At 39.0% G+C, this 69686-nt stretch overlaps 9 protein-coding genes and 1 long non-coding RNA gene across 10 annotated transcripts; 3 read left to right on the top strand and 7 right to left on the bottom strand.

Annotated features, from left to right (window-relative positions):
• The first annotated feature begins 4004 nt into the window (after positions 1 to 4004).
• LOC106425193 lies at positions 4005 to 5396 on the top strand. The gene is made up of 2 exons (XM_013865916.1): positions 4005 to 5054; positions 5127 to 5396. Exons 1-2 carry the CDS (start codon positions 4005 to 4007, stop codon positions 5394 to 5396), a joined length of 1320 nt encoding a protein of 439 aa, XP_013721370.1.
• Positions 5397 to 14831: 9435 nt separating this feature from the next.
• On the top strand, positions 14832 to 17698 carry LOC111210461 (glutathione S-transferase T2-like). Its single transcript, XM_022710857.1, has 3 exons — positions 14832 to 15008; positions 15088 to 15267; positions 17249 to 17698. The coding sequence occupies exons 1-3, from the start codon at positions 14832 to 14834 to the stop codon at positions 17696 to 17698; spliced, it is 807 nt and encodes a 268-aa protein (XP_022566578.1).
• Positions 17699 to 21362: 3664 nt separating this feature from the next.
• On the bottom strand, positions 21363 to 26982 carry LOC106425167 (pentatricopeptide repeat-containing protein At1g51965, mitochondrial-like). Its single transcript, XM_048760657.1, has 4 exons — positions 25795 to 26982; positions 23225 to 25712; positions 22516 to 22606; positions 21363 to 22420 (listed from the first exon to the last, which is right to left on the bottom strand). Exons 1-2 carry the CDS (start codon positions 26551 to 26553, stop codon positions 24510 to 24512), a joined length of 1962 nt encoding a protein of 653 aa, XP_048616614.1. The 5' UTR covers positions 26554 to 26982; the 3' UTR covers positions 21363 to 22420; positions 22516 to 22606; positions 23225 to 24509.
• On the bottom strand, positions 21527 to 22527 carry LOC125575220 (putative nuclease HARBI1). Its single transcript, XM_048759678.1, has 3 exons — positions 22516 to 22527; positions 21757 to 22420; positions 21527 to 21657 (listed from the first exon to the last, which is right to left on the bottom strand). Exons 1-3 carry the CDS (start codon positions 22525 to 22527, stop codon positions 21527 to 21529), a joined length of 807 nt encoding a protein of 268 aa, XP_048615635.1.
• A 205-nt stretch (positions 26983 to 27187) lies between the features above and the next one.
• LOC106425225 (probable mitochondrial-processing peptidase subunit alpha-1, mitochondrial) lies at positions 27188 to 30610 on the bottom strand. The gene is made up of 13 exons (XM_013865943.3): positions 30435 to 30610; positions 29939 to 30187; positions 29550 to 29846; positions 29295 to 29462; positions 29031 to 29198; positions 28852 to 28929; positions 28674 to 28740; positions 28462 to 28559; positions 28169 to 28238; positions 28012 to 28082; positions 27862 to 27911; positions 27572 to 27684; positions 27188 to 27465 (listed from the first exon to the last, which is right to left on the bottom strand). Exons 1-13 carry the CDS (start codon positions 30471 to 30473, stop codon positions 27419 to 27421), a joined length of 1515 nt encoding a protein of 504 aa, XP_013721397.2. The 5' UTR covers positions 30474 to 30610; the 3' UTR covers positions 27188 to 27418.
• Positions 30611 to 38087: 7477 nt separating this feature from the next.
• Positions 38088 to 43782, bottom strand: LOC106425166. The gene is made up of 4 exons (XR_001285043.3): positions 43772 to 43782; positions 39278 to 39596; positions 38448 to 39054; positions 38088 to 38362 (listed from the first exon to the last, which is right to left on the bottom strand). It is a non-coding gene; the product is annotated as an uncharacterized LOC106425166 (long non-coding RNA).
• Positions 43783 to 43909: 127 nt separating this feature from the next.
• LOC125588366 (jacalin-related lectin 5-like) lies at positions 43910 to 45126 on the bottom strand. The gene is made up of 2 exons (XM_048759679.1): positions 44719 to 45126; positions 43910 to 43936 (listed from the first exon to the last, which is right to left on the bottom strand). Exons 1-2 carry the CDS (start codon positions 45124 to 45126, stop codon positions 43910 to 43912), a joined length of 435 nt encoding a protein of 144 aa, XP_048615636.1.
• Positions 45127 to 51975: 6849 nt separating this feature from the next.
• Positions 51976 to 53480, top strand: LOC125588367 (zinc finger CCCH domain-containing protein 48-like). Its single transcript, XM_048759680.1, has 6 exons — positions 51976 to 52003; positions 52231 to 52535; positions 52636 to 52731; positions 52968 to 53057; positions 53170 to 53298; positions 53412 to 53480. The coding sequence occupies exons 1-6, from the start codon at positions 51976 to 51978 to the stop codon at positions 53478 to 53480; spliced, it is 717 nt and encodes a 238-aa protein (XP_048615637.1).
• Positions 53481 to 53825: 345 nt separating this feature from the next.
• LOC125588822 lies at positions 53826 to 55276 on the bottom strand. The gene is made up of 4 exons (XM_048760659.1): positions 55178 to 55276; positions 54788 to 55075; positions 54607 to 54712; positions 53826 to 54537 (listed from the first exon to the last, which is right to left on the bottom strand). Exons 1-4 carry the CDS (start codon positions 55258 to 55260, stop codon positions 53926 to 53928), a joined length of 1089 nt encoding a protein of 362 aa, XP_048616616.1. The 5' UTR covers positions 55261 to 55276; the 3' UTR covers positions 53826 to 53925.
• A 1186-nt stretch (positions 55277 to 56462) lies between these two features.
• On the bottom strand, positions 56463 to 60141 carry LOC106391269. The gene is made up of 9 exons (XM_013831874.3): positions 59717 to 60141; positions 58757 to 59545; positions 58471 to 58677; positions 58301 to 58390; positions 58116 to 58223; positions 57802 to 58035; positions 57364 to 57714; positions 56974 to 57285; positions 56463 to 56899 (listed from the first exon to the last, which is right to left on the bottom strand). Exons 2-9 carry the CDS (start codon positions 59531 to 59533, stop codon positions 56612 to 56614), a joined length of 2367 nt encoding a protein of 788 aa, XP_013687328.1. The 5' UTR covers positions 59534 to 59545; positions 59717 to 60141; the 3' UTR covers positions 56463 to 56611.
• Between the last annotated feature and the right edge of the window lie 9545 nt (positions 60142 to 69686).

A 69686-nucleotide genomic window follows, 5' to 3' on the forward strand; every position in this document is an offset into this window, starting at 1 on the left:
GAGCGTTTTCACTCGGCGTTTGTCGCCGTGCTGACCGCCTTGATCATGATGATCGTGGCTGGGTCAGTGTTCTCTTCCGGATGTTCCGGTTGAGTTGTAGTGTCGACTTCGGACTCATGTTGAGTTTCGACACCCGAAGCGTCTGCGTCAGCAGACGATGTTAAATCGTTTTTTCTTGAAACTTTGTCGGTCAAAGATTTATCAATCTTCGTGCGTTTGTGGTTTGCCGTTGCAGAGGTCGTCATCTGTCTTAACTTGTGCTCCGCGAGGAAGCACAGTCGTGACTGTTTCTGACATCCCCAGATAGCTGCGACTCCGTTTGGGGTCTGGAATTTGACACCCAGGTGGTACGTCGATGGTACGGCTTGTATAGCGTTGAGCCATGGGGTTCCCATGATCACGTTGTAGATGGCCATGACTGGTAGCTGAATCGATCCGAGGGTCATCGATACTTCGCCTGAAAAGCCTGTGAGCGGTTTCGGAGTTGGAGTTACTTCTCCGAGTTTGATGCTCATCCGATTGAGAGTGTCGCAGAAGATTACATTGACCGTGCTTCCCGTGTCAATGAGTACTCTTCCGACTTCCAGATCTCGTATGACGAGGTCTAAGACGAGCGGATCGCAGTGAGGTTGATTGATCCCACCGGCTTCCTCCTTTGTGAAGGTGATTGAGCATTTCTGATCATCTCGGGTAGGAGACCATGTAGGCCAGTTTGCGCTTGACTCCGCCTTCCGCTGGTAAGCCTTGATGGACGAAACCGTATCGTTGCAGAATTGCGATCCTCCGATGATCATGTTGACTCTACGACGATTGTTATCGTTCCCTTTGTCGTCTGGTCTCCTGCCGCGTTTATCCCCAGATTGGTTTCTTTGGGGAGATCTCTTTGTCCGGCTTTGGGGGGCGATCGATCTCGAGGATGAGATCTTTCATGCTGGTCACTTCCGAGAGTTCTCCGGCTAGTAACTTCGCGGCCAGCCTTGCTCCCAAGACCTTGCAGTTAGTCGTGGAGTGTCTTCGGGACTGGTGGAACTCGCAGAAGGTGTTTTCATCATATCCTTGATTGCGAGTCCACGAATTACCCATGGTTTGGCCCTGGTTTGAGCCGATCATGTAATTGTGCGCTCCTTGGAGTTCTTCCCCCTCGTGATGGACATACTTGTCGTTACGAGGGTTCTTCTTCCTCATTTTTGGGTCTACATCTTTCGAGGATGATCTCGCCGACTTATGTTTTTGCGATAAGATTTTCGTTTCTTCCTCGATCATGATGTAGTCTGTCGCCTTGTGGAGGGCATCTTGGATCGTCCGCGGTTTTTCGAGGGATATCCATTTTCTGAATTTCGACTTGTACCAGAGCGCCTTTCTGAGCGCATCGATGGCCACCTTGTCGCTTATCCCGCTGACCCTGGACATTACCAACTTGAATCGTCTGATGAACTCACGGAGGGGTTCGTCTTCCCTCTGGGACTGACTCCAGAGATCGACATCGGAAGTTTCTCTATCTATGAACATAGAGTATTGCTTGAGAAATTCCGATGCGAGCTGTCGGAAACTTCCGATAGAGTTTCGCTTAAGGCGCGCGAACCATTCTAGAGCTGCTCCTTCTAGATTCTCGACGAACAAGCGGCAGTAGCCGGCGTCTCTTTCGCCGTCCTTCAGCCTCGCTCTTCCCATCATGATGTGGAAAGCCTGAAGGTGCGCTCTCGGATCGGTTGTTCCATCATACTTCGGTACTTTGATTTTTCCTGGATCGGATACCCTCGTATCTGAGATGCGAGTGGTGAAAGGGGTCTTCCGAGCCCCTTCCAGAAGCCTGTCGATCTCGGGGGCCGCGCTGGTAGCGTGATGGATTTGGGATTTTACGGCTCTTACTTCTGCCGCAGTTTTGGTCATATAGTCGCGAAGATCGCGTATATCCGACGTCTCGCCAGCAGATTTCCGTGCTTGTCGGCGTTTACTGCGAGTGAGCTCGGTTTGCTTTTCAGCCAGCTCTTCTTGTTCGATCCAATAGAGGATTTCCTCCTCTTCTGTCATTGGTTTGTCGAACAGAGAGCTTTCCCGAGTGAATCGGGTTCTGGTCCTCCTTGGATGTCTGTCAACGTCCTCATCAGTATTGTTGGAGACATCGCTAGGATCCAGGTCGACTTGCTCGACTCCGTTGTCCTCCGAAACCTTCGCGGGAGGTGGAGGGCTTTTAGAGTTTCCCTTTTCGATGGGAGATTTCTTGCTAGGGTTTTGACCCGAAGGTCGTTCCTGCGCGGCTCAAGGCCTGTTGAGTGGGGTTGCAAAGTTGAGTCTTTTCCCGCGGACTTTAGTGGTTCCTTGGGGGCGGATTGCTCGATTCCTTGCCGTTAAAGTTTCAACTTGTTTGGTCAAGGTGCTCACGAGCTTATCCTGTTCTTCCGATCTCTTTTCGTAGGTGGCGAACATCTTTTTAAACTCCTTGAGCGCCGCGGCGTTGGCTGGTGCGTTGACCGCGGATATCTGCTAATACCACACGCAAGCAATCAGAAATTCGCACTGTCGATTTCCGTTTAAATTAGGAAAGTAGGAGAACCCTAATTTCCCAGAGGTCCCGGATATCTGCTAATACCACACGCCAAGCAATCAGAACACGAAACGAGAACAGTAATAAAATAAGAAATCGAAAATGAGAGCAAGATAGTTCTTATTCTGAATCTGCGTTTAAGCGTTTACAACAAGGTAAGTGCCTGGGCTACGAGAGCTGTCGGCGAGATTCCTAGTTCTAAAACCCTAAGACGGCAAAAACCTAATTGAGTCGCAGCTCGAATAACAAAAACGGAAAATTGCCTATAATCGCTCTAAGTGCTAAGTTTGCTCTGAAAAGTCTTCCTCCATGCCTCTCGCCTAGGACTCCTTATATACTGGCTCCAAGGTCGGTTTACGCTTTTCCCCTTCTGCCCTTAAGCCGCCATAGGATAAAAATGGAGATATTCTATTTTTTCCGATCTTCGTAATTATCTTCAAAATTTCATATTTATCCACGGAAACTTGACATTTATCTTTCTTCGCGAACCAAGCGTAAACCGTCATGCGGCTTACGGGCTGTTGGTTAAGAAATCGTAAGTTAGGCCTCGAGTCATGTCTTAGGTCCCTTTGGGCCGTCTTCTGACTCGAAGCGTTTATTACGGCTTCTTTCGATAAAGAACGAACTTTCCGCGGTTTTTACGGTAAAGTTTGATCGATAACTTAGAATGGCGGGGAACGTGAAATGGGTTCGCTACGGTCTTCGGGAGATAGCATCGAAGGGTAGACGAGAATGCATGGACTAATGTCGTATCGACGTTTCGGAAGAGCTCGGTCACTACGTAGCGACCGAGCTCCGGCTCGAGCTCGGTCGCTACGTAGCGACCGAGCGGAATGGATGTTCGGTCGCTACGTAGCGACCGAGCTTTGGCTCGAAATCGGTCGCTACGTAGCGACCGAGCGGAGCACGTGTTCGGTCGCTGTGTAGCGATCCTGTTCGAGCTCTTGTTCGATGACTTGCGTTTCCTCCGCAAAGCTTTTCGTAAAGAAGAATCTATTTCGAAAAAGTGTTTGTCGAAGAAGGTTTTTCGTTTTCTTCTTCGAAGATTTGGACATTAACTTCGTCGTAACCGTTTTCGACCCCAACAAACAGGACGCAGCCCAGAAGGCGGCGACTGACCAAATCGCGGCGTTCGCAGAAATCTTAGCTCCTCTCGCTGCGAACGTGGAAAGCCTCAACGGCGCAGTACTGAAGACATCTGTTTAACACAGAGAAAGCAACCGGCGCGACGCCGGCGCACGCTGAAGACCAAGATGTCAACGACGGCGATACAGCTCAAACCCCTGGAGGCCTCGACGCGCAGACCATAAATGATCTTGCCGCGTTAATACAGTCAGTGCTCGATAAAAACTCTAAAATCGACAACGTGACTACGTCCGGTCCTCAGATCGAGCGTATCCTCGCAGAATCTCTTTGGACGTCGTTTACAGAAAAAATAACGGGGGTCCGACTCCGAAAAATGGATAAGCTCCGTCTTCCGACCTTCGACGGCGTTTCCGACCCTTCTGCCCTTGTCACGTCCTTCAACATCGCAATGCAGCGCGCGAATCTCTCTAACGAAGAAAACGATGCCGGCTTTTGCCAGCTTTTCGTCGAAACCCTAGAAGGAATCGCTCTCAACTGGTTCATCGGCCTTCAAGAAAACTCCGTCAACAGTTTTCGCGACCTCTCGATGGCTTTCCTCAAGAACTATATCATGTTTACTCGCCAGGAAGCCACCGCTACGGATCTCTGGAACCTCAATCACGCCAATGGGCAAAGCCTCCGAGATTTCATGGAGATGATTAAATCCGTTGTCTCGAAAGTCGACGTACCGGACCACATAGCTGTGGAATCATTGATGAACACCCTCCATATCAAATCGCCATTTCGAGCCGACCTTTATCGGCACCCGACGAGATCCGTGCTGGACGCTATCACTCGATCCAACAACTTCAGCCGTATAGAGGAAGACACCAGGGCAAAGGCGGCGAAAAAGGCGGCAGGAAAACAAACGCCCGCCCGGACAAATGACACCCGTCAAGAGCCGCGTCAACATTCTACGGGCAGCAGAACCAACCAGAAGAGGGGTTACATGAACCTAGTGGATGAAGAGGAGCCCTCAGTTTCCGCGGTTGTCGTGCGAGAGAAGGGATGGAATCATTGGGACCGAGACATCGCGCAACAGAAATCCAATTCTCCCGAACCAACGAGCTCAAATGCTGTGGAACCAAGCAAGTGGTGTACGTATCTTGAGGTCAAGTCACACGACACGAAGGATTGCAAAGTCCTTTACGGACATTTCCTCAAGTCGATCAAAAATGGCAAAATCGAGATAGAACCTCCTCCGCAGAAGCCGAGGAACAATAAGAGCTGGAGCAAAAACAAAGATAAGAAAACTCAGAAGTCTCAAGCCAGAGCTCCTCAGAAAGAAGAGCGAGCTAGCCCTGAGAGAGCCCCAGTGAACAACCTCAATCTCGAGGGAGAGTCAACTGATGAAGAACCACCTAAAAACTGGCAGCGAGTAGAAGTAATTCTCTCTCGACATGACGACTCCTCGGATGACTAACTTTCGTCGATAGCACAAGATTTGCGTGAAAAGTTGGGGAGAAAAACTGACTCCAAGGATCTACGCGCCTTGCTAAAGCGGAAGGCAGCGAAGGTTTCAGTAAGCGAAACGGATCTCAGGTCGACCCTCAATGAGTCCAAAGCGAGAAAGACTGCCCACACCGTAGTTGCTCCAAGCCTCCAACCTCAACCTACAGACTTACGCGAGCAGATCAACTCTAAAGCTGAAGACCTACGTGTGAAGCTTAGTCAGTACAAAAAACGTGATTTACGACCATGCCTCAAAGCGAAGCGACAGGCGTAACTGGAGTTGATGAAGGCTACGGGCACCCCGCACCTCAACGTGATAATGGGTGGCTTACCTCCTCGCGGGGACTCGGTAAGAGCAATAAAAGATTACAGACGACAAGCCGTCACCGTTCAGAAGTGGCCTACACAAGTCAAAGCTGACAATCATATCTCCTTCTCAGCAGCCGATACTCGCGGCATCAGCATGCTGCATAATGATCCACTCCTCATTGATATTGGAATTGGCGAATGCCAGGTCACGAAAGTTGTCGTCGACACCGGCAGCTCAGTCGATTTTATCTTTCGAGATACGCTTGACAGGATGGGGATCGACCTACGCGATATGAAGCCCTCTTCACGCACTCTGACGGGGTTTAACGGTTCCTCGGAACAGATGATCGAGACAATACGCCTCCCAGTTTACGCAGGGGACGTAACCTGGACCGTTAAGTTCTCTGTTATCCGGGCTAAGGTGCCTTACAACGCTATCCTCAGCACCCCCTTGGTTACACTCCATGAAGGCCATTCCCTCTACTTATAACCAGTGTGTAAAGTTTCCCGGGAAAGAAAGAACAACACAGACGATCCGTGGAGACCGGCGAGCTGCGAGGGAGCAGCTTATCGCCGCAATCAAATTACAACAGCTGGTTTCTCTCATCAACTCAGTAGCCAAACCAATTCATAAGGTCTATCCCCAGAAGGAAGAAGTTCGGGAGGTCCGCATTGATGAAGCCGATCCGAAGAAAGTCATACGCATTGGAGCCTTCCTCTCCGACGAGATGCAATCACAGGTCATCTCCTTCCTCAGAGCAAACGCTTCGACTTTCGCATGGACAACTTCAGATATGAAGGGGATAGACCCCACTGTAGCGTCCCACGAGTTGAACGTCGACCCTACGTTCAAACCTATTCGGCAGAAAAGGCGAAAGCTCGGACCTGAGCGATCTGAAGCTGTGAATGAAGAAGTCGACAGACTGCTCGAGGCATGCTTCATTTCCGAGGTCCGGTATCCAGAATAGTTGGCGAATCCTGTGGTAGTAAAGAAGAAAAACGGGAAGTGGCGCATATGTGTCGACTTCAGTTATCTAAACAAAGCTTGTCCCAAGGACAGGTACCCGCTTCCTCACATCGATCGTTTGGTAGAGTCGACAGCCGGTAACGAACTGTTAACCTTCATGGATGCCTTCCCAGGGTACAATCAAATCCTAATGCATCCGGACGACCGCGAGAAGACGGCCTCCATAACGGACAAGGGGACTTATTGCTATAAATTCATGCCCTTCGGCTTGAAGAACGCAGGCGCGACCTACCAACGTTTGGTTAACCGAATGTTCGTAGGTAAACTCGGCGACACTATGGAGGTTTACATCGACGACATGCTGGTCAAGTCACTCCACGCCGAAAACCACCTCGACCATTTGAGAGACTTCTTCAGAATGTTGAACGAGTTTGGGATGAAACTCAACCTGGCGAAATGCACCTTCGGAGTCACCTCAGGCGAATTTATGGGCTACATTGTTACCCAACGAGGCATCGAAGCGAACCCCAAGCAAATAACAGCAATCCTTGACCTCCCGAGACCAAGGAACAGCCGAGAAGTCCAACGCTTGACAGGGAGAATCGCGGCCCTCAACAGATTCATCTCGCGATCAACTGATAAGTGCCTCCCTTTCTATGAACTCTTACGCGGAAATAAAAGATTCATCTGGGATGAAAAATGCGAAGAAGCGTTCAATCAATTGAAGCACTATCTCACGACGCCTCCGGTTCTGTCAAAGCCAGAGTCCGGTGATACCATGTCCTTATATATCGCCGTCACTTCCTCGGCTGTCAGTAGCGTTCTCATCCGCGAAGATCGAGGAGAGCAGAAGCCCATTTTCTACATCAGCAAACGCATGACAGAACCAGAAATGCGGTACCCAACCTTGGAGAAAATGGCTCTTGCCATCGTTACCTCGGCGAGAAAACTCAGGCCCTACTTTCAATCACATACGATCGAAATACTCTCCAACCAGCCCCTCAGAACGGTGAAGCAAAACACAAACCAGTCAGGAAGATTGACCAAGTGGGCTATGGAACTCAGCAAGCACGACATTATATACAAGAACCGCACTGCAGCTAAGTCATAGGTTCTCGCTGACTTTCTGATCGAGTTAACGCCAGAACTCGAGCAAGACCTAATCCTACCAAGCAAGAACTGGATATTGCACGTAGATGGTTCGTCTACGAACAAAGGTTCGGGGGCAGGTGTCCAACTGCAGTCTCCCACGGGCGGGCTAACTTGACAATCGTTCAGCTTTGGCTTCGCAGTATCAAACAACAAAGCCGAATACGAGTCTCTCATTGTGGGGCTCCGTCTCACTAAAGCAATCAAAGCTAATAGAATCAGCGCATATTGCGACTCCCAACTCGTGGTAAGCCAATATCTTGGCGATTACGACGTCAGGAATGATAGGATGGATGCTTACTTAAAGCTCGTCAAGAATCTCACACGAGATTTCGAGTTCTTCAAAAGCACGAAGGTTCCTCGCGGAGAAAACATATGCGCGGACGCCCTCGCAGCTCTTGGAAGCAAACTGCACGACCAAGTAAAGAGAACGATCCCAATACACAAGATTGAGAAACCAAGCATCAGCCAAATAACCGAGCAGTTGACCATCGCAGCATCCGTCACCGACACAATGCATATCGATGAAGCAGAACCTTGCGCAACGGAAAGTCAGCTCAGCGATTGGCGAGAGGAGTTCATCGCTTACCTATCTGACGGCAAATTGCCTACTGCGAATTGGGAGGCTAGACGTCTCAAGCGACACAGTGCACACTATGTCGTCAAGGACGGAGACCTCCATCGATGGACCGCGACAAAGGTACTCCTTAAATGCATTTCCGGCGACGAAACAAGACTCGTCATGGCCGAAACGCACGAAGGAGCGGCGGGCAATCATTCAGGAGGGTGAGCTTTCGCATTAAAAGTGAAGAATCTCGGTTTCTACTCGCCAACCATGAACGCAGATTGTGAGTCCTACGTTCGGAAATGTGACAAATGCCAACGACACGCTTCAACCATCCACAGCCCAACGGAGTTGCTCCATACCTTGACTGCACCATACCCATTCATACGATGGGAAATGGATATTATTGGACCAATGCCGAGTTCTCGACAGAAGAGATTCATCTTTGTCCTCACGGATTACTTCACTAAGTGGGAAGAAGCAGAAGCCTACGCCAACATCACAGATAAGGAGGTACAGAAGTTCGTCTGGAAAAACATCATTTGCAGGCACGGGCTCCCCTACGAGATAATCACCGACAACGGATCACAGTTTATCTCGCATAACTTCAGAGAGTTCTGCGACAGATGGAGAATCCGTCTAAACATGTCAACACCGAGAAACCCGCAGACCAACAGCCAAGCCAAGTCAACTAACAAAAATGATCATCGACGGATCCAAGAAGCGACTCGACTAAAAGAAGGGTTGTTGGGCTGGTGAACTAGACGGAGTCATGTGGTCCCATAGACAATCCCGCGCGGAGCAACGAAGGCTACCCCTTTCTCGATGGCCTATGGAGTAGAAGCAATGGCACCCGCTGAGGTAAACATGACGAGCTTGCGCCGTTCCAAAATGCCGCAGAATGTCGAACTCAACCACGATATGCTCCTCGACGCCCTAGATGACATCGAGGAAAAACGCGACCAAGCAATACTTCGCATTCAGAACTATCAGAATCAGATCGAGAGCTACAATAACAAGAAGGTTAAATCTCGGCCTCTCGAACTAGGTAACCTCGTTCTGCGGAAGGTGTTTGAGAATACCAAGGAATGGAAAGCTGGCAAACTCGGAGCCAATTGGGAGGGACCTTACAAGATCAGCGAGATAGTCAGAAACCATTTCGAAACCTCAACCGGCGAACCAGTGCAACGAGCTTGGAACTCGAAACACCTCCGACGTTTCCACAACTAGACAAGGCACCAAAAGCGAGTGATTGACTCACGGTCACATTCACCAGCTAAAAAAAACCGAGTAAATGCGCTTTCACAGCCACTTTTACTCGAAAACCAAAGAACTACGAATGGCTTGATTCCCCAGAAAGGGGGTACGTAGGCAGCCTTAACGTGTCCAGCTGTAACAAAATAAAAAACGAACTTCTCCCTCGAGAAGTCGCACTATCCATGCGATGCCTACAAGAGCTCGCCCCGGCCTCTCGAACGAACGTACCGGCACTCGCACCCCACTATCGAGTATGTCCTGATCAGACACGTACTCGCGGGAACCTGGTCATATCACGGCATTAGCCGATATGTCCAAAATGATAACTCCTATCCATTTCATAATTTACTAAGTAAGGTTTGGCCGACCGAATGCTTAGGAATTACTTTGAGATCAGATTAGGAACCGTCGTCATTTAAAAATTTCTCTTGGTCTTAAGTAACCCGCCTCAGACCCGTATCTAGTCGACGTGTGGATAACGGTACTAACGAGCAAAAGAACTTAACGACTAACGACTAGGCGACATACGGTCGCAAGTCCATTAAAATCGCGATCTATACGAGACAACGACGATGATGCCATTGTCTCGATACAGCGCAAATCAGCGCTCTACATAACTGCAATCTGTCAATATCTACCAAGTCCTTTAAACTCAATTCAAAGCCTATACTTTCTTATGATCCTTCGAAGACTCAAACGGCAATTCTACGATTGGTTGAGAAAAGGCAGGTAGAGTCTCAAGCAAACAAAAGGCCACTCTGGGCCAAGTCAAAATACAAAATGGAAGATAGAGTTTAAAGTTTGAGAAGGAAAAAAACATCACTCCTTAGCATCTTTGGTGAGCTCTTGCGCTGCGCCGTCATCGCCGACAGACGGCCCTGGAGGGTCCACATTCGTCGAATGATCTGCGCCATCGTCTTCAACGAGAGGAGTCATCTCATGAACCCCAAACGGACCATCAGGAGGGTTGGCCTGGGAAGCATCTGCCTCTCCGCTTTGACCCTTGTCAATCTCCTCATCGCCCTCACCCCTGCTCGATTCCTCATCCTGTCTGCCCTCTTGGCCAGTAGCTGAGGAATCAAAGATCTCAAAGACAGCGGTCCCAGCCTGACCCAGCGCCAAAGTTGTCCCCTCGCCGTCAGTTTGAGCGACGGAGCCAGCACAATACCTCCTGAGGCCTCATGACCCGAGGAACGAGAAGGAGTAATCGAAGCCTCAGAATGAGTAGTAGGATTCTGAAGGGCAACGACGGTCCTCGGATCGATCAAATGTGCATTGGATCCGGGCGGGTCGAAGCCTGCGAAGGCTCGCATGTCGACAAACTGCGAGTCGAGCCTAAGTGGATACAGAGCCAAGTCGCCCTCAGGAATCTCGCCGGGTTTTAGTTTCGTGACTTCCCTCTCGAACTGCTCCTCCTAGGCAGCAAACATGTCAATGGTCTCTTGAGGGATGTCGCGGCCACTAGCTTTCAAAGCCTCAAGGCATTTCTTTGTTCCAAATGCCTGACTCTGCAGCAGCCGCGCTGTGTCGAAAGGCGCGTAGCAAGCCCACCAGTCGCGAGATTCCCAAAGTGCTTGTTGGACTTCGCGATCATCTCGGTTTCGACCTTCACCCTTTCCTTCGTAACCTCGTAGACGCGTGAGTCCCTGAGTCGGTCTAATTCTTTCTTATGCTCCACGGCCTTGACACCCATCTCCTCCATAAGATCGGCTTTTCGTAGCTCCAGAGCTTCGATAGTAGAGCGAGCAATGGAAAGCTCCTCCTCAGCTGCTTCAGCTCGCTTCTTCTGAGGCTTTCTCCGAGCGACCGCTCGATCTCTTTTCTCTGCTTGCCATTCCGCCCTCTTTCGGCGAAGGAGTCTGCTCTTAGCCGCCATCGTCTTCTTCAACTTATCCGACTCTGCAAGCGCTTCCTTCAGTGCAGTGTCGTATTTCTCGACAACGAAGTTCGAAACCCCGTCACACTGCAAAACACGGAAGCCAAAGCACTTAAGCAAATAAAATAAATATGACACAAGTGGAGAAGATGAAGGAGTCAAGGGGAAACTCTTACCAGCAACTTGGTACGAGCAGCATCGACGTACTCATCCTGGAAGATCAAGTCAGCAACCGGCGGAAGAGACTTCGGGCCGCATTTGATCCGACTGACCAGTTCTGTGCATCTGTTCGGAGCATAGATGAGGGGAGTCGGCCCATCGTATTCAAATGAGACACGGTCGGGGAACTCAACCCTCAGAGTTTTCCTAACGATCGGAGCACCACCAGTCGACGAACCAGGAGCCGACTCCCCAGGGTTCGGCGGAGCAGCAGCCGAAGGAACCTGGCGTCTGGTCGTTCCGGGGCTCATCTATCAGGGCCAAATTAAGAGGCGGCCCGGCAATCGAGCCAGCTTGAGCAGAGGAATGGGCAACTTGGGTACTGCGGTTTGCAGCGTTCTTCTCCAGGGATCGCTGTTTCTTCTTCTTTCTCTTCTTCATGGACGGCTCGACGGACTCAGAACGATCATTTCCCTCTGATCGAGTCTCGGGATCATCAACAATGGACGGATCGGCGTGAGACCTCTTCTTGCTCTTCTTCTTCGAGGTAGCGGTGGCAGCGCCGGGTGAGGAGTCGCGACGCTGGAGAGACGCGTCGGTCGCATCAGTAGCCGCCATCTCGCTAGAAGGTATCAACAGCTCAGCACTCGGCAGACCAAGCTGTGCCGCCATCATGGCGCTCAGATCAGGAAGGCCCCTCATTTTCCTCGCTTCGTTTATCTTCTTCTGCTCTTCCTTGGTGAACAGCGAAATCCGCCTTTTAGTCTTGTTAGCCGAGGGAAGGTAACTCGAATTCCAGTCCTCTGCGAAGGACATATAAAAAAAAGAAGAAGAGAGCTCATTTACAAAAGCAGAAGCAAAGGTTTGCGGAACGGTGAACCCTCTCCCAAGAAATATTCCCCCAATGTTCTTGAGCGAGTCTCGCAACGGCACGAGCGCTCGAAAGGAATTCTTTTGGATACTCACGAGAAGTCGGGTGATCGGCTGCAAAGAAAAAAAGACAATGAGAATAAAAGACAGTTAGTATACGAAGAAATGACGCGAGTTAATGAGGGTATTCTACCAAGCAGAGTGTTCCACAACACACGGTAGTCTTCATCCGGAGGATTCTCGAAGCCAGAGTCGTCGCACTTAACGTAGAAATAAGACCTCTGCCAATCGAACGTCTTATTAGGATGTCCCCCTACCAAGTTATATCTTGGTCGCATCTTTATCGACAAGAGGCCGTCATCCAGCGAGCTGATGGATGTCAACTCCTCGAAGACGCGAACACTCATAGAGACATCGATCTCTGCAGCCATAATCATCAAGGCAACCGCGATACGCCATGAGCCATTCAGAAACTGGCTTAGCGCCGCACCTCGACGCCTCATGTACGATGTAACTAATCGAGGGATCGGAAACAAGAGCTTCGTATCATCTTGAAAATAAGATTCGTAGACGCACTGGAACCCAACCGGTGGCGACCAAGGCCTCTGTCTTTTCGAAGGAATCAGAAAGGTCACCCCAATCCGCACCGTTCCCTCAAATGCTTCTTCGCGCTATCAGGGGTCGATTGCGTCTCGATAACGTTCTCCCAGGCTTGGCCACTCACGTCCGGGGAGCGCAGGAACTCGGGAGCTACTGCCGGGAGTTCCTCAAAAATTTCTCCAGGGTAATAGCACGTCGGCACGTAGTTAACGAGGGAACCGTCCCTCGCACCACCCGAACCGTCTCTTTCGCAGGCCTGTGGCTCAGCTGGATTTCCTCCTACTTCTTGTCAATATGAGCGCGCTGACTCGGAGACCAAAATCCTTTGAGACAGATCTAAATTCTGAGTTTCCATCATCGCTTCGTGATGGACCTGTTCGAATTCTTCGAGTGCAACCCCGCTCGCGTCCCTCGCGGGACTAGATGCAGTCGCGACCTCCTTCCCCTTCTGTTTACGAGATAACCTCCCACCAGATGACATATCGCTATCTATGCTACAACAACAACAATCTAGAGATAGAAGCAGACAGGAAGAGAGTGAAAGTACCTGGATAACGCGGAGAAAAATGGAGAGAACGAAAAGTGGACAAGTATTTATAGAGGGGAAGCGGGGCATCTCCCCGAGGCGTCATCATTAAATCTACATGGGCCTACGTGGGCCTAGAAAAAGTATCCAGCCCCCGAAGAAATCGACGCGTCGTTTCGACTTCTCGCGATAACCGGCGCGAACCCAGATCAAATCAACGGTCGAAATGAAAATAGGATCTAACCAAACAAAACCGGTTTGACCAAGATTCGATTAAACCGCCTGATAAAATGAGAAGTATGTGACGATGTCTTGGGATGTGTCGACCAAGCAATGTGCTCTCGCGATGATCTGTTTGTTCTTCCAAACCATTAACTCTCCATATTCATCGAGATCGACAGAACGTCACTCACCGATGAACTGGGGGGACTTACTGTAGAGGATGGATTCGACCATCCCTCAAGGTCTGGAGAACGGACGGCCCGGCCCAAACAAGGCGTAACGACGGTTCGACGCAGCGGCTTGGAGTGCCGGTCTCTCGGCGCGGCGTGAGGGAACTTTCGGTCAGTTGCATTTCGACTAAATGAGTCTGACTAAATGGCTCCGCGAAGCAACGTAGGTTTTTCGGCCCAGCGAGTTAAAAGCCCATGAAGACGACGCAAGCTAGGTCACAGGAAAACACCAAGTCGACTATAAAAGAGAGGAGGGGATGCAACGTAGAAGGGATCCGAAAATACTCATACATACTGGGCGGCTAGATTAGGGTTTTACCTTCGTTATCTCGCCGTACTGTATATTTCCGGCAAAGCTCCTCGAGCTCCGGTCGCTTTTCCTTTACGCATTCCCTTTCCTTGTAACCGACGAAACACCTTTCCGACCATCAATAAGACGTCTTTGCTAAACCCACATATAAAATCGAACATTCTCTCGTTCAGTACCGTTTCTTGTTCGAACATTATTCACTACTCAAATTCTACAGGCTGTGAAAAATGGGCATAAATATTGTCTCCTAAATTTTTTATAAATTTGAATTTATACTTTATAATTTATGTAAGTATATTACAAATTATAGGTTTACATGAGTAAGAAAAAGTATTATTTTACAGCTTCTAACCTTTTTTTTAATGTAAAGATCTTATCCATAGTAATACTCTTCTTTTAGGTTCATGTCAATATTCTATAGTGGGATGCTTTGTATACTTGTGAGGAAATAACTATCATCAGAGACATGCTGGAATTCCAACAAGATTAAAATAAAAGCTTTAAGAGTATATATTTTCAAATCAATACGATGAAATTTTGTTTTCTTCTTTCCATACAAAACGTTCGTTTTGGGTGTTCGCGAAGTTCTCTCATTCTTAAAAAATATTTCTAAATCGTCACATCACAGGTTACAAGAAATAAAGTTGTTTTAGGTTCTATCATATCGAGATGGGCAGAGCAGTGAGGCAAAAGGAGTACATCAACATGCTAAGATACGTGGCCGATTCAGAATACGGGATTCCGAAAAGGTATGCGTGCGGTGGGAGAATGATTGACGAGGTTCGGGAGAACGAGGAGTACGACACTCTTCCTGGGAAGCGTTTCTTTACCTGCAAAAACTACGAGGTATAAGTCTCAATTGCCAAAAGTGTATAAATTATGTTGCACAGACGCGATTCTTATTTGTGTTTATGTTGTAAACAAGGCTGATGGGTTACATTATCGTCAGCTTTGGGTGATAGGTGTCCAGGAGGAAATCAAACGCCTCACTAAGCGGGTGGAAAAGGCTGAACAGGTGATCAAACGTCTGACTAAGCGGGTGGAGGAGGCTGAGCAGGTGATCACGGGGGTGTCGAATCTCAATAAACAGATTGAGACACTGGAGGTTAGTGAAGTCTACTTTTCACTGTCTCATATTTGAATATTAACATATTTTGTATAGTTTCATTGCTGTGTCCATTTGCTTATTAATTCACTAACAGTTTCATTGATGTTTTCATGTCTAGTAACATGTCACAATCCTCAGTGGGCAGGTTGATAACCTCACTGTGCAGGTCGCTGACTTGGAGAAGGTCTGCTTTGAATGAAAACCAAAGGTAAGAACTAGAACTTAACTAGAACTTAAATTTGGTTGTTATTTGTTGGGTGGTTTCTGTGACTAGGGGTGTTCAATCCGGATATCGGGTCGGTTTCGGTTTGGTTTTTTCGGTTTTTCGGTTTTTCGGTTAGTAAAATATAACTACCATTCTAAATCCATATTTACTTCGGTTCGGTTCGGTTTATATACCGTCGGTTTTTGGTTTATTCGGTTTTATACCAAAACATAATTATTTATTTCGGGATCATATTATATAAATTTTAGAGTCATATTGTCGTCTAGTCATTTATTAAAAATATATTATATTTTCAAATAAAAGAACAAAAAAAATAAAAACGCTTATAACTTTAGATGAAATAATCAAATCTAGAATTAAAATCAAAGCTCTAAACTTTGAAAATAAAAATAAAAAACAAAAGAGAAGTATGAAAGAAAAGTTTTTCCACTCTTCCATATTGAGTGTTCATCAAAATCATGCTTCTTCGAGTGAAACTCTGTTCGATTATAAATAAAAAAAAAGTTGTGAAGAATTTTTTCTAGTTATTATCCATCAAATTTATAACGTTCGCTTCAATTTAATCAATGCTAAAGGAAAGCAAAATGATTAAAAGAAGAAGATTAAGAAAATAAGAAGCCTCAGTTGCGATGAATTTTTTCAATTATATTTTAAGTGTTTTTCAAATTAGGATTCTTTATTACTATTAAAAATATGGTAATAAATATTAACAAAAGAATAACTTATATAACAAATAGATTTTCATGTGATGTTATAAAATATGTACATAATTACATGTTTCTACTTTTGATCGGTTTTGTTCGGTTTATTCGGTTTAATCGGTTATAAACCAAACCATATCCAAATCCTACGGGTTTTATAAAATCATATCCATTCGGTTTATATGGTATATACCAAAACCACACCATATTGTCTATTTCGGTTCGGTTCGGTTTGGTACGGTTCGGTTTTACCATATTGGACATGCCTAGCTGTGACTGAACTAGAACTTAAATTTTTAAAAAGCTAGACGAAACTAAACTGAACTAGAACTAGAACTAAAAATTTTTAAAAGCTAGACGAATCTAAACTGAAGTAGAACTAGAGCTAAAAAATTTTAAAAGCTAGACGAAACTAAACTGAAGTAGAACTAGTTCTAACTTAGACTGAACTAGAACTTAATTTCCGTTAAAAACTTTCATTAATTCCGTGTTGGTTGGTTGCTGTGATGAATGTTCGCGTTTTTCAACTGATTTGGTGTGTAATGAATGCTTTCTGTGAACTAGTTGTTGTGTACTTAACTATAATGAATGTTTGGTAGTTAGAGTTTGTTTAATTGTTCTCTACTGTCAACTTAAAAACTAGTTTAAAAACATAGCAAATCCACTTCTGAAAACACAAACCTACTTTAAAACACAGACCAAAACCAAAATGGATCATTTTTCCCTAAACTCTCCCGGGTTTGTTAACCTATTAACTTCCCAGAGTTGTCAACCAATAGACGTAGAGTCTTCTGAGGTTCCTAGGTTTAGTAGCCAGAGATCTGAAGATCCTAAACCGGTGGAAAGGAGAAAGTGGACACCAAAAGAAGACATTCTGCTCATCAGTGCTTGATTGAACACCAGCAAGGATCCCATAGTGAGTAATGAGCAGAAGGCTGGAGCGTTTTGGAAGAGAATAGAGGAGTATTTCAATTCAAGCCCTCAGCTCAGTGGCGTAGCTCCTAGAGAGTGGAGTCAATGAAAGCAGAGGTGGGGAAGACTGAATGAGCAGGTGTGCAAGTTTGTGGGAAGCTATGAGGCCGCTTTGAAGGAGCAAGCTAGTGGCCAAAATGAGAATGATGTCATGAAGGCTGCCCATGACATCTTCTTAAATGACTACCAGGCCAAGTTCAGCCTTGAACATGCGTGGAGGGAACTTAGGTTTGATCAGAAATGGAGATCAAACTGTCTGTCCAGAGATGGTGTAAAGGACAAAAAGAAGGAAGCTGCGGGTATGGTGCCTGACGAGGAAGAGGTTAGGCCTCCTGGTGTTAAGGCTTGCAAAGCAGCCAAACGCAAGAAGCATGGGAAAGAAGCAGCTTTTGATCAACTACACAGCATGCTTGTTGTGAAAGAAAACATAGGCAAACAGAAACTTCTTGATCGTCTCCTTGCCCGAAAAGATACACTCTCTGATATAGAAGTGTCTCTGAAGAACAAACTCGTTTCTGAAATGCTATGATCTGGTCAGTTTGGTAGACAAATTGTTTGCTTTATCTGTTATGCTTTATCTGTTTATTTGCTTGTTCAGTAGACAATTTTGTAGAGAATTTGGTCAGTTGCTTGCTACCTTTACGATCATGTTTAGTTGCTTGTTTAGTTTATTTGCTTGTGTTCTGTTTAGTTTGCTATTCACGATTCTGATATAAATTGTTTTCTTCCTTGTTTTGTGTTGCATGTCACGGGTATACTGCGCTCTTCTGTTTTGGATTTCCAGGTCACGGGTTGTACTGCAGGTCACGGGTTCATGGCAACTTCTTTCTCTCTGTTTTTGTCTGTTTGTTTCACGGGAAAGTGTAGAATTTTGTATCTACACTTATATTTTCAATCACGGGTTATGTAAAATTATGTCGACTTCTTCTTTTTTTAAAACTTGTACTGATGCACTCTATCTATATAAACTATGTCTCTCTTTATTTCTCAAATGAAAAACAAACTCAACTTCTTAAAAGTGTCTCTCTACTTCTTCAGACCACTAAAACAAATTGTCTCTCAACTTCTTTTTAAAATTGTCTATCTCTACCTTTATTTCCAACTTCAAAACCAGTCAACTTCTTCTTTTAAAACTTTTTCCAAACCAGTTAACCAAATTTCCAAACCTCTGCCTTTATTTCAAAACCACTTAACAAAATTTCCAAAAAAAAAAACGATGTCTTCCTCATCGTCTAGTGGCGTAGATGAAATGTTAAACGAAGCTTTTGACGAAATGTTCGACCAGGAAATTGATTCCACCTTCGACACAATAGTTGATGTTCAAGCCAACAAGCCGAGGAGACGAACTTATATCGAAAGAGATCGGGAACAAGGTCACAATATACTTTGGAACGACTATTTCGGGGGAAATCCTACATACCCACCGCAAATGTTTAGGCGGCGTTTTCGAATGAATAAGCCGTTGTTCCTTCGCATTGTCGATCGCCTAAGTAATGATGTTCCATACTTTAAGCAACGAAGAAATGCTCACGGAAGGTACGGGCTATCTGCACTTCAAAAGTGTACAACAGCTATACGTATGCTGGCATATGGTCAATCGGGAGATACGTATGACGAGTATCTCCGACTTGGTGAGAGTACTGCACTTTTATGTTTGGAAAATTTCACTAATGGGATAATAGAATTGTTTGGAGATGAGTATCTAAGGAGACCTACACCGGAAGATCTTCAACGATTACTCGATGTTGGAGAGGTACGCGGGTTTCCAGGGATGATAGGCAGCATCGACTGTATGCATTGGGAGTGGAAAAACTGCCCAACGGCTTGGAGAGGGCAGTACACGCGTGGTTCAGCAAAGCCGACAATTGTCTTAGAGGCTGTGACATCACATGATCTTTGGATATGGCACGCATTTTTCGGATTACCAAGTACCCTCAACGATATTAATGTTCTTGATCGGTCACCAGTTTTTGATGACATTTTACAAGGTCGAGCTCCTAAAGTTAAATTCAAGGTCAACGGCCACAATTATCGTATCTCGTACTACCTTACCGACGGAATCTATCCGAAATGGTCAACATTTATCCAATCCATCCCACTTCCTCAAGGTCATAAAGCAGAGCTATTTGCTGAACGTCAAGAATCCGTCAGAAAAGATGTCGAACATGCTTTTGGAGTATTGCAATCGAGGTTGCAATAGTTAAAAACCCAGCTCGACTATGGGATAAGGAAAAGATAGGAAGGATTATGAGAACTTCTGTCATACTGGACAATATGATAGTAGAGAACGAACGACACGGATACACTATGTATGATACATCTGACTTCGTAGCAGGAGAGTCAAGCAAAAGTTCCCAGGTTGATTTCTCGTACTCTACGGACACCCCATCCTATATCAGTAATATGCTTCCCATTCGCAATCAAATTCGGGATCAACAGATACATGATCATTTGAAAGCTGATTTAGCTGAAAATATATGGCAAAAGTTTGGTAATCTAGATGAATAATATTTGTATGTTCATGAATTCTCATTGTATTGAATAAAATTTTTTAAAAAATATTAAAAATATTTTTTTAAATTCCTAAGAACCTCATCTTCAGGTTCACCAATGGAAGAGCAAAATAGATACAGGTTCATCACTATTCATGGCCCCACCAGAAACATATTAAAAAATTCCTATGAACCCCAAGAGGGAGTTCACTAATGGGGATGCTCTAAAGGATTGTTTGGCACAAAGAAGAGACTCATTTCCGACGATGGTTCCGATAAAGAGAAGGAACAAAACAAGAACGCGATTGCTGTAGCAACCGCAGCAGCTACAGCCGCAGAAGCAGGGGTTTCTGTGGATAAAGCAGCTGCGGAAATGGCTAGACTGACCGGTGAAGGAAGAGCGGGAGATATCATCACGTGGGAGGAACGTTGGGCCGCTGTGAAAATCCAAAAGGTCTTTGGGGCTCTTTGGTAAATTTCCAAATCTTGAAAACGTTTATTTCCAAAGATTTATTAACGTTAGAATCTTTGATTAGAAATAATTGTTTTATTTGAAATTTTGTTTTAATGGTAAGGCGAGGAAAGCATTACGAGCTTTGAAAGGTATAGTGAAGCTGCAAGCTCTAGTGAGAGGATACTTGGTAAGGAAACGCGCCGCTGCGATGCTGCATAGCATACAAGCTTTGATTAGAGTCCAAACCGCTGTGCGTTCTAAACGCAATAGCTGCCACAAGAAAGAGTACAGCAACATGTTCAGCGGTCTAAACGCAATAGCTGCCACAAGAAAGAGTACAGCAACATGTTTCAACCACGACACTCCTTTGTAAAGAACCAACCAACATACCGCTTCTATTGCCTTCTTGTTCTTTAAGCCAAAACCAAGACTTTAAAAGTGTGTTGTCTGATTCTGATAATTGATAGGATAAGTTCGATGAAGTGGCGCGTGAAGAGAGACATCAAAAGATTGTGCAGGTCCATGACATGTTTAAGAGGAGACGTAAACCTAGGCAAATGCACAATCTTGTCCCAATGTCTGAATATGAAGACGGTTTTGTTTACCGAGGGAGTGATTTGGAGCTGAACTTACCAAAGGAGAAGTGGAAGTTTGGGACTGCGCAAAGCACGCCAAGATTATCATCTTCATCGAAGTTTGCGACGACACCGAGACTAACCTCTTCATCTCACCATCACGCGGCTAATAATAATCGCTACTATGGCTCTGTTCGTTTCGTGGTCGCCAGCGTCAGCGACCAGAGTCAGCGACCAGCGACTGCGACATAATGTCACTGATAGTTGTTCGTTTGAAGGTCGCGAGGTTGATCGCAGCGGTTGTCGCTGAGTTGTTCGTTTCCATGTCGCGAGATTGATCGCAGCGGTTGTCGCTATGTTATTCGTTTCGGTATCGCTGGCGACCAAATATTTATTTTTGACATACATTTGCTCTTGTGTATTTAGGTTTCGTAAAAAATGTGGCTAAATCATTAAAACTGTAAAGTGTAATAAATCACACTATGGAGGAAAGAAGGCAAGATGTCTAATTGTTTCAGTTTCTTATATTTTTCTCTGTACAAGTTCACTTTTGTTCATTATATTTAGAATTCGAATACCAAGACTTATTCCTTTTTAAATAATCCGAAAGTGTAATGATGGGAAGAACACCCCACGAGCCATTCACACATCAACTTTATCATTCCCCTAGAAGAAGAAAACTATAGCTTATTATAAGAGTTTCCTTATTAAGAAAATCCCTGGTCTAAATCAGAAATTCTCTCACAATTGTTACAAAGATTTCTATTTAAACAATAGGGAAAGTGGTCATACGAGTAACTAATAATAAAAATCAGTATAAACTCAAATCAAATAATCTAGTAAGGTAATCGATATCCTCTACTCAACTCATTACCAATATGATCACGTAAACCTTCCATGGCTCTATCACCAGTCGGCTCATATGGAATATGTCCACCATGACCATCACCATCTTCTTCTTTTTCTTCTTCATCTTCATTTTCATCATCATCATCATCACCATGTGTATGATATTCTTCTCTTCTTTGCCAACGCACAAAATCATTATCTTCTCGATGTGAATCACGTATGAAGTTGTGTAGAGTCATCGTTGATGTTACTAGCTTTATCCATTTGATCAAACCATACTTTGGATGCCTACGGTCAAGAATTCTCCATTTTGCTTTCCACACTCCAAATGTCCGCTCAATCACAGATCGCATGCTTGAATGTCTCCGGTTGAACACCTCTCGAGTGTTCGTTGGCGGTCCTCCTCTGTTGAACTGATCGAGATGATACCGAACTCTACGATACGGACCAAGATACCCTGTTCTTGTGGGATATCCAGCATCAACCAAATAATACTTTCCATTTGGAGGATGTGGAAAAAAGGGCTCATTCCTCGCACAATAAGTCAATACCTTTGTGTCATGTGCTCTACCCGGGACACCCACAAAAGCATATATGAACTTCATATCAAAGTTACATATAGCAAGGACATTCATGGTCGGCTCCTGTTTTCTACCCCTGTATGCTTCGGCATTTCGCTTCGGTGGGCGAACTGAGATATGAGTTCCATCCAATGCTCCAATACAATCTTTAAAAAATGGCCAGTATCGATCATCATCTGACCCGTGCATAAACTGCTGAACATGATGCCATCCAGCACCTCGATCTGTTCTTTGAAGTAATCTCTCTGGCTTAAGCACATCGTCCTCATCATCATCATCATCCATGTACCACCTAACCATCTGCAAACATTCATTGGCTTAACAATTACTGCAATCTAAGTCGCAAAAAAAAAAACAGAAACATCTAAGAAACAAGAGCTGTATTAGAATCTTACATCATTAGCCATTCTTTCTGTCTAGTTGTGATTTATGTCCAAATCTGAAAAGATAGTATCAAGAGCTCGGAGAACCAAGTAGAACACACACCTACAACAACAATAAAAAAAGAAAGGCACATGTATATATTGATGGCAATGCGAAGGAAGCAATAAATGGTAATAACCAATGTATAAACGAAATTTTAAGAAACAACAGGTTCTAGCTCACACAAGCAGGCTGTAATCCGACAAACCCAAGTTAAAGCAATCTGCAGAACTAAGTGAAACACAAACTCTAAACATATAATCCCCACAAGGATACATTTAATGTCACTGATTCTACATAATAATAATAAACTATTATATAACCCCACATCTACGAATGTAAGTTCAGATATTTAGATTCCTTCACAAATGCCAATAACACACATGTATTGGTTTCTGAGATAGAGATCAAAGGAACGTACAGAGTTGCAAGGTCTGGTACCCATGTATTACAAAACAGAGATTTGATAATCAAAATCTTAAATCTAAAAGCAACCCATATCAAGAATCAAAAAACCCAACATCCAACTTAATTAATCTAAAGGTTCCATTATCCTAACACAAAACGCAGAGAGAGAGAGAGAGAGAGGGAGAGAGAGAGAGGGAGGGAGAGAGAGAGAGGGAGGGAGAGAGAGAGGGAGAGGGAGAGAGAGAGAGGGAGAGAGAGAGAGAGAGAACTGACCTTTGAGAGAGCTGAGGCGTGAGAGATGGTGAGAGACGTGTGAGAGAGATCGTGAAGAGATGGTGAAGAGAGGCGTGAGAGATGGTGAAGGGAGAGAGAGAGAGCTGAGGCGTGAGAGATGGTGAAGAGAGGCGTGAGAGATGCTGAAGAGGGAGAGATAGAGAGAGAGAGAGCTGAGGCATGAGAGAAGAGAGGCATGAGAGATGGCGAAGAGAGAGAGAGAGCTGAGGCGTGAGAAAGTTTTAGGTTAAGGGTATTGTTTTGTAATTTTGAAGATAGATTGAGGGTGTTTTTGTATTTTGTATTTTGATTTTTTTTTTTGATCGCAGGTTTTTTGGTAGCAAACGCTGAATTTATCGGCGATCAAAATTTTTAATCGCGGGTCGCTAGCGTCCGGTCGCTACGATCAGTCGCTGAGCCCGCGACCGGTAAACGAACACCGTTTAGACGCTGAAGTGACGCTAGCAACCTCCAAACGAACAGGGCCTATGTAATGCAGTGTCCTAGTAAAAGGGTTTGTGGAAATGCTCAGTCTGGCTATGGAATGAACACTCCTGGTCCTGGCTACATGGAGAATACACAGTCGTTTAAGGCGAAGCAACGTTCGCATAGCGCACCTCATCGGCTTTCTGAGAGGAACCGGATATAGCCTCCAAGTATCGCGGTAGCGGCGAGAGTTTGCCGCAACAGCAGCAACATCGCTATTCTTGTTCTAGCTACATGATTCTGTAAAACCTTTTTTTTTTCTCTTCAAGAATTTAGCAATGAATTTTCAGTGTTGCCTGATGCAAATTTAGGGTTATAATTTTCTATAGTTAAATCACAAAGTTATGTTTTTATTGTACCCTTTTGCGAAAATCTTGAAGATTAAAAGAAAACAATACAAAACTGCAAATGGATAAAATAAAATTTGATAATACAGAATTTGTAGTCGAGGTTTTGGATACTATAATCTCTCTATAAGACTGTAAAACATTGTTGATCAATCTAGGTACATAATCTTATTCTAAACTTCCAGCTCTACTAATTCAACAAGGAGCAAACAGTGAGGAACCAATGCATTAAAGAACTATGTGATGCAATAAGCAAACCCTTCAAACATAAATGTATCATCTAATCTATCATAAATCAAAATCTTTGAGCTTCAGGTACTCTAACCTGATCATCACACTACGGAGAAGACGGTGTTTGTACAGAGTTCACTGAAAAAGCCTCAATAAAATCTGGAGTTTTCATTCTCCAGCCAAGTATCTTTCTCAAAACCTTGTTTCACTACTTCACGTGGCTACAGAGGACTGACCACCCAACCTGTTATCGGATTCTTCCTACGAATCCGTGACTTTCCATGAGAGCCAGACTGCAACCGTTCAAGAACACTGTAAGTAATGGAATCAGGTGTGAGTCCTTGCTGTTTCATCCTCGTGTACATATCAACTGCTTCAGCGGTTCTTCCACTCTTCTCTAGACAATCAAGTAATATGTTGTACGTCACAATGTTCGGTTGACACCCTTTAACAAGCATCTCTTCGAACAATCTATACGCCATTTCGACTCTCTCCGTCTTCCCAAAGCATTCCATCAGAGTGCTGTATGTGACCACATCAGGGTTTAATCCTCTCTCCTGCATCTCCTTGAACCTCAGGTGAGCTTCATCAACATCACCGTTCTTCCCCAAGCAATTAATCAAAGAGTTGTACGAAACAATGTCCGGTTTACAGTCACTACTCTCAAGCTCCTCGAAGATTTTGATAGCTTCATCAACTTCTCCCACACGACCAAAACTAGAGATGAGTATATTATACGTGAATATGTCTGGACACGGACCATCTTTTTTCATTTTCTCGAAGAGATCATGAATATGAGATACTTGCTTTTGCTTCCCAAGCGCAGAGAACACGGTGTTGTACATCATGGTATCCGTAACCACACCTTTCTCATGGATCTTGCTCAACATCTCTATAGCTTCAACTGTTTTACCCGCACCGCATAAACTCTCAAGCATCGACATGTAACTATCCCTCTGTCCTTTCACAGGGAAGCTCCACATATCACAAAACAGCCGGTGAGCCTCACTCACATGCCCTAGTTTACTCAGCGTTCTAACCAAATAAGAATATATCCCCTGAGTCATATACCTCTTGGACATCTCCACAATCCCATCTAACTTCACAAGCTGACCTACAGCTACTAAAAGATTCAAAACCAGACTGTACGTATACTCGTTGGGACGACAACCCGTTTCAACCATCTTGGAGAAAACCTGAATAGCCTTATCAACCATCTTTCCTTTTGCGAGAACTTGCATAAGAGTATTGTAACCAACCACGTTGAGAGTAAGCCCTTCAGTTATCATCTCATTGAATAGATCAACAGCTTTATTGTACTTCCCAATTCTTCCCATTGTCCTGATCATAATCGTGTAGGAATACTCATCTCCTCTACAATGCTTTCTCATCATGTCTTCGAAAACTTGGCATGCCTGATCAATCTGACAAAAGAATGTACATTTTCATCCTTTATACATGAAACTCAAGTTTTAGTTTGTGTGAAGGAAATTTAGAAGTAAGTACCTTTTCATCTTTAGCTAAAGCATCAAGCAACATATTGTAAGCGAAGACGTCGAGCTTATGCCCTCCTCTTCTAATCTCGCAGTACACATCGAATGCTTTCGAAGAATCACGAGACCTTAAGTAAGCTTGAAGGAGACACTTGTATGTGAAAGAGTTCATCTTTAACTCCCATTTCTTCACCAGCCCTAAGCACATTTCTAAATCTTCCGCGTTCCCGAAGAAACCTATTAAGATATTAACGGTGGAGATGTTGCCACGTACGTTAGACTTCACCATCAGATCGAGAATCGAACGGACGCGATCGAATCTGTCGGGGAGGTTAGACTTGGAGAGGATCAAGATGATGCGGTTGTAGAGGAACGGGTCGTGGTGAGAGCTAGGGCACACGGAGGGGACGAAGTGGAAGAAATCGACGGCCAGGCGAGGGCAGTTTAGGGATTTGAGAATCTCTGAAGCTTCGTCGGGAGTTAGGGAGAGTGAGAGGGAAGAGAGGTAATCGGAGAGCTCGGAGAAGGGATCGGAAGAGGTTTCGTGGCGGAGAAGGAGATTGGTTGCTCGGCAGATGAGGTGACGGCGAGGGAGAGGGTAGCCGCGTATGTCGGAGGGGAGGGGATTAGGAAGGGAAACTTCGGCGGAGAGAGATCGCCCGGAGGGAGATGATGAAGTGACCTTGGCAACATAATTGGTGGCGTATCCTCGCCTGTTGGCTCCGAAAATTCCATCGGTGAAGATAAAGAAACGGCGGTGAAGAAGCCTCATGTTTGCGGCGGAGAAGGGAACGAGTTCTCTCGAGTAAGAAGCCTCGATGTAGATGACCGTTTTTATTTTAAATGGGCCTAAGTTGGGATAAATGGGCCTATAATTGCTACGGTCCACTTATTACACAATTGTGAAGATTAATCTCTCCTTAATCGACCACAACAGTGTAGGCTGTGTAGCTTACGAGAGAGTCTAGTCTACTCATAATTCTCTACAAGATCATGTCTTGAAGTTTATCAAACAATCCATCTATGTTGTATATAGCTGAATTAAAAACTGAAACGCTTCTAAGTGTGATCCTTCCACTAGATATTTTTCAAATGACATATTACAAGTTTGATAAAACGAACAATAAACTTGAGAATCGAGACAAGAACAGGAAAGAAAAGTGTCGTCTCTTTTCAGCATTTGATTCTTCCTTCAAAGATGAGGGTTACAGTTGTGCCCTATTAAATGTAGTAATAGAGTTACAGATCATCATTCCATAAACAAATTTTCGTCGTTACCTTACCGTTGGCTCCTCCTTGTCAAATTACCCACGAGCGACCCCATTGCTTACCTAGCTACCATGCCCAAAAGATACCTGTTTCATGTTCAAACAAGTAAAACAAATTGTGAAAAATGACACAGTAAGTAGCATAACTGCATGAAGTTGTGAAAAAATATTTATTGGAATACAAATAATTCTTGAAAGTTGGCGAGACGGACAGGAAAAATGCAAGCCATTTCAATTGTCGATGGAAACAAAATCCATTTCGTAAAAAATAGAAATTTTATAAATGGTCCAGTCTTCTTTTCCCAAAGATCCTTCTTTATTTTACATGTCCCAAGGTATTGTAGATTTTCTCGCAACTTGTTTGCTGCTTCAAGAAAACTTGCTGCTTACGGTGTCGTAGCTAGGAACAGACAACACTGCCAAAAGAAAGAACCAGACACGATTTCATGACACAAAATCTTGATTTTTTGATGACATTAAAAACACATAAAACTAGTAAGAAAAAAGTGAAAACTTGTTTACCATCTCCGAAGGAACCCATTGTCAAAGGCTTTGAGATAATCTTGCTGGTGAAATCTGTAATGTCCTTCAAGGTTAGTCCATCAACTGTCTTCAGGAATTGCTCAACTGGTTTCCTGCAATAATTATTTATTTATTCATTTATAAACACACTATGATGCGCAAGAAGAATACTAAGCTGTCTTTAATTTTTTTCTTTTCTAAAAGACATTTGCGTGTACACGCTATGATGCGCAAGGAGAATACTAAGCTGTCTTTAATTTTTTTCTTTTCTAAAAGACATTTGCGTGTACCTCTCTCCGTATGTAAGAATCTGCCTGCCAATGTCTTCTGCTGCAATCATCTGCATAGGACATACATTAACTCGTTAGTAAAATCTAATCGGTTCGAATCGAACAAACATGCTTTTCAAGCAAAATGGTTTGATCTTAGTGAGGGAATACTTGTGATTCCAAATTCATCAGAACTGCAGATTTTGTGGCCGCCTTGGCGCGATCAAGATGCTTCTGATTAACTGTCCAAACAAATAAACAGATGTAAACAACAGCTTCGACTTGTTAAGATTATAATAGGAGAAAACAGAAGAAACAAACTGCAAACCTTTTCCTCCGGCAACATCTTTCATTTCTTTAGCTGCTAATTCAATTGCTTTTGCAGCGAACTCGGGACTCTGCACTCATGGATGTAAATCGTATCACAATATGTACTAGAACACATATGAAGCAAAGAAGTCGTCAAGTCACACAAACTAGACAAAGCCTAATACCCCCACAAAATCGATATTCCTTAAGTTAAAGGTATTAATACCCACACAAATTACAACTATAATCAATGAGATTAAGTGGATAGTTGATTTATAAGGAAGAGCATAGATGAGGATTGCTGAAACTAACCGAGCAACCATAGATTCCAAACAACCCGGTGTTGTTAAAGATGCTACTGAAAGCAGTGCATGACTGCACTTGCTGGTATTCGTTAAGAATACGGAGATCTGTAAACAGACATAGGAATATTTATCACTATTACTGATCGCTTGAGAACTTGTAATGAACTAGTTCAACAAACGTGAAAACAGAAAGCGATATAAACACAAGAATTGACTTACATAGCCATGAGTGCATTCCTTTTCCAGGGCCTCCAGCAGAGAACGAGCCACCTCCTCCCATAAGCATCTAATAGCAATTCGAATTAAATTATATTCAGTCTATGCTAATGAATAGAATTTGATTAAAACAAGTAAATATTTTTAACACAAGCAAACATTAAATATTCAAGTTAGAAACCTGGAGAACAGTGGCGATAACTGCTTCTTTCTCGTTATTCCAGCCAGGAACCTCAAAGGCGAGAGCAAAGTGCGTAGCCTGAAGATGACAGAACAGAATAAGCTCAAGTAGTATTGTGACATAAATACACTTTCATCTCAAACACACTTTTTCAATGAAAGCAAATCTGTCATGATTACCTCTCCACCAGTATGTTGGCGGAAATCTCCACCAGTATACTGAGATTTTGGTTCCGCTTGGCGCGGTACATTAGGAAGGTCAGAAGTCAATGGCTCAACAACTTTTAAAAGTTCCTCGTGTTCAACTCCACTTGCCGCCAGCACCATACGCGCAGCAGTGAAATTCTCCTGAAATTCCCATATCAAATGAGTAAGCAAATAAGGACATTAATTAAAGTAAACGACTGTAATCACAGAGATTCTCAAAAGCTGATGCGGTCTTACAGCCATAAACTCCTCCAAGAGTTCCCCATTCAATCTGTCCAAAGCAGACTCAGGTGCGTACAGAGGATTCGCCAATGCACCGGAATAACCAGCAGAGTGAACGGCCTCCATGAGAAGCCCCATAGGGTTCTTTGCAAGTTCCGCTATCTCTAGCTTCATCTTACGTAGCTGCCAAATAACCACAAGACAATACGTCACATAAATAATTTCACAAGAGTTACTAAAATAACAACAAAGGAGAAAAAAGGGATTCACCTCTTCGTTGACTTCCCAATCCAAGAAAGCAGGGTTCCTCACACTGTCAATAAGAATTTCAACCATTTCAGGGACATAGGTCTTAAGAGCATCAATAGTGTAACTCATCTGCTCCCGAGACGCAGATGCCGAGGTGTTGCCTCCAATAGCCTCAATCTCCCTCACGAGACGTAGATGGCTCCTGTTTCTCGTGCTCTTGAAGGCCATCCTCTCAAGCAAATGCGTTGCTCCATGGAAATAAGGAGCTTCGTAGATAGAGCCACAATCAACATACAAACCAATGGACGCTGTCGGATTCTAAGACACCAAAATAATAACTTCGTTCAGTTCATTTACCGCATTTTAAAAGATTCTCAGCAGAGAAAAAAAAAAACATAAGCTTTACTTACGGGAGACATCTCTGAGGCGATTTTGAGACCATTTGGGAGAGTAGTGATCTTAAGTTTGCTTGGCTCAACAAGGTCAGCAAGTGGTGGAGGAAGAGACACACCCTGTAGTGGCATGTCCAATGAAGTAAGCGAAGAAGATGATCCACCAGTCAACCAGCTAAAGAAACCTGGAGAAGAAGAAGAAGAACTAGTAGCAACAGCACTTGAACTTGCATAACGCGCCGGTCTCAAACTCCGGCTAAGAGATCCCTATCACAAAACAAGAATATGATTCTTCAATCGATGAGTCGCAAATCCATTTCTAGTTAGATTGACTTCAGAAACTCGTAAACCTAAGCAGTAATAACAGTCCCATCATCGCGGGTAATTCAATCCAGATCTAAAGATTTTCCGAGAACGTAGGCGAAATCAGGACGAATCTATTCACTACGCGAAGGTTCCAGACGCTTACAAGAGAACATCAATCGTGAAACGATCAAAGGCTAAGGTAACAAACCTTGAGAGCCCTGGCTCGTGAAGCTGCCGTGCGATACATGGCGACTGTGGAAACCCTAAATCGGAAGGGAAGGGAAGAGATGAATTGAGAAGGTGAGAGAGACTGCGAGTTTTGCTGCTTACGTATTGCTTATCATAGGCCCAAATGTTTATATGGGCTTGGCCCATCGGATGAATTAGTTCACGGAGCCGTCTAAAAAGGGGTGTATTCAAATAAGAGTTTCAACAAATTTTGAGATTTCTTTAAAATCATATGTTGAATCTAGGGCTTGGGCAAAAAATCTGAATCCAAAAAATCGAACCTGAACCTGATCCGAAAAAATAGTACCGAACCCGAACCAAAATTGATTAAATATCCGAACGGGTTCAAAATTTTGGTATCTAAAGAACCGAAACCGAACCCGACCCGAACCGAAGTATTCCGGGTATCCGAATATATCCAAAATTGATTTCTATACCCCCCTTATATAAAAATATTTTAGATTTATTGTCTACTAAAAACTTCCAAAATATATAAGATATTTTTAAATTGTCCAAAATACTTAAAAATGTATATAAATAGTCAAAAGTAAATGTCTAAAATAGCTAAAATATACTCAAAACGACAAAAATATTTGAAATATCTATTGACTATCTATCCAAATATTCAAATCAAATCAAATTATATGTTAAGTTTAGGTATTTTGACATATGTTATTCAAATTTTTATGTAATATAATATTTTGTTTATAGATTTTGAAAAAATTAAAGTATATAATGAATTTTAAAATTTTAAAAATAATTTTAATGGGTTATCCAAACCCGAACCAAACCCGCAAAGATCCGAACCGAACCGAAACTTAGAAATATCCGTATGAGGCTGAAATCTTTGACCCCGAAAACCCAAAACCCGAATAGACCCGAACCGAACCCGAATGAGTACCCGAACGTCCACCCCTACTTGAATCAGTGATTTTAAATTTCTTTTCAAATCAAGTGTTATGCAATTTGGGATTTGCGCAAAATCACTTAAACTCACTTGCAATCTCCTGTTATTCAATTAATAATTTATAAAACTTATATCACATCCACTATTATTCAAGTGTAAACAATATTTAGGAAAAACAAATTATGGTATGTTGTGAAAGTAATGGAAAAGTCTATCTTTATTCATAACATAGAGGTTCCTTATATAGGAGATTACACCGTCATAGATAAATGGAAAAAGTACAAATCATAATCCAACTAGGAAAAAGGAAAACATAAAGACATAAGGAAAAGGAAAAGCTGGCCGACTCTCTCTTTCTTGGGCCGCTGATGGTATAATCTTTTGGTTATGAGTCATCCACAATCTGGTTCATAACACTCCCCCTTGGATGCCATAACCATTTAGAGCTTGTAATGTGCTTTAATGTTGCCTCATTAAAACCTTACCAGGAAAACCCAATTGAGACAAAACCATGGTGAAGGAAAAAGAGTACAACACGCATTACTCCCCCTGATTTGGACATTACTGAAGGTCCCTTGGACCTCTCTAATTTTCTGCAATCTGTGGGTGATGAAGATCTTGGACAGAATATGCTTCGTCCTCGAACATGATAGTTGGTTCTTATTTACCATCGGCCATGCCAAAATCTGATCGAACATATTGAGTCATCGACCTCAAATACACACACGAAATCTTGGATGATGTTATTGTGATATGCGTGTACCACCATGTGTAAAACATAACCTGTCTGAAAAACAAATCAACAAAACCAAATAACCCCTCTTTGGGCTGGTTAGTATAAAATGAATCAAAATCAAAGGCTTCTTCATCGTCCTTCTTATGGACCAAACAGATCAGTATCTAAAACAAGACTTCTGCATCGTCTATCTCAGGACTAAATGGATTTCTTTATCGTCCACCTTTGGACTGAATGGATCAGTGTCCAAAACAAGTGATATCACGTCCATATACTAGATAATGGGTGAGACTGATCCATATTAAATCTCTTGAGTACCCTTTTCTGTATATACTATTTGATGCACAAGGATTTCATTGTTAATGTACTCAAGCTGTAATCCCAAACAAAACTTTGTTTTCCAAGATCTTTTCATCTCAAACTCTTTCTCGAGATATTCAACTATTTGGGAAATTGTATCCAGAGGTTCCTAGGATATTCAGATCATATACTTTGATGATTATCAATATTGTTCTCGAGAACTTGCTGTTCTTTCAGCTCAATACCCTCTAGTACTTTCATTATCCAGTGGACTATATAAATATGCAGTCACTACATCAATTTGCTGCAAGTCTAATTTTCTCTCTTATATAGCCAGACTTATGAGAAATCTAGAAGTAGTTGCATCCACCACATGGGAGTATGTCTCCTCATAATCTATTATTGGTCTTTGTGAGAATCCTTGTGCAACATCAGCTTTATATGTCATGATTTCTATTCCTCACAAGACCCATTTATATCCACTGGTTTTAACATCATATGGCGTCTTAATCATATGGCCAAATACGACTTTTTTCTTTAAACTATTTAACCCCACGTTTCCATTCAATCCAATCTGCTCTATGAGTGCGCACTCTTATATTAACGTGGGTTCATGATCCTCGCTTATATTCATAAATTCAAGTGCTACCTTGTATGCAAATAAATCATCTTATGTCGACATTCCTTATTGGTTCCATTATGTTCCAGACATGATATAATCGATTGAGATTCATTATTATCAGGACCTTTAATACTTCAGCTTGGCGTCCTAAGCTACATTGTTTGTTACATGTACCTTAGAGCCGGCCGGCCTTATCTCCATGTCTGGGATGGTTTCCTTGGTAACCTCGAATTTGGATTTTGATTATAATTCCCTGCACCTTTCTTTTGTTTCCGAGGATTCTTATCTTTTGGAACATATTGCTCTACCACGTTTCATACGTTGTCTAGACTTTGTAGCAACTTGACTGTGTCTCTTCTTGGACATCAAATTCGTTGGTGCTTTACAAGCTGGTTTATATATGACTTAGTCATTCTTTTTTGGGTTAGTAAATGTGTCTGGCATTTGATTAGCTAGCTTTTTAAATATATAATCTATGGACGTCTATTTCACATTCTTTAGTCCGAGGATCTTGCCAAGACATTGATTGTTGATTCCATTCTATTTCTTTTACCATTCTTTTACCAGCTTTATTATTTTTCTCCTCCTGGTCTTAAAATAATCTGTGTACCTGACATCAAATATAATCACCCATAGTTGGCTCAAAGTACTTTATTATTGTGGGAGAATCATATCCAACATATATCCCCATCCTCCTTTTGAGGTCCCATCTTAGTTCTCTGTGGTGGAGCAATTAGTACATAGACATTACATACAAATATCTTATGATGAGGTATGTCTGGCTCTTGACCCATTAATAATTGTGATAGGGGATATCTATGCTCACTAAATGGTCTGATGCGTATTAACTTAGGTGCATGTAAATTTCGTGTGACCCAAGCTGTGAATGGGAGTTTTGACCTCATAAGTTATGGTCTATCAATCAGCTATTTGCGTTTTAAAAGATTTCAGCCAAACCGTTCTTGGTATAGACATGTATCACAGAATTGTCCACACTTACCCCCATGGACATACCATAATCATTTAAACGCTTGAACATGTATTCACCAGTATTTTCTAGACATATAGTCGGGCTCGTAGCCGTTTTACTGGTGATGGCCTAATGAGTTTCCCTTGTGTACATGCTACACACGTGAGATTCTTTGGGATAACTCTTCTTATCTTTTAATGTGTGCCTTTTGAATATTAATTTTTGCATCATGTTTGGACCAGGATGGCCAATCCGGTCGTGCCATAAAGTGTATATCTTCGCAGGCTTTTAGCCTCTATCATACTGATCTATGCATAGTTTAGGTCAGTAGAGAATGCAGGTATAGTCTTTAGGACTTATTATGGCCTTGGGCGATTTTATACATATATCTGAAGGAACTCTTTGTTTCTTTCGCCCATTGTTTCAATATGGAAACCATTCATTCTTATATCTTTAAAACTCAATAGGCTGCTCTTGCTCTTAGAGCTGGGTGAATATAAGGCATCACTGATTTCTAGATGCATACCCTTAGGCAATAATATATTAGCCTAGCCATAGTCTTCTTTCAGACTGGCGATACCTGCTTTAGTACTTATATTGGTGTTTTTCAGTGTACACATATAGAAAAATTATTCATTCATTTAATCTAAGCAGACAATGTAATAGAAATAAAATCAAGGAGATAAAAATCAGAGAAAGCATACAAGCAAAGCAATCACACAAGTTTGATGTCGAAATCATATTATCAACTTGATTCTTTTAGGAAATAATAAGTCTCATATTCCATAAGATCATCTTGATCATTTTTGAAATTATTTTCACCATCTTTATAAACCAAGTGGGTTTCAGAATTCTTCCCTTTCAGACTCTCTCGTCCTTCATATCTTAGCCCAATGGTTCCCCATTCCACATCTATGGCACACTGATTTGGTCGAGCTTTGTGGTTTAAAGGATATACCACGGCCACGGCCTCTGCCATAGTGATTCCCATGGCCAAATGTGTTATAGTGGCCATGGCCACGTCCTTTCTACCCTCCACGGCCATGGCCGTGTGGTCTATCATAGTTACCCTTTTTTGCGGCCTTATTGGTATCAGGTAATGGGGTTAATCCAGGAGGTCTCAATTCACTATTTCTCATCAGTAATCCATTATTTTGCCCAGCTAGCAATAGACTCATCCACGGACTTATAGTCTTGGATTCTTGGATTCCTCCAATCAAATAGGGCATTTGGTAATTACACCGTTCTTTGGTGATCATTTCTCGATTTTTTAACTCTGTCCAAAGGTCTAGAAGATTTTCTATAGTCAGATACTGATCTTTGAGACTCTTAATAAGATGATGGCTAATAATTAATATTGCCATGTATCAATCTTTCTCATTTGGCATTATCGCCTTTTGTGATTCATTCACCAAGTCCTTTGACTTTAGGATAAACTCAGTATCTAGTGCTCATTTCAAATAATTATCCCTTGGGAGATTTAGGGCAGCAAAATCCAAGTTGATTTTCGACATCTCAAATCATATATCAATCAATTTTCGATCTCATAAAATATTTAACATACGGCCATAAACAAGACATGTTATCAAGTCAATATATTTCTAATAAGCAAACAAGCCACACAGCCAAATGTGATATAATGCAATAAGGCCACACGGCCAAAGTGATATATGATGCATAATAAGTCACACAGATTTATCAAGCAAGGGTATCGACCAAACAAGCAATTTCTATATGTTTTCATGCGGCCATATGGTTATAATGCAAACCTAGCATACTGATTTTATATGTACAGGAGTGAAATTATGGAACCTCAATTTAAAACAATCAGATCATGCAAAGGTGATAATAATCAGATCATGCGCATAACATAAACATGTTCGCCAGGATGATATATAATGCAAACTGGCAACACTGCCAAGTAGATATGATGCACTCATTCTTAGCAGTCAGATTCTATATGTGCAAGGATAATATTAAAATATTCAATCAAGGTTTAGCAATTAATCAATCAGTTTCAGGTATGAGATTTAGCTAGACTAACAATCAGATTCAATTAGGTTTTATCAAGACTAGCAATTGGATCAATAATCAAAAATAATCAAATGGATTCAAGTATTACACAATTTAAGGTTTCGATCCAAAAATAGGGTTTCAATCATGAAAAACCAAAACAATCAGTTTCAAGGCTGATTCTATCAATTTTATTAATCAGTTTCAAGGCTGATATTTATCAGTTTCAAGGCTGATATTAGCAAGATGGAATCAAGCAATCTGATTTTAGGAATACGCAAATTAGGGTTTAGGGTTTCAATTCGAAATTAGGGTTTTATCAATCAATCAGCTTCTAGAAAATAATTTTAAACCTCAGAACAGTTGATTATATCATGAAACTATCAACCTAGTATAATATGAAACCTCAAAACATTCAATTCGGATTATGCAATACACAGATTCTATTTTAGGGTTTATCAATTCGAATTAGGGTTTATATTATAACAGATTCTAACATGCAATATTAAACTTCAAATCATTCAATCAGGTTATAAAAACTATCAATCCTAACTCACACGGATTTAAACCTCAAAAAAACATTCAATCAATCAAATAAAACAATTCATGCACACGTAATTTAGGATTTACAGATTTTAGGGTTTCACTTTGAACATTAGTTCATTCGATTATGGGTTCTTAGAGTTTAGGTATACCTTAAATCTTTGATGGGTTGAATGGACCACCAAGAGAATAAGCTTATGTGGACTGGTACAAACTGGAACCTTACGCGGACTGGTCCAAACTGTTTCCTTGCAGTCCGCGAGCTGAGATCGGGTACAAGTTGAGATCGAAAGTGATTAGGGTTTATCGATAGAGAGAGAGAGATCGATGGAGATTCAGATAGAGATCGATGGAGATTCAGATAGAGATCGAAAACTTAGCTTAGGTTGAGCTGATCGGTATCGTTGGTACGCGAGTTGGTACTTGCAGTCAAAGAACTCGTAGATCTGGAACAGTTTGATCACGGACTGGAACAGACTGATCGTACAATCTGGAATAGTTGAGGCGTACTGAAACTTGCAGAGATCAGTCCGCATATCGATCTTGTTGAGATCAGTGGTCGAATACAGATCAGGGTCATGATCAAAGCGAGGTTATCAATAGAGATTAGGGTTTTAGCAATGGAGAGAGATTTAGGGTTTATGGTCAATATTTTAGCTTAGGATTTTAGAGATCAATCATGCTAATAATGTGTTGTGAAAGTAATGGAAAAGTCTATCTTTATTAATAACATAGAGGTTCCTTATATAGGAGATTACACCGTCGTAGATAAATGGAAAGAGTACAAATCATAATCCAACTAGGAAAAAAAAAACATAAAGACATAAAGAAAAAGAAAAGCTGGCCGACTCTCTCTCTTTCTTGGGCCGCTGATGGTATAATCTTTTGGTTATGAGTCATCCACAATCTAGTTCATGACATAGCAGAGATTTTAATAGACTTGGCATTCATTTCCAGTTAAAAATAGTCCCCTTGAAATAATATCTCTGTAGATGTTATTCGAAGATACCTTTAAAATAAATAACAATAATAAATTCTGAAAAATAATGTCTTATTTTTCTCAATTACAGACATAATGAAGCAGGAGGCTGAGTAATGGCGATCGAGAGTAGTAAAAGAAGACCGTACGAAGATTCCAGAAAATGGATAGAGAAATTATAGCAAGAGTGGAAGAAGACGATCATAGTGCTCTTGTGTTTGAAATTCATGTTTATTCTCTGAGTTTCTTCATCGTCTTCTCCTCTTATTGTCTCTCTCACTCACGTTAATAAACAGGAAGAATTTATTATTCTAACCATCTTTAAATGTCCTCCTCAGTTTCTTGTCTTCTCACAACTTTTAGGTTAACAAATATCTGTCTCTAGCTTTCAAGGAAAAATATGTCTATCTCTCAGTGTATTCTTCTAACAATATTAGATGCTTACAATCTATTTTCTCTATGGTGAATTATCATAATGATTTAAGCTCATCATCAATGTTCTCAATAGTTTTTTCACTTGCAATGTTCTTATGCATCAATTGAGTCTTGTGAAGTACTATTGTTGCTGTGAATGATTTAAATCTTCTTGCTGAGACGAAAATGTTGTTCGTGTGTTGGTTACACTGGTAAGATACAAGGTTGCAGTGATTCTAGCTGACTTACAATTTCATCAACGAAAGAGAAACTTGCGGTTGTAACAAGTACAAAATCATAGGAAAAACGAACATCACTTTCTGCAGAATATACCTTTCGCTTGAGACTTTTGTTTCTTGGAAGCAAACTCGACTTTCTTTGCCTTATTCTCGTTTATGGTCTTCTTGACTATCTCCGTCCTATCCTGAAAAGAATCACCAAAACTCCCTTTTAGAGTCATGTCTCAAAAGATGGATATAGTTAAATGTTTTGGGCAAAATAAAACTAACCGTAGAGCAGCTTTCTGGCTGCATCACGAACATCAGTCTTTTTTTTTCTTTTTTTTTTTATTTTACGAACATCAGTCTTTCCTGCTCGCTTTTTTTGAATGATCTCCAAACTGTCGCCGCCACCGATTGACCTCTAGAGTATGGCTTCTTGGTTGCACGTCTCCTCTTTTTTTAAGCCTCTTGATAGTTGGTATTAGTAATGAGCGTATCTTTACAAAGCATGTGTGATAAAAAAACAAAAAAAGTGCAGACAAAAAAATATTATCATTTCAAATCACTGAAACAACTTTGAAATTTTTAGAAAATATCACACCAAATCACCTATAGATTTCATTTTTCATTTTTTAAGTTTTACTAAAATCACTCAGATAACTTCAAATCTCACCTAAATCCAACCAAAATTAAAACACTCAAAAAAAAACCTTTAATTCAGAGCTGACTAGCTGAGCGATTAAAAAGCTTTACATGTAAGTTTAAAAATTTAAATCTAACTCTTTACTGTTTTGGTTACACATTGCTTGCTTTGTTTTCTGATGGTCGTTTCTCTCGCTGGTACGGTACGTAAAGTTTCTTGTTTGGTTCTTGTTTAGCTCTTTTAGTTGTGTTCCTGTTTAAAAATTAAAGGTAGTAGACTTCAAGTGAAAATAAAATTAGGGCTAGTAGACCTCAAGTGAAAATGAAATTTAGTTACAAGATTCAAATAAAAACAGATCCAAATGAAAATAAACATAGATATATTTATAAAAAAAAACCACTAGTCCTTTTTAAAAAAAAAAAAACAACAAGTGACAACACAAACATCGCACTGAAACACAAACCATAAGACATACCCCATCCGGAAATCCACAAGTATGGCTCTTATGTAGCCTTATTCATAGAGAAATCAAGAAACGAACCCAACAAATTTTTCAGCTGGCGACTGGAGCGAAATAAGCACCAAGAGAATTGACTTGGGAGTCAGCGAAGCCATGAAAACCGGCGATCTTCTTGTCTTTTACTTCAAGTGAAATATCTGTACCTTCTTCTCCAGGAGTTTTTTCAAATCCATAACACTCTGAAGTCTTTGTGTTGGTTATGAATTTAATGCCCACAATCTTGTTGGTTGAATCAGACCAACCCTTCACGGAAAGTAGATACTCGTTGGGACGACTTATCAAACTTATTATTATGTCCAGATCTAGATTAGTTTAAATATGTGTTGTAACCAAAATTTACAAGTTAAAGAATTAAGTTTTTCCTTCTTTACTATCTCTCTCTTTTACTTTCTAGATTCACAACTCTCTCTCTGTCTCTTGTTCTTGAACTGTTCATCCTGATTTCTTATTTTCGTACATGGTATCAGAGCTTCTAAGCTCCTAAAACACCTTTCTACTTCCGCAAATCTCTTTACTCTTTTCACTCTTTTACTCACTTGATTCAAAATGGAGCAACACAGACCTATGATCAACATTCCAGTTGTTCTTAAAGGATTAAACTATCTACTCTGGTCAAAATTGACCAAGACAGCTCTTGGTGGAAAAGGTCTATGGGAGCACATAACTTCAAGTGGAGCACCAAGACAAACCACTCAAAGAGAAGATGGAAAGGAGATTGTAGTAATAGATGAAGGCAAATGGGGTCAGGAGGACCTTATGGTGCTGTCTGTTTTACAAAGTTCGCTTGACTCTTCTATTATGGAGGCATATTTTCACTGTGAAACCGCAAAAGAATTGTGGGATACCTTACACAAGGTGTATGGCAACACTTCAAACCTTACCAGAATTTTTGAAGTGAAAAAGGCAATCAACAACTTACAGCAGGAAGAGATGAACTTTACCAAGCACCTTGGGAAGTTTAGTCAACTGTGGTCTGAGCTTGAAATGCTAAGGCCAAACACCACTGATCCAAACATCCTCAATAAAAGCCGTGAGCAAGACAAGGTCGTTGGGTTACTTCTTACACTCAATCCAACCTTTAATGATGTTATCAAACATATCCTGAGAGCTAAGGAGCTTCCAAGCATGGATGATGTTTGTTCTCAGCTACAAAAGGAACTTGGCTCAGATGGATTGTTTGGAGTAAAAGGAGAGCTGTCTATGGCAAGCAAAGCTGAGAAGGTGGAGGCTGCTGCAGCAAACAAAGTTGCGTACAAACAAGGGGTGATAGGCGTGTGACTTGTGAATATTGCAAGAAACAAGGTCACTCCAAGAACAACTGATGGGTCCTTCATCCTCACCTCAGACCACCTTCAACATCCAAGTTCAGCCAAACTAGAGCTCATGAAGCCGTGCACAACCATGAGGCTGGAAAGGCTATGGTGTCTACTTCTCTTTCTGTGGGCGCTACTTCTCAGATTCCTAATGATGACGCATTCATCCGCAAGTCAGACATTGAAACCCTTATCAAGGCTCTCAATGCAAACTCTGGTAACATCAGTGTCAATGCTCTAAACTCTATTCATAATGCATCTCACACTGCTAGGTCTTTAATCATTGATTCAGGAGCTTCTCATCATATGATTAGGGATGCTAAATTGATTACTGATGTTAAACCTGCTCTAGGGAGTGTAGTGATTGCAAATGGAAATAAAATACCCATTGAGAGAGTATGAAATCTGAAACTATTTGATAAGGAGTCTTAAGCTTTTTATATGCCTACTTTCACAGCTAACTTATTTTCTGTAAAGAGAGCAACTAATGATCTGAATTGCAATGTTATTTTCAGTCCTAATGATGTTTACTTTCAAGATATTAAGACCAGCAGATGCTGGGAAAAGGTGTGAGCAAGGGAGAACTTTATTTGCTTGAAGACACCAAAGTTTCTGATTTATCTTGTTCATTTAATTCTGCTACTGTTTTAGCTAGTGATGTGTTATGGCATGCTAGACTAGGCCATCCTCATTCTCGTGCTTTAAGCTTGATGTTACCTAATCTGTCTTTCAAAAATGAAACTTGTGAGGCTTGTATTCTTGGTAAACATTGCAAATCGGTTTTTCCTAAATCTATGACTATTTATGAGAAGTGTTTTGATCTAGTTCACTATGATGTTTGGACAACACCTTGTGCATCTAGAGAAAACCATAAATATTTTGTGACGTTCATAGATGAGAAATCAAAATATACATGGCTCACTCGGATTCAAAGTAAAGATAGAGTTTTTGAAACTTTTATTAACTTTCAGAACTATGTATCTAACCATTTCAATGCTAAGATCAAAATTTTCAGGTCTGATAATGGTGGGGAATACACTAGCCATGTCTTCAAACAACACCTAGCAAAACATGAAATTATCCATCAAACAAGCTGTCTATACACACTACAACAAAATGAAGTTGTTGAAAGGAAGAATCGCCATCTTATGGAGATTGCAAGAAGCATGATGTTCCATACTAATGTTCCAAAGAGGTTTTGGGGAGATGATGTTGTATCAGCTTGCTATTTGATCAACAGAATTCCCATCAAAGTCCTCCAAGATGTCTCTCCCTTTCAGGTATTAAACAAAATTAAACCTCCAGTAGATCACTTGCGTGTGTTTGGGTGTATGTGTTATGTCTTGACACCAGGAGAACAGAGAAACAAGCTGGAAGCCAAGAGTGTCAAAGGCATGTTCATAGGATATTCCCACATGAAGAAAGGGTACAAGTGCTACATACCTGAATCAAGAAGAGTTATGGTCTCAAGGAAAGTTAAGTTTGTGGAATTAAAGGGGTACTATGATGAGAAGTGTTGGGAAAGCCTTCAGGATCTCTCACAATGACCTTCAGATAGGGCTAACAACTTGAGAATCATTTTGGAAAGCCTAGGCATCAGCCAACCTCAAACCAGTGGGGTACCGAGCACTTCAACTATACCTTCAGTTGTTGATGAAGCTGCACCAGTTGTAGAAACAGTCCATCTTGATCATGAGGGGGGGGGGGGGGAATCAACCTAATTTACATGTTGTCCACGAGGAGGCTATCCACGAAGAAGCTATCCATGAAAAAGCTGTCCACGAGGAAACTGTCCATGAAGAAACTGTCCACGAGGAAGCTATCCAAGAAGAAGCTATCCATGATTTATCTGTCCATGATCAAGAAGGAATGCAACAAGAATTTCAACCATTAAGAAGGAGTACAAGGATGAAGAAACCTGCTCAGTGGCTGAACACCAAAGTATACTTTAACAACAATGTCGTTGCTCAACCTATCCAAGCAACCTGTTCTTTAGCAAGTTATCCTCAAGAGCATGTAGTCTTCATCAGCAATCTGGATCAAGAGAGAATTCCAAAGACTTATGAAGAGGCAATGAAGCTAGATGAGTGGAGAGAGTCAGTTGGAAATGAAATCGGTGCCATGATCAAGAATGATACTTGATATGAAACTGAGCTTTCCAAAGGAAAGAAAGCAGTAACAAGTCGCCTACTCTTCACCATCAATTATCTAGCTAATGGGAAACCATAGAGGAAGAAGACAAGGCTAGTTGCAAGAGGATACACTTAAGTCTATGGAGAAGACTATCTGGAAACTTTTGCACCAGTAGCTAAGCTCCACACCATAAGAATTCTACTCTCCTTAGCAGTCAATTTGGAGTGGGATTTATGGCAGATGGATGTCAAGAATGCTTTTCTTCAGGGAGAATTGGAGGATGAGGTTTATATGAGGCCACCTCCAGGTATGGAAGACTTTGTGATACTAGGAAATGTCCTTAGATTGAAGAAGGCTATCTATGGATTGAAGCAATCACCAAGAGCTTGATATCACAAGCTGAGTAAAACTCTCAATGAAAGAGGGTTTGTAAAATCTGAAGCTGATCATACACTCTTCACCCTCACAAACAAGCAAGGAATTGTGGTGATTCTGATTTTTGTAGATGATATTATCATCACAGGAAGTGACAAGGAATGTATCATCTCAACCAAAGCTTTTCTTAAGTCTACTTTTGATATTAAAGATTTGGGTGAGCTAAAGTACTTAATAGGGATAGAAATATGCCAAGAATAGCTAAAACACCTCTTGAAGAAGGATACAAAGTCTTGCGTGAGGGGGAGATTGAAGATAAGCCATTTGGAGACTTCAGACTCTATAGGAGAATGGTTGGGAAGCTGATCTATCTAACCATTACAAGACCAGACATCTGCTTTGCTGTGAATCAAGTCAGCCAGCATATGCAAGCACCTAAAGTTCATCATTGGAATATGGTGGAAAGGATCATGAGATATCTGAGAGAAGCTCCGGGTAAAGGTGTATGGATGGGATGCAACAAGAGCACATAGATTGTGGGATATTGTGATGCAAATTGGGCTGGTGATAGAGTGGACATGAGGTCTACAACAGGCTATTGCACTTTCATTGGAGGCAACTTGGTAACTTGGAAGAGCAAGAAGCTAAAAGGTGGTTTCATGTTCAAGTGCTGAAGCAGAGTATAGAGCAATGAGGAAGCTCACTAGTGAACTTATTTGGATCAGAAACCTACTTGGAGATTTGGGCATAGAGACAACAACACCAATCACAATGCATTGTGATAATCATGCAGCTATTCATATATCATCAAACTCAGTATATCATGAGAGGACAAAGCACATTGAGGTGGATTCTCACAAGGTGAGACAAGCTATGGAGAAACTAATCATATTGACATCTTCACCAAAGGAGCAAGCACCAAAGTTTGTGAGTCCATCCATCCAAGGTTAGGACTCATAGACTTGTCCAAATCATGATCCTCTTGGTCATGAATCATCTACTCTTTTTTTTTAGTGTGTTTTTGTCCAACTGGGTTTTGCATACTAAGGTTTTAATGAAGGATGTGTTCATGACTTTTCAAGCTTGATCATTCCTTATGCTCAAGCTTGAGGGGGAGTATTGAGAAGAAGAATCATCCACAACTACCTATCTATGCTTGATCATCCAGCAAGATATCTCCACTGTCACCCATCCACATAAACGTATCTATTCGACCGTTGAAGACATGCAAATGACTTTGGAAGTTGTGACTTCTCTCTTTACTCAAGAAGCTTGCATGTTGTCTGTATTTATTATTATGTTCAGATCTAGATTAGTTTAAATATATGTTGTAACCAAAATTTACAAGTTAAGGAATTAAGTTTCTCCTTCTTTACTCTCTCTTTCTCTCTTTTACTTTCTAGATTCACAATTCTCTCTCTCTTGTTCTTGAGATGTTCATCCTGATTTCTTATTTTCTTACAGCATAAACATGAGAAATCCCACATGAAAAATTTCAGTAATCCCACGATAACATATTTTGATAGGTAGAAAACATTCTTTGAGAAGAAAAAAATAGAAACACATAATACACACCGTTCTAATGGAAGATCTTCCCCCCTTGACACCATGGTCAGGTCCTTCATTTGTTTGTCTGTTCTTGAGATAATCAAAGCTGATTTGCTCAATGCCTCGGCCAACGGCAACGTGTACCTTTGTCACTCTGTCGTGATCGCCTCCATCATCCCATTGATTTCCTCCCTTGCCACCTTGTGCATCAAGTTTTTGAGTACTAAATTCACTCTTAGATTCGCGTCCACTGTTTGAGTTGTCGCTAGTACTAAAGTAAGCTCCATGCTCACGGATCTCGACTTTTCCGTTCTTTACGTATTCGATCTTGATATAAGTTATGTTTACGTCTTCAGCTCCCACAGTTATTTTCTTCACACTTTCATAACCAACATCGTTGAATTCTTCTCCTTTGTTACCACCTAGCGATTTCATCTTGGCCGTTTAAATCCGTCAGGTATCTCTTAAAAATACAACGACCCTTTTTGGTTATTTAGCAAATAAACCTTATTTATTATAGAAAGCCAAAAAAAGTAAAAAAATTATCTATAAACATAGCCACAAAATGATTTGTTTCATATCCAAACCCTACATCTCTTTGATTGGATATACAGAATAATCAAGAAAACTAGAAAATGTGTCGCAAATGGTTTGATATTTTTTTGGACAAAAAGTGGTTTGAGAGAGTGTACCTGATTGGAAGATGATAAGGAGAAGAGTGAATCGCAATAATTTGGGGGTGGCAAATGGTTTGATATTTATTGTCATTTCGGCGATAAGGTTAGTTAGTTGTAGAGAATAATTGGCGTAGATATAAGACTCGCTATCGGGGTCTCTTAGGATGGATATTTAATTTAATCTAATCTATTAATTTAAAGTCTTACTTTTTATCTACTATACACAAGTCACCATTAATTACTAACTTAACAAATAAACCTAAATGTACTCTTATATGTTTATATTATATATGATATTTATCTAATAAAAAGTAAAATGAAACTAAACAATTATACATTCCTAATAAAAAGCCAAAAAATTAATTCAGTATTATAATTCTTATTAATTAGATGCCAACAAAACTAACAATCACTTGGGCATTATTATTATCTCTAACTGATCTAACCAAACAATAACGTTAATCACGAAAATCGTTTTCGTTTGCCATGTTCTTTCGCTATTATTCTCATGTATTTGCTCATTCTTATTACCTGGTCAAATATACTAATTTAATTAAAAATAATAAGATAACAAAACTATTATTAATAGTAATCTGAAGAGCAATATACAACGTGAAAGACAAAGAAAGTAATGATTACATTTTTGTATTAAAGGTTAGATCTTTTGAAATTTGGTAGAAGAATTATTTGAGACTTAACTGGATCATTCGTTGCTTATGGGAGAAAATGGATGTCTTTGTGATGACAAACAAAATAAATTAAGAGTTAGAAAAACTAACCAAAACCGGCAAAACAATTAAAATCGGTAAGAAGTAAAATTAGACAATTCATTTGTAATTGATTTAGATGAGCATACCATTGACCAGTGAGATTTGATAATACCCAAACCAAATTATGTTACTCCATTGTTTGGTGATTTTTGATATGGTAGTCGACGTTTGATCAACATTCTTTTTATTAAAGCCAAACTATTTTTTTACAACAATAAAACTAAACTATGGTATATGCTCTACCAAACCCAAACTATTAATAAATGAGTTATTGTCAACAAGAAATATGAGACAATATCTACACTAGCATCACACGAACCCCAAATAAATTAATGTATACTGCTGACAAAAAAAAATTTAATGTATACAAAAAACTATTTATTTACGTTTGTACTATACAAAAATAGTCGGATATATAAAAAAAAAAGTTTATCCACGTTTTAACGGGGATTGTATTCTAGTTAGGAATTATAGAAAAAGAAAAAAGGAAGTTAACATTGTTACATTGTTATGAACCAGATTGTGGATGGCTTATAACCAAAAGATTATGATTTGTAATCTTTTCATTTATCTATGACGGTGTAATCTCCTATATAAGGAACCTCTGTGTTATTAATAAAGATAGACTTTTCTATTACTTTTATAACACGTTATCAGCACGAAACTCTAAATCCCTAAGCTAATACTCAAATCGAAAAACCCTAAAACCCTAACCCTAGCCGGCGATCCGACGAACCCTAAACCCCGATCGCGTCTCTTGTTCCCGCATCTGTTCCAGCTCGCGTTCCCGATCAGCTTCAGCCCAAGGCGTTCCTGATCCTAGCTCAGGCGTTCGCGACCCGAGAGCAGCTCCAGCACACGACCTCTTCCTTGTTCGTGACAGCATCAGACAGCTCGCGTCCGACGATCAAGGCGTTCCCGATCAAGCAACAAAGGACGTCCACGATTCGATCCATTCCAGCTCGCGTCCCGTTGGTGTCCAGCTTGCGGCTCAACTCCTTTGGTTGTCCGATTCAACAATCATCTAAGGTTAAAAGGTAATTCAAAACCTAAGAACCTATAATCGAACATGGATTGATTGATAAAGAATGAAACCCTAAGACCCTAGTTTTTATGAATCAAAACCATAGGGTAATAGATCAAAAATCCTAATTGAGTAAATCGAAGCTCTAAAAGTTCGATACCCTAAACCCTAAATCATGTTCCTACATGATTAAAACCCCAAATCGGTTTTTACAATTTAAAATCCGATAAACCCTAACCCGATATCTATAAACCCTAAATAATATAAGTAGCAGAATTAATTATACTATAATTATCAAATCACATATTAAAACCCTAATCGAATATTTTGAAATCAAAACTGTTTTCGGTTTTGATCATTGAGGTTTTAAATCTGATTGAATCTGATGCTATGTTGCTAGAATTGTTTGACCGTTAAATTGATAGATTTATTTTCTCATCCTGCTTGGTTAATTATTCATTTGATTTAAATATGTTTAAACCGACCAGCCTGTTAAAACATTGATTGAATCCGATAGGTTGCTAGCTTGTTTTGCTTATATAATCTGATAGGTTGATAGATTGATTGAGGTTTACTTGTTTAAAATCCGAATGATCTGATTATATGTTTTTGAGTTTTGATAAATTCAGATACTAGATAAATTATTTACACATGGTTTATGCTAAATACCAATCATCATTGAAACTGATTCATTGAAATTCATGCTTGAAATCTATATTCTAGTATTGCTAAAATCAGCGTTAAAACTGATTCATTGAAATTCATACTTGAAATCTATATTCTAGTATTGCTAAAATCAGCCTTGAAACTGATTGAGTGATTAATAAATCTTTTTACTAGTCTTGCTAAACTCCATTGATTGTTATACCTAATTGCATGATTAATTGAATCCGTTTTTGCTATTCTTGATAAACCATAATATTATGAGCACATAGAAATATTATTGCTGAGACTTGCTAGAAATTGACTGATTGATTAAATGCCTTTAAGATTGATAGTCTCATATCACAAGATTGAAATCCGAATTGATTGTTTTTAAGAGTAAGGCCGCATGAAAATTACCTAAATATTGAGTGATATATGATTTGAGATGTCGAAAATCAACCTGGATTTTGCTGCTCTAAATCTCTCTGAAGATAATTATTTACGGTGGGCATTGGATACAAAGATTATCCTAAAGTCAAAAAGACTTGGTGAATGTATCATAGAAGGCAATAATGCCAATGAGAAAGATTGATACATGACAATATTAATTATTAGTCATCATCTTATTAAGAGTCTCAAAGATCAGTATCTGACTATAGAGAATCTTCTAGGCCTTTGGACAGAGTTAAAAATCGAGATATGATCACCAAAGAACGGTGTTATTACCAAAGGTCCTATTTGATTGGAGGAATCCCAAAATCCAGGACTATAAGTCAGTGGATGAGTCTAGTGCTAGCAGGACAAAATAATGGATTACTGATGAGAAACAGTGAATTGAGACCTCCTGGATTAACCCCATTACCTTATACCAATAAGGCCGCATAAGAAAAAAAGGTAACTACGTCCAGAATGATAGACAACACGGTCATAGCCGTGGAGGGTGGAAAGGACGTGGCCGTGGCCACTATAACACATTTGGCCGTGGGAATCACTAAGGCAGAGGCCGTGGGTATCAACCTAATTTGAGCCATGGTCAAGGCAGTGACCGTGGTATATCCTTTAAACCACAAAGCTCGACCAAATCAGTGTGCCATAGATGTGGAATGGGGAACCATTGGGCTAAGATATGAAGGACTCCCAAACATTTATGTGACCTCTATCAAAGAGAGTCTGAAAGGGAAGAATCCTGTAACCCACTTGGTCTATAAAGATGGTGAAAATAATTTCGAACATGATCAAGATGATCTTATGGAATATGAGACTTATGATTGCCTAAAAGAATCAAGTTGATAATCTGATTTCGACATCAAACTTGTGTGATTGCTTTGCTTGTATGTTTTCTCTGATTTTTATCTCCTTGAATTTATTTCTATTACATTGTCTGCTTAGATTAAATGAATGAATGATTTTTCTATATGAGTACACTAAAAAACACCAATATAAGTACTAAAGCAGGTATCGCCAGTCTGAAAGAAGACTATGGCTAGGCTAATATATTATTGCCTAAGGGTATGCATTTAGAAATCATTGATGCCTTATATTCATCCAGCTCTAAGAGCAAGAGCAGCCTATTGAGTTTTAAAGATATAAGAATGAATGGTTTTCATATTGAAACAATGGGCGAAGGAAACAAAGAGTTCCTTCAGATATATGTATAAAATTGCTCAAGGCCATAATAAGTCCTAAAGACTATACCTGCATTCTCTACTGACCTAGACTATGCATAGATCAGTATGATAGAGGCTAAAAGCCTGCGAAAATATACACTTTATGGCACGACCGTATTGGCCATCCTGGTCCAAACATGATGCGAAAATTGATATTCAAAAGGCACACATTAAAAGATAAGAAGAGTTATCCCAAAGAATCTCACGTGTGTAGCATGTACACATGGGAAACTCATAAGGCCATCACCAGTAAAACGGCTACGAGCCCATTTTTCATAAATAAAGACTATATGTCTAGATAATACTGGTGAATATATGTCCCAAGCGTTTAAATGATTATGGTATGTCCATGGGGGTAAGTGTGGACAATTCTGTGATACATGTCCATACCAAGAACGGCTTGGCCGAAATATTTTAAAACGCAAATAGTTGATTGATATACCATAACTTATGAGGTCAAAACTCCCATTCACAGCTTGGGCCACACGAAATTTACATGCACCTAAGTTAATACGCATCAGGCCATTTAGTGAGCATAGATATCCCCTATCACAATTATTAACGGGTCAAGAGCCAGACATACCCCTTCATAAGACATTTGGATGTGCTGTCTATGTACTAATTGCTTCACCACAGAGAACTAAGATGGGACCTCAAAAGGAAGATGGGGATATATGTTGGATATGATTCTCCCACAATAATAAAGTACTTTGAGCCAACTATGGATGATTATATTTGAGGCTAGGTACACATTATTTTAAGACCTAAAGGAGAAAAATAATAAAGCTGGTAAAAGAATGGTAAAAGAAATAGAATGAAATCAGCCATCAATGTCTTGGCAAGATCCTTGGACTAAAGAATGTGAAATAGACGTCCAAAGATTATACATTTACAAAGCTAGCTAATCAAATGCCAGACACATTTGCTGACCCGAAAAAGAATGACTAAGTCATATATAAACCAGCTTGTAAAGCACCAACGAATTTGATGTCCAAGAAGAGACACAGTCAAGTTGCTACAGAGTCTAGATAACGTATGAAACGTGGTAGACCAAATAGGTTCCAAAAGATAAGAATCCTCGGAAACAAAATAAAGGTGCAGAGAATGATAATCAAAATCCAAATCCGAGGTTACTAAGAAAACCATCCCAGACATGGAGATAAGGCCGGCCGGCTCTAAGGTACAGGTACCAAAAAATGTAGCTTGGGACGCCAAGCTGCAAAGTATTAAAGGTCCTAATAATAATGAATCTCAATCGATTATATCATGTCTGGAACTTAATGGAACAAATAAGGAATATCGACATAAGATGATTTATTTGCATACAAGGTAGCACTTGAATTTATGAATATAAGCGAGGATCATGAACCCACGTCAATATAAGAGTGCACACTCGTAGAACAGATTGGATTGAATTGAAACGTGAGGTTAAATAGTTTAAGGAAGAAATGCGTATTTGGCCATATGATTAAGACGCCATATGATGTTAAAACCAGTAGATATAAATGAGTCTTGTGAGGAATAAAAATCGTGAGATATAAAGCTGATGTTGCACAAGGATTCTCACAAAGACCAGTAATAGATTATGAGGAGACATACTCCCATGTGGTGGATACAACTACTTTTAGATTTCTCATTAGTCTGGCTATATAAGAGAAAAAATTAGACTTGCAGCAAGTTGCTGTAGTGACTGCATATTTATATGGTCCGCTGGATAATGAAAGTACTAGAGGGTATTGAGCTAAAAGTACAGCAAGTTCTTGAGAACAATATTGATAATCATCAAAGTATATGATCTGGATATCCTAGGAACCTTTGGATACAATTTTCCAAACAGTTGAATATCTCAAGAAAGAGTTTGAGATGAAAGATCTTGGAAAACAAAGTTTTGTTTGGGATTACAGCCTGAGTACATTAACAATTAAATCCTTGTGCATCAAATAGTATATACAGAAAAGGGTACTCATGAGATTTAATACGAACCAGTCTCACCCATTATCTAGTACATGGGCGTGAGATCACTTGTTTTGGACACTGATCCATTCAGTCCAAAGGTGGACGATAAAGAAGTCCATTTAGTCCTCAGATGGACGATGCAGAAGTCTTGTTTTAGACACTGATCTGATTGGTCCATAAGAAGAACGATGAAGAAGCCTTTGATTTTGGTTTATTTTATACTAACCAACCCAAAGAGGGGTCATTTGATTTTGATGATTTGTTTTCAGACAAGTTATGTTTTACACATGGTGGTACACGCATATCACATCAACATCATCCAAGATTTCATGTTTGTGTATTTGAGGTCGATGACTCAATATGTTCGATCAGATTGTGGCATGGCCGATGGTAAAGAAGAACCAACTATCATGTTTGAGGACGAAGAATATTCTGCCCAAGATCTTCATCACCCACAGATTGCAGAAAATTGGAGAGGTCTAAGGGACCTTCAGTAATTTCCAAATCAGGGGGAGTAATGTGTGTTGTACTCTTTTTCCTTCACCATGGTTTTGTCCCAATTCGGTTTTGCTGGTAAGGTTTTAATGAAGCAACATTAAAACACATTACAAGCTCTAAATGGTTAAGACATCCAAGGGGAAGTGTTATGAACCAGATTGTGGATGGCTCATAACCAAGAGATTATGATTTGTAATCTTTCCATTTATCTATGACGGTGTAATCTCCTATATAAGGAACCTCTATGTTATGAATAAATATTGATTTTTCCATTACTTTTATAACAAACATATCTTAATTAGGCGACACAAGATATGTCTCTTGTGTGCCATGCGTCGCTGTGATAGTGTTTTTGGGAGGAGAAAACGAGGGGAGCAAAAATCATTTCAATGCGACGAAGAAATCTAACGGAGGAGGGAACAAGAGAGTCTTTCAAAGACTCGGCGGCTCAAACTATCCCAAAGACTCTAACCAGAAGGTTTGCTTCCACTGGCGGGCCGGCCGCTGCAACTGCTACTCTTGCCCTTTCCTTTACAGAGAGCTACCAGGTTCAGCTCCATTCCCCGGGTCATCTTCCACCAACAACAAAGAGTCGATAATGACTCTGGTTTCTCTTTGTTGAATCAGTTAGATGGGCATCAAAAGGTGATGCCTTTTTGAGTAGTTTTTGATGGGTTCTTGTTGACAGGGTTTTGTTTTTGGGGCAGGTAGTTACTGGGATTGCTCTGCCTTCTGGTTCTGATAAGCTTTACACTGCTAGTAAAGATGAGACTCTGCGGATTTGGGATTGTGCTTCTGGACAGGTTTCGATTTGCCTGCCTCTTAGAGTTCATTCCATACGTGTCATTATTTGGTTATAACTTAGGACCAAGGGGTGTGTCTCTCACACTACTGAGCCACCCCTGTTTATGTAGTTTAGCTACTGAACTCAAAACACTAATTTAAATAAGCATGCTTGCAGTTTGCATTACAGAAGGCTTTCTGATTGACTAGCTATTAGCGTGCGTATCGTTCTAATTTTATTTTTCTTGTGACATAGTGTACATGTGTACTCAATCTTGGTGGAGAAGCTGGCTGCATGATTAGTGAAGGTCCCTGGCTATTGGTTGGCATGCCAAATCTCGTTAAGGTAAGTTCGGAATACCATTCACTAGCATGGTTCCTTGGCTGTTCAAAACCCATCTATCTGTCTATACTGAGAATCACTTTGCTCTTTGGATTTATTACTGTTCCAAATATAGAGTTTTGATGCTTATTTATATATACAAGCGTGGAATATCCAAACCAATGTGGACCTGAGTCTCACTGGACCTGTTGGCCAAGTATATTCACTGGTTGTTGCTACTGATCTTCTGTTCGCTGGCACACAAGTAAATTTTTTGACTGGACTGTATAGTATCTTTCTAAGACCAAGTAGTACTGTGCTTGAGTGTCATGTGTATACTTCATCTTTTTTAATATTCTCATGAAGATATCATCATAGAGTATCTTTGATTGGGAAAGCTCCACTACAGGAAATAAGGGTTTTGATGGCACCGCTAAAGCGCTATAAGACGCTACCATAGCGTTGTAGAAAGCGCTCCAATATCGCCCGCGATAATAGGTCTCGTACATTTCATAGCGGATTTTTGTTGTGCTATTGATATTTTATTATTAATAGCGGTTCTTGTTATGCAATTGTAAATTTGTATTATAGCGTCGCCAAAATGATATTATAACTTTTTAACTATAGCATTTTTTAAAATTAAATATAGCGATTTGTAATTACTATTGTCGTCTTCTATCAATAGCAATATTTGAACATTTCATTGCATTTTTTTATATGCAATTGTTTCATTTTGTTTATAACAAATTTTATTTAATATTTTGATTTTTAAAATAATAGAGAATCAAAAAATGTAAAATAAAAATTAATTCTAATTAAAATTCGAAGAAAATTAAAATATTCGAAAATAAAAAATATATTCAATTCTCACAAATTTTCCATGCAAAAAAAATCAATCAGCAACTATAATTCCATCACAATCATCTCTAACACAAAAACTTTCATCATCAGACAATTGCTCTGTATCATCAAATTCCTGTGCGAGTAATGGTGCTCCGACAACGTCTTCCTCTGTCTCGAGTTCATGATATCCTCTCGGTGGTGCTCTCATAACAACATACCAAGGCGATTCTTCATCTTCTCTAGAGTAAAATACCTGTTTTGCTTGTGATGGTAGAATGTATGGATCTTGTAAATATGGCGTTTGGTTGACATGAAGATTGACAAGGGTGAAACCATCTTCTTCCTTAACACCGTAGCCTCTGTTCGCCCAATTACACTTGAATAAAGGAACGCTGAACATGTGGTAATCGAGAAGAATGATCTCTGTTATCACTCCATAATATGTGACCATATCGGCTGTATGTCTTGTATCTCTTGCAGAAGATCTACACATGCTGAAAGCTTCGTAAGTGACTCCACTATTCTGAGTCTTTCGCTTAACGGATTGTATGTGAAATCGGTTCCCGTTAATGACAAAACCTTTATTGGTATGAGCAGTAAACCTTGGTCCAAAGGCCAACCACCTCAGCTTCGTAGAATGCTCCTTTGAGTTAGAAGGTATCTAACAAGGATGTAAAACTGTGTGAGCTATGTGAATAGAAAAGTGAACAGATAGTGAAGTTGTACAAACCTTATTCTTCACCCATTCAGCAAATTGTTGGGTGTGATGCTTCCATAACAAAGTTTCATTTGTTGCTAATCGAACATCATTATCTTGCAGTTCTTGTAAGTGCTTCCTGGTTCTCATAACAAAGTAGAGAGTTATCAGACTGATAAAAAAATCTGAATTTGAGAGGGACAGTAGAACTTACTCAACATAGGGATCCATAATAGCCATATTCATCAAAACATATCGATGTGCTATGTCTCTATCTTTCTCTGAAAGAATAAGCTCTGTTCCCTTTTGCAGTGGTCGACCTTCAAGAACCATTCCATCAGACTGAATATCTTCATTACGGTTAAGTACTTCTTCAACGGGTACAGAATTCTTTAGGAACTCTAAACAAAAGGCTATGCATTCTCCAGCTAAGTACCCCTCAGCCATACATGCTTCTGGCCTAGCAAAATTCTTTACATATGCCTTGAGTGTTTTCATGTATCTACAGCTCAAACAATATAGCAATAGTTACAAACCTCAGTTGATCGGAAAAACAGTTCAGGATATAAACAATTTACATTACGCGAACAAAATGAAAACAAACCTCTCAAACGGATACATCCAACGAAAGTGCACAGGACCTCCCAAACGTGCCTCTCTTGCTAGGTGTAAAGGAAGGTGGAACATGATATCGAAGAGCGATGGAGGCTCATCAGGTTCACCATGTACAGGCTCTCCTCCAGTGTCATCAGAAGGCGGTTCATCAGGTTCACCACTATCAAAATAAGCCGTCCTTAGCAAACCATAAGCCTCTGTTTCTGATTGAGGGACACTATCATTCATATCAGACCTTCTCTCACCATGAAGACTCCAACAAGAACTCCTCATATACTTCTTATCCATACCCCTAATCACAAGATGCTCCGTTACTTTGTCTAAAACTTGATGGGAAAGGTTTCTGCAGTGAGTACAGGGACATAATATTTCTGTCGGATCTCCTAACCTCCTCGCTGATGCAGTAACAAAGCCTGTTGCTCCTTCGAAATATTCGAGGCTAGCCCTATATATATATATAAGGAACAGAATCAGAACAAAAATTTGGAACAGAAGAAGAATTCGTCATGAATTAAAATGTCGAAAAGATTACTACCTTGGAAGCCAAACCCATGCTTTTTCCATATCAGAACAATATAACTTCGAGGGAAATCGACTGAAACCTTCGATTTTCGAAAAGGAGGCGTCAGCAAAAGGAACTAAACCTAGATTTGAGTAATCGCAGAAGGAGAATGAACAGATCTCCGATGGAAAGACGGAGATTGAAAGATTAAAAAATCAGATCCTACGGCTTCTATGAAGGCACGTCATCTATCCCCACCATTCCTTCTTATTGGTTTATGTACAATTCTATATTAATTTATTTTTAAATTACGAAAAATGCATGAAAATGATGGGAAATTATGTTATAAACAAAATTTAAATTTTAATAAATTTTATTATTAATTTTTTTTAACAAAAATATTATATGTTTGAAATAAGTATAAAATGATTTCTCTATATGGAGAATAGATGATGATAGGGTTGAATCCTTATGTGTTATATAGGGTTGAATCCCTAAATAAACCCTAAAATCTAAATTTGTTTCATCTAAATTGTATAAATTTGTTACAATAGGGTTGAATCCCTAAATTTGAATCCCTATATGATGATAGGGTATAAATTTGTTACAATAGGGTTGAATCCCTAAATAAACCCTAAAATCTAAATTGTATAAATTTTTATGAACAATTTATTTGTAAAAATTTTAATGGAACACTTAAATTGTATAAATTATTTTGAAACACTTATTTTTTAAAAATTTTAAAGGACCACTTATTTTTATAATTTATATATATGCCAAGCCTACATAATCTTATTAGAAATATGTCTTAACAACCAAACAAAATATGTCTTACAACCAAACAAGCAAAATATGTCTTAAAACAAAACAAGCATACTCCGATCCATAAATATGTCTTTGAGAATACTCGATCGAGTACATTTAAACATACAGAATCTTATCATTTGGCCAAGCCACTGTGCTGCCCACAGCATCTGATATGTCTTCCAGAAAAGAGTTTGGTCTCCATAGAGATGCATCTTCAATCAAGGCCACTTCAACCCAGACCCGACTTGCATTGGGACCTAACGGGACGTGATGGACTAAACACAATGGATCAGTACTACTTACTCTGCCTTCTGCGACTTTCCGTCCTGAGTTGTTGTGGTCCAACAAGATGCACTTCTTTTTACCACCTGAACGGGTGGAACTAGTGCTGCCACTTGGACTCTACAAGCACAACAAATACATCACACCAACTACATCTAAATAAGTTTGTAAAAGAGAGAAGTTTGTAAATTTACCAATGAAGGCCTTCTGACACTAGCTTCCCCTTCATCTTCAGGAACTTTAATTACTGATACATTATGGAGCGGCCATGCGATCTTTTCATTAACAGCATCACTCATTGTTGTCATGTCACTTGTTGGCCTCCATAGAAAAGCTTTCCCATTAATCACCTTAGCAACTCTCATAACTACAGCATTCGGACCCAAAGGAACATTGTTCACCATCTCATATGGGTCAGTCGAACCCATAAAACCTTCAGCGATTACCTCGACGCCCTTAACCCAATCGTAGATCTTGCACCTTTCAAGATCATCTACGGTAGTATTCTATATTGACAATGCATATGGTTAGTATCATGTTGAATTTTATAATACAAACGTAAGTATACGTGCTAATGGAATGACCTTTGATCTTAACACATCCGAGGAAACTGGATGGTTGTTCGATGCACTATCTAGTATCAGTTTATCAATTGGCCATGGAATTTTGCATCCCGCTGCTTCCTGAAGATTACGCACATCCGTAGTTGGCCTCCAAACAGATGCCTTCGGGTTTGATACCGACTTTACAACAACCGCCGCGGCGTTAGGACCAATCGGAATACGACCAATCTTGTATGTACCTTCAGCAGAGCAGAATTCTCCTTCAGCGACAACAACATCTTTTGACTCACACCAATCAAGTAGTTGAACTCTAGTTCCTTCTTTGTATACATAACTAGCCTCAGATGGAGAAACACAATCATCATTGTTTTTCTGTAAAAACATAAAATGAATCATTGATTTTATATCAATCAAGGAAATTCTACATTATATAACCAGTTAAAACTAAAGAAAATTCACCTTATTTCCAGCTAAGTCACGGACCAGAATCTTCAAGTCTTTAATCTCGCTTTCCAAGTCGGCAAGTTTGGAGTCTCTAGCTGACAAGAATGCTAGTTTCGTAGCAGTAATCCCTCTTCCCAACCCTCTGACTCGTCCAGGTTTGTCTACTCCCAACACTTGACTAACAGCATCTTCTTTTATATTAACACTGGATGTGGAGTCCATTTGACTATCAAGTGAAATTATTTTTTCCTGAGACAAACACAATATAAGTTATGGTCCTTTTCAATACCAAAAAGAGTAACTTAATTAATCAGACAATGAAACCTTACAATGGTTTCAGCAAACTCAGGTCTAACAGGTCTACCATCAGAGTGAGTGTGTCCTGCTATCCAGACCTTGCTCCGGCTAATCTTCTTAGGGTCTTCACTCTTTTTTTTCTACAAGAGTGATATATTGTTTTACTTATCAGTTTGTTCTATCTTCAGATATAATATAATTACATACTGTTACTTACCATTTCACAAGCTAGACGATTCATTCCTCTACGACTAGTGGTGTGAGGAATCTGAGCTCTCCTTAGTGCTCTGTACTTTTCACTCTTTGCCTACAATATTATTAAATCAAATTTGATCAATCAAATCTCCGAAGTAAACACTTAAAAACCAAATGCTCTGTATATTTCACCTTGAACACAGACGAAGTCCTACTCTTAACCCAAGCGCTCCAAACCTGAACAGATCGAATGTTGCTTGGTTTCAGTGCTGCTCTCTCTGTGGAGCTTTTTGCATTTCGCAGTTGTGATACAAGCCTTGACTTTCCAGATCTCCACAAACAGCCCATCTGTTTGAAGACTGAATCTTTTTGCCACTCTTCTTTCAAATCAAACCTCGCCTGCAGTAATGTATGCAAATGCCACACATTATAATCCTTACAAAGACATTATACAATAGACTTAAGGGCATATATATACCTGAATTTCCTCCCATAATGTGTCCTTTGTCTGCTTATCAAGATTCCTCCAATCATCAAGAAGTACAGTCACATGTTCGCGTACAAGGGGTCCAAGGAACGATGAAAGTGTCACTGATCCAGGACCTACATGTTCGCCAAGCTCAGTGAATGACACAGAAACCTTCTCTTGATGATCCTTGGCCACTTTACGCATCTTTGTGGGTCCTCTTTTCTTCTTTTGTTTTCCATCAGATGGCGATGCTTCTGCTCCTGAAATGCCATTCTCAGTTTCAATGTCAGCTTCTCTCGGCTGAGAAGGTTCTTGAGTAACTCCATTCTCAGGTTCCATGTCAGCTTCTCTCGACTGAGAAGGTTCTTGAGTAAATCCATTCTCAGGTTCCATGTCAGCTTCTCTCGGCTGAGAAGGTTCTTGAGTAACTCCATTTTCAGCTTCCATGTCAGCTTCTCTCGGCTGAGAAGGTTCTTCAGTAACTCCATTCTCAGACTGAGACTGTTCTTCAGCAATGACATTCTCAACTTCAATTTCCACATGTGGATCATCACCATCACCATCACCATCCGCCTCATTAACATCTTCAGAAACCTTTGTCGGGACTTCGTCAGCACTTTCTTGCCTTATCTCAATGTTTTCTTCTTCAATAGCAACTTCTTTTCCCTTATTTAACTTACGCATTTTCGTACTCTTTCTGGTTATCTCAATGAACTCTGTTTCTGCTTCCAGACCTTGGGAACGTCTGCTTCTTCTAACCATTCCTCCTCGTGTCTTCGGCCCCATGTTAATTTGTTCCTAAAAAAATCATTTTTGAGATCTATTGAGATAATAAGCAATCGATTAATTTTCATGATTGTAGATTGTAAAAATGGAAGACGATCGATACATATCTATTGAGATAATAAGCAATCGATTATTATCATGATGCATGCAAGTTAAAGAAGACAGAGATCAAAGAAGACAAACCTGAGATCGAAGAAGACAAAGAAGACAGAGATCGATGAAGACAAAGAAGACAGAGATCGATGATTCCGAAGGGGTCTCACGAAGAACACTTTGGGAGAGAAAATGCAGAGACGATATTCTTTTGTTTTAATGAAAAAGTACTAAATATTCTTTGCTTTGGTCAAAGATATATTTCCCACAAAATTTATCATTCGCGGGTTTTAATAAAAAAATAAGCGGTCGAGGATACCATAACGATTATTCTTTCTCAGTGCTATAATCTAAAGATCAAAATCCCAAAAACATGCGCGCTTGCAAATTTCATTTTGCCGCTCCAGATATAATAGCTTTTTACTTAAAGAAACGCTATTATATTTCTAGCCACAAACATACAATAGCACAAACTTCTTTTCCGCTATATTACATTGCTATTAAAACCCTTATTTCCTGTAGTGCTCATATGTGTTATAGAATTGTACAGGTCTGTTTGATTTTAGGTAAATGACAAGTTCTTATAATATTGTTGACATTGACACCCTAAACCTGGCTTCTCTTACTGTCAATCATCTTTGGCTGTTAATTTCACTTCTTGTTAAGGATCTTCGGGTGATATATATATTGGCATAAGATATTACATTTGTTATTTATATTAAAACAATGTTTAATATTTTTTTAAAAAACCCTTAATTAAAAGACTAGCAGTAGAACATATTTAATACTTAAAAATCATTAAAAAATTCAAAATGAGTTTTTGGGTTAATGATACTCTAAATTCGCATTTTCTTTAATTATGTGGCCACAATGTCAGTCTGAGTACTATCATTCTCAGTTTCCACCGTCTAGAAACTAACATGTTCCCACTGCTTATCATTGTAACAGTCAATAATTAGTGCATAAATAAGCTTTAAATTAAAAAAAAACATGAAAAATGTATGGCTATTCGTGATCGTGTCGTGGCTTTTTTCAACCATGGGTAAATTACCAACTACATGATCATGTAATTTCTAATCTATTACATAGGTTAGATCAATAACTTGCAACATATGCGAAATTGATGAATAATATCACGGATAATAATTCCACGATTAAATCCTCTTCGAAACATTTGGATCGACGGACAGTGCATGTACGACATCTTCGATAGACATGCTATGTGCGCAACAGACAACCACGACGAGCGGCTCTGTATGTAGTACTCTGGAACCTTCGAAAAGCTTTGCATCATATAATCTGTAAGTGTAAGAATTGCATGGTCTGTAGGATTCGAACCCCAAACCTGGGTGTAGTTATAATTATATCCGTTTTTTTTTCATTTTATTTGAGATAAACTGATAACAAGATATATATTTGTGAATAAGATTGGTAAATCCTATGAAATCTAAAAAAGACATATTTGAATTTTAATATAAACCTTTCTGTATAAACTTCATAATTTAAATAGTATGCTGGTGTTTGCTTTTACTTTTTTATAAATAAATATTTATTTTGTATAAGTGATAATATATATTTTATAATCTACATGTGTTAAATAATTATTTAATATGACATTTCTAAATACAATAATTTATATTTTATATTGAGTAATTTTATTTTGTCTTACAAACCGTCAATTGTATCACCAATATTTTCAGAATATGACGCGTGCCTTCGAACAAATGTATTTTTATTTATTTTGAATCAAAATATTATGATAATGTAAAATAAAATATGTATATACTATTTAAAATCTGGTACTATATATTTTATACTCTTTGACATTTATCATACTGAATTTACATTGAGCTATTATTTATATGAAAATATACGTAAGATAATATATTTATGGGCGTTTTGCAAAAATGACTTAAAACTCAAAGTCAAACACAAAACTAACCCGTAACTTTTTGGAACTTTCATTTGCCCAATTTACCCCAAAAGTTTGGATTATTCACGAAAATACCATTATTATTTTTAAATTTTTTTTTTGAAAATGGTTGTTTTAGTCAATCATCCTCATCTTCCTATTTTATTTACAACATTGTCATTGTCATCAGTACATCAACCACCATGAACAAACAATTTCAAGCTCTAGATGCACATAAAGTCAACATCTATATCTTCATATTCTTATTCGTATACACACAAACTATTTTCCTTTCACTTCCTCTTTTATTTCATCCCAAAATCCCGACTTTTTTATTTCAAAATTTTTAAGCTTACTAGAGTTAATCAAGTTCATGATTCTTGGTCAATAACGAGTGAATAACTTTCATTAAGAAGTGATGTGTGCTTGGAGAAGCAAAACATGAACCTCATTGGATCTAACATTGATTTTTGAAATTTTCCAAATCTGTTCGAGAGAAGACTTCCAACTTACACGGAAGTCTTCTGGTCAATGCAAGTGTTAATTTTGCAATTGACTTTATATTTGTTTTTTAGACACGACTTCTCTGGAAGTCTTCCAACTTTTCTTTGTTAACAAAAAAAAATCTCGAAAATATCAGGGAAAACTTAACTGGAGAAGTATTCTCAACTGTCGGTGGAAGTATTCATATTGTCGGTGAAAATCATCTCAGATTACTTTTGCAATTGAAAAATAAAAATTATATATTTAATTTTATTTAGATGACTTCCATGTAAGTTTTCCGAGAGAAGACTTATACGTAAGTCTTCCAGAGTTTTATTCCAAGATTCGGGTCAAACCTTTGGTTATCACATAAAACTTTCGTGTAAGTCTTCTGCGTGAAGACTTACATGGAAGTCATATACATGGAAGTCATCAAGTTAAAATTAAATATTTAAATTTTATTTTTTAATTGCAAAAGCAACCATGTAAGTCATCTAGTTAAAATTGAATATTTAAGTTTTATTTTTTTGGTGGAAGACTTCCATATAAGTCTTATAGAAAAAGTCAAAATGTTGTCACAATTAGGTCAATTTCAAAACTAACATGTTTATCATAGAAGACCTACCATAAAATCTTCTCGGGAATTCTTCTCTGGTATTTTTGAGTTTTTTTCAAAAACAAAAGTAAGCCAATATTTACAATAGACTTATTTGGAAGTATTCCTTTGTAAATTTTCAATTGAAAAAAATGAGCTGTATGGAACACTACAAGAAAACATATTTTTTACTAGGGCAGTATTCGTTGTAAATTCGTCGTAAACGGGGTGTTACGACGAATTAACGTCGAAAGACGTTTTGTTGTTAAACGTCCGTCGTAACGGAGGTTTCGTCGTAAACGACTCGTTACATTTACGACGAAATATATTCCTCGTAAAGCGCAGGGAAAGGATTCGTCGTAAACGCCACGTAAGACTTCGTCGTAAAGCCCACGTAATTGTTTCGATGTAAAGCACACGTAAATACTTTCGTTGTAAATCACTCGTAAACATTTCGATGTAAAATCCTCGTAAATATTTCGATGTTAATCACTCGTAAACATTCGATGTAAACTCCATGTAATGTTTACGAGGAGTTTACATCGTTTCTTATTATATTATAATTAATTAGTATATAATAGATTTTAATTTATATTTAATATTCAGAATTTAAAATAATTTAAATTTTAAAACAAAATATGAAATTGGAAAACATATTTTTAAAAAGTCATACAATAATATTTAAATTCATAATACAAACAGAAAAAAAACTACATATTGTCGAAGTAGTTGGTGGGGTTGCTCGGCTGTTGACGGGTTGGATCGGACTCTTGGGGATCTCGTGGTGGTATTCCAAGAGCGGCTCGTCTCTCACTCAACATTCTCTGCATAACCGGGTTTTCCACGGCCATCACGTCTAGCAAATCCTCAAGAGAGTCTAAACGAACCTGCTGGCTATCCATTTGAGCCTTCTGGCTATCCATTTGAACCTGCTGGCTATCCATTTGAGCCTTCTGGCTATCCATTTGAGCCTTCATCTGAGCATGCTGGCTATCCATAAGATTCAGCAGACACGTTGTCTTCTGGCAAATACTCTTTAAACAACTCCGCCCATGCATCCATGCAATTCTCAGGTAAATTATGATCCGTTTTAATATTCATCTTCCTAGCTGCTAGAGACAATTTAGAGAGACCTTCTCTACAACCAGTGTAGATTGGTTGATTTGCAGCATCTAGCATTTCATAGAACCTTTTTGCATCCAAATTAGGTTCTTCTACATTTCCAGTTCCATCAGTTATTGTTGTAGTTGTTTCTAAAAATGCATCACTAATCATATCTTGAACCCTATCATGATCTACCATCTGCTCATGATCTTGATGATAATTATATTCATTATGCAAATGATTCGGTTCTTCACTATGATAACCATCCTCAAAATTATTATTACTACTACTAGCTTCATTTCCCCCATAACCCTCTCCATGTTGATACCAAATGTAGTACTGTGGTGTAAATCCTCTGTTTACTAAATGCTTCCATACAGTTTCACCACGTGCAAATTTTGAATTCTTGCATTTCCGACAGGGGCAGAACATCTTACCGCTTTCCTGTGTGATCGGTGTACAGCCCGCCTGGTGCATGAATGTCTCTAGCCCGCTCAGAAATGCGTTCGTCACCCTCCCGTCGGAATCTTTGTGCAAATACATCCAACTCCGTAACTCGTAAATACTACCGCCACCGGCCATTTTTTTCTTAGATTTTTTTTTGAAATCTTTTTTTTTCTGATTTTTTTTTCGGATTTTTTTTTTCTCCCGTTTGTGTGTTGTGAGGAAGAGAGTTGTGGGAAATGACATATATATAGAGAAATTTTCGAGTTGGGTAGTTGAAATATAACAACGATTTTACAAGGAATATTTTACATGGATTTTACATGGTTTTAACATATTATTTAAACGACTTTACGACGAAATTAGGTAAGTTAAAGCACATTGAATACACGTTTTCACCTAAATATAACGGTAACATGCTTCGTTGTAATGTCGATGTAATGATTACGACGTATTTCTCATTCCACGTACATTCGTCGTAAACTTACATGGAGTTTACGGCGAAATCAGTTCGTCGTAAATTTACATGGCGTTTACGACGAAAGTTAGATTCCTCGTAATTTCGTTGTAAAGACCATGTAAATTTACGACGAAATATTTTCGTCGTAAATGTTCGTTGTTATGGGCACGTTTTCTTGTAGTGGAAGACTTTTGTGAAAGTCTTATACGTCAATGTTTAATGAACTTTATTTTCTATAAAACTATAAAGACTTCTTAACATTTTTTTGTTAATTCATGTATATTAGTCAATATTGGGGCTACTGAATGAAATTGATAACTTAATTGGTGATAATTATGAATATTCATGTTTATTAAAGTTGTTAGATGATTCGAGAAGATTTCTTTGGGAGTCTTCTACTTTAGTTTTTGTAAACTTGTTGAGTAACTTTAAGATATGTTTTTCAACTTTCAAAAATGTTAAATAACTTCAAGAATATCAAGTCACATGGTTTAGTGTGTCTTCTTATATCATAAGATATACTTTTTAAATTTCATGAAATTTCAATTTTCACTTAAAATTTGAGTTTCCCGCTTTAAATTTCCCTCTTGAAATTTAAGTCTTCCGAGAAGTCTTTTGGGAAGAAGTCTTCCGGAAGACTTGTCAGAAGACTTCTAGTGAAAATGTTATATGTTTGAATTTTTATAATGTTTGATTTTTTTCTGAATTTGACTAAATTTTTTTGAGATGTCTTCTCCCTTAATTGTAAGAAATTTGACTAATTTTTGTGTTATTGTGTTTGCTATTGAAGTTGTATCAATAACTTGAATAACTTCAATAATGTCAAGTACTTTTGGAAAGATAAATATTGTAGACATGAAAATATTTACCAAAATGTTTTGGTGAATTTTCATATTTACCACATTGTTGGTACCATTATTCATTTTTACCACAACTAAAGAGATATTTTCAAAAATATATTCTTCATTAAGAGGCAAAAGACTCTTATACCATTGCTCTCTATATATAAAATTAATAATTATTTAAATAAAAAAAGTTTTTTTTTTATGTTTTCGAATTATAGTTTTTCAAATTCAAACTTTTTATAATTTCTTTTTTGAATTTTTCTTTCTTATTTTTTGAATTTTTTTTTTGAAATTCAAAATTTTTGGTTTGAAACTGTTCTTTTAAGTATTTATTTATATATTTATTCGAGTCCTAAACTCCACATTCCAAAAACCCTACCCACCCCTCAACTCTAAGCTCAAAGTCTAGATTAGTTAACCCTAGGGTTATAAATATTTTTTTCCCTCTTTAAAAGTGATGGTAAAAGTGGTGAAGGGAGAAATGAAAAGTGGTAATATGAATATGTTTTTTGGTAATTTCCCAATTTTTTTTAATTAATATATCTTCAGATTTACAAAATAATTCATAACTAAGAGAATACACATACAAATTACAAAATAGACCATAAACAAAAATATTATAGATTATTCCTCCACAAAGACAAACTTGGACTCCACTTGACATGAGAGAAGACTCGGTTAGAAGACTTCCAGCGCATTATATGTTCGAAGACTTTCCAGAAGGCTTTCAAAATCTGACTCAGATCTAAAAAACATGCAAATCCAAAAACGTTCAAATGGTTTCAAAACATGAAATGAGCGGAAGATGAGATAGATCTACCTTTAAAGAACAAACAAAAATACATATCCAAAAAATTTAGATCTAATTTTAAAGGAGTATAAGATGAGAACCATGTAATAAAAAACCTGCAAAACAAGATGAATTAGTGAGAAAGACATGAGACAAAAAATGATAAATTGATATAAAGTTTGGTGTTTTCAAGTTCTAAGAGATTAGAGAGAGGTTGGAGAGTTTTAGTTTAGAAAAAAAGTAAGAGTTTTAAGCAACCAGATGCTACCAATTAAAGAAAAATTAAACATATAAACTTATCAAAACACTCAGATATGTTATGAAAGAATAGACATAAGAGAAGACTACGTCAAAAGACTTTGAGGAAGTCTTGTAGCACATTATATGTTAGAAGACTTCCAAAGCCTAACTCAGATCTGAAAAACATGTGAATCCAAAAACGTTCAAATGACTTCAAAACAGAGAAAATGAGTGGAAAATGAGATATATCTACTTTTATAGAACACACAAAAATACATATCTAATTAAATTTTTAGATCTAACTTTCAGGAATGGAAGATGAGAACCATGTAGTTAAAAACTTGCAAAAACAAGATAAATAGTGAGAAAGACATGAGACAAAAATTGAAAAATTGATATAAAATGTGTTATTTTCAAGTTTAAAGAGATTAGAGATATGTTGGAGAATTTTATAGTGAGAAACATTACATTTTTGTTGCAGCTATTTGAGAAGAAGAGAAAATGTGTAAATCTAAATTATTAAAACATGAGTACATATGAAATTTGACCCTGGGTTTTACTCAATAATTATAATTAAATGTCACTTATCTTATTTTCATTTAATAACACTAAATAATCAGCATTAAAAATCAATTCAGATATTCAAATAAAATCTCGAGTCTCCTTAAACTAACCGTGGAATATTCCTTTCATATATACATTAATTTTCATTGCTTTCTCTTCCACGTATCGATTTATAATTTTATCCGGACATCTACCAATTATAAAATGCTAAATATACAAAAAATTTAAGAAAGTAAACCACATTATTCATATGCTATTTTATTGTTATCAATCTATATCTCTAATCTTAGCTATCAAATATTATAAACTATTAAAATGAAAAAGAACTATCTTAATTATTTAAGAGATACTTATATTTATTTTTCAAAACGTGTAAATCATGCTTGGTTAATGTTTTGTTAAGTTTTCTTTTTAACCTACACAGTCAGACTTACAAAGCACATTAGATTCATATAGCTTCAAAGCACATTAGATTCGTCAAACAACCTAAATATGTCTGCAAAAACAACTTTTGCTTTTCTAAAAAATGCCGAACCTTTTAAAATCAGATGGTAAATTCAAGTAAAAATGATTTATTTGTGAAAATAGTTAATCTATTTCTTCAATGCTAAACCAAAAATGCTAAAATCAGATGGTATATATATATATATATATATATATATATATAAATAATTTAAACAATTAACATTTCAAAGCAATTTATAAAATTTCTGCATATAAAATTTAAAACAATGTTAAACATCGAGAAAATATTGGTAAGAGTTAAAAATAGTTACCAAAAATTATGTACGATAAATTTTGAACAATGTAAAAATTAAAAAACACTTGTGCGGGTGCACATATCAATATCTAATTTTCTTTTTATAGTGAGACAAAAGTTTCCAAATAGATTAAATATTTTCGATTCAGAAGACTTTTAGACTTTCTTGAAATATTTTAATCTCTAAATTTACTATTCTCCCAAAAGATTGGAAAGTCTTCTAGTGCGTTATTTATTAGAAGACTTAACTAACCTAAACCCTAAAATTGAATAACTAATTAAACATAAACTATCACTTCACTAAACTTAAAATTAAAATTTTAAAGTATTTAATATACACAAAACTAAACACATATATGTCAAATTTAGTTTTTTTTAAAAAAAGTTAAGATTCCAAAATCTAACTCTAAAATACAAACAATACTATGACATATGCTACCAAACCATAAACCAAATAATACTATGACTCAATCTACATTCACTCATCTATGTTGAAAACAATTCAATTTTACTATATCATAATTTCTATCATTTACAAATGTTTATAATTACATGATTTCAATTTTTATCCTAGCAAAATATTTTTTTATAAAATTAATAAATTATTTTTAAAATCAACTGTATGAGAAGATTTTCTGGAAGTTTTCCAGAAGACTTACATAACCTCAGAAGACTTCTCAGGGTTATATTCGTAAAAATGAATTATGGTTTTGTTTGGTCATAAGGGACTGGTTGTAATTTCACTAGACTTTTGGATTACTTTTGCATTTGATTGAAGTTTGTGTATATTTTTAGGTTTAAAATAAAGTTTTAGGTCATATTTGAAAAATTCTCTTATATTTATATATTAATTTATGTATTATATAAATGATTCTTTTTAAATTTAGGTACGTTTTATGGTCGTTTAATTTGATGAAAAATAATAAATGCTAAAAGTTAGAATTACGTAGTTTCTTAGTGGTATTAAAGTGTAATTAAGAAGTTGTTTTAGTGAGCTAGCTTTTAGGTGTAAGTTAGTCCCATCACTAATATGGGAACTTGTCAGTACATGATCAGCCAGCTCAAAGCCTCCACAGTCTGAAAACAGAGCTGGGGCATTTATTTCCATAGTGTTAAAAAAAGTAGTTGTTTTAGTTTATGATCGATTTATTAAATTATGAAAATACAAAAAAAAAGTTTAAAGTTAGGCTTATTAATTACTTCAGTAGCATTACTTTGTAAATAAGCTGTAAGTCTTAAGTTTATTTTTTATTTGTACTTTTCTTTTAATAAGATAGAAGTCTTAGGTTTTTTTTTTATTTGTACTACTTTCTTAATAAGATAGAAGATATAAGTCTTAGGGTTATCTTGCATTTATACTCCTTTTTTAATAAGATATATAGTAGAAGTCTTAAGATTACTCTTTATTTATACTTCTCTTTTAATAATATAAATGTGATAAAAATAATGTAACACATTATATTGTATGAGTAATGAGCAAACCTGAACATTTTATCTGATACCCGAATCTGAACCCAAAACAAAAAAAACTCGAACTGAAACTGAACCGAGATATAAAAATACTCGAACGGCTTTTGATATGAGTATGTCCTGATAATCGAATCCGATCGATATTATCCGTTACCCGAAACGTTACCCGAAATATCCAACCATATATTGAGAGAGAGAGAGAGAGAGAGATCTTAAAAGGTTGAAAAGCTTTTAACTTTCTTTTTTTCTTCTTAATCTGATTTCGAGGGTGAGATCGAGCCATGTGTTTATTTGTGTGAAATCAATATATAAGAAAGAAAAAAGAATGAAAATGTGTAAAAAGATCTCTTTGGTACATGCAAGAATGAAGATCCGTACATCCTAGCCTTCTAG

Source organism: Brassica napus, chromosome C6, assembly GCF_020379485.1.
Source record: "Brassica napus cultivar Da-Ae chromosome C6, Da-Ae, whole genome shotgun sequence".
Classification (NCBI taxonomy): domain Eukaryota; kingdom Viridiplantae; phylum Streptophyta; class Magnoliopsida; order Brassicales; family Brassicaceae; genus Brassica; species Brassica napus.

Coding starts and splice junctions, on each gene's coding strand:
- LOC106425193 (XM_013865916.1), top strand. CDS start 4,005: ATGGATAAGCTCCGTCTTCCGACCTTCGACGGCGTTTCCGACCCTTCT. Junction 5,055..5,126: donor AAAACTGGCAGCGAGTAGAA/GTAATTCTCTCT, acceptor TTGCGTGAAAAG/TTGGGGAGAAAAACTGACTC.
- LOC111210461 (XM_022710857.1), top strand. CDS start 14,832: ATGGGCAGAGCAGTGAGGCAAAAGGAGTACATCAACATGCTAAGATAC. Junction 15,009..15,087: donor TTACCTGCAAAAACTACGAG/GTATAAGTCTCA, acceptor GTTGTAAACAAG/GCTGATGGGTTACATTATCG. Junction 15,268..17,248: donor AACAGATTGAGACACTGGAG/GTTAGTGAAGTC, acceptor CTGAATGAGCAG/GTGTGCAAGTTTGTGGGAAG.
- LOC125575220 (XM_048759678.1), bottom strand. Junction 21,658..21,756: donor GACTCTACACAACTTCATAC/GTGATTCACATC, acceptor ATGAAGATGAAG/AAGAAAAAGAAGAAGATGGT.
- LOC106425167 (XM_048760657.1), bottom strand. CDS start 26,553: ATGAGGCTTCTTCACCGCCGTTTCTTTATCTTCACCGATGGAATTTTC. Junction 25,713..25,794: donor CTTTAGCTAAAGATGAAAAG/GTACTTACTTCT, acceptor TTCTTTTGTCAG/ATTGATCAGGCATGCCAAGT.
- LOC106425225 (XM_013865943.3), bottom strand. CDS start 30,473: ATGTATCGCACGGCAGCTTCACGAGCCAGGGCTCTCAAG. Junction 28,560..28,673: donor AGGAATGCACTCATGGCTAT/GTAAGTCAATTC, acceptor GTCTGTTTACAG/ATCTCCGTATTCTTAACGAA. Junction 27,912..28,011: donor TGATGAATTTGGAATCACAA/GTATTCCCTCAC, acceptor TGTCCTATGCAG/ATGATTGCAGCAGAAGACAT.
- LOC125588366 (XM_048759679.1), bottom strand. CDS start 45,126: ATGAAATCGCTAGGTGGTAACAAAGGAGAAGAATTCAACGATGTTGGT. Junction 43,937..44,718: donor GAAGATCTTCCATTAGAACG/GTGTGTATTATG, acceptor ATATATGAATAG/CTGCATGATTATCACAATGC.
- LOC125588367 (XM_048759680.1), top strand. CDS start 51,976: ATGGTTTTGTCCCAATTCGGTTTTGCTG. Junction 52,004..52,230: donor GTCCCAATTCGGTTTTGCTG/GTAAGGTTTTAA, acceptor TATCTTAATTAG/GCGACACAAGATATGTCTCT. Junction 52,536..52,635: donor AAGAGTCGATAATGACTCTG/GTTTCTCTTTGT, acceptor TTTTTGGGGCAG/GTAGTTACTGGGATTGCTCT.
- LOC125588822 (XM_048760659.1), bottom strand. CDS start 55,260: ATGTTCCACCTTCCTTTACACCTAGCAAGAGAGGCACGTTTGGGAGGT. Junction 55,076..55,177: donor TGGATGTATCCGTTTGAGAG/GTTTGTTTTCAT, acceptor TTTGAGCTGTAG/ATACATGAAAACACTCAAGG. Junction 54,713..54,787: donor ATTATGGATCCCTATGTTGA/GTAAGTTCTACT, acceptor TATGAGAACCAG/GAAGCACTTACAAGAACTGC.
- LOC106391269 (XM_013831874.3), bottom strand. CDS start 59,533: ATGGGGCCGAAGACACGAGGAGGAATGGTTAGAAGAAGCAGACGTTCC. Junction 58,391..58,470: donor GGACTTCGTCTGTGTTCAAG/GTGAAATATACA, acceptor ATAATATTGTAG/GCAAAGAGTGAAAAGTACAG. Junction 58,224..58,300: donor ATCGTCTAGCTTGTGAAATG/GTAAGTAACAGT, acceptor TCACTCTTGTAG/AAAAAAAAGAGTGAAGACCC.